The sequence below is a fragment of the Pogona vitticeps genome, chromosome 4 (assembly GCF_051106095.1).
Source record: "Pogona vitticeps strain Pit_001003342236 chromosome 4, PviZW2.1, whole genome shotgun sequence".
Lineage (NCBI taxonomy): Eukaryota > Metazoa > Chordata > Lepidosauria > Squamata > Agamidae > Pogona > Pogona vitticeps.
This window is the reverse complement of record NC_135786.1, coordinates 93,055,579-93,127,667: the sequence shown is the minus strand read 5'-3', so window position 1 is coordinate 93,127,667 and position 72,089 is coordinate 93,055,579. Positions and strand designations below refer to the sequence as shown.

Genomic DNA, 72,089 nt, shown 5'->3' with positions numbered 1-72,089 from the left:
AGCAGTTTGCAGAGCACCAAAATAGTCCCTCATTTGTCAAGTTGCTCTGAAGCTTATGGCAGCTTTCTGATCATCACCCCAGCCATGGGACCTGAAAGCACCTTCAAAAAGCTTTCTCTCATTGATCTTTAGTCAGAGGCGGACGGCTTTGCCAGAAAGAAGACAGATAGGTGCTGCACCAGCATGAGAAATGTCACTTGCTTAATGAAAAAAAAGGGGGGGTCACCTGTTTGCAGCATGGATGCACACATCTATGGCCATCTTGCCCACCCACACAACCTGAGCTTGGCAAGCTATTCTGAAGCAATTATTAATTACAATTATTCTTCCAAGATCCAGGGAGTAATTAGTTACTGTTACAGTTGCAGATTTTAAAAAGTAGCTCTCCACTTTCTTCTTAGGCAAAAGTAACTAAAATAGCCAAGTCATTTGTCACTCAAAATCAAATGGACATCAGAATGCTTCAAGCTACTAGACTGTGGCAAAAATCTGTCAAAGGCACATTCTATACTTATTAATTATAAAGTAATTAACTTAACAAACCGTTACTGTCAAATGACAAAAATTGGCTAGTCGTTAATTTACAATTACAGAGATACAGTGAAGGCATGCATATGTACTAGGTTTAACTCTCCTGCAGTTATTTACTGTCGTGACCTTCTGTCTACTTAGCTGGAGGTAAATGTATGAGGAAGTCCCAAATGGCCAAAATCCTATCAGAGGAAAATGTGCATAGAAGGACAAAGCAGTTTTCCACTTTTCTTTGCCGTCTGTCATGTAACCACCATTTGTTTAACTGGTGGTTGCAACAAGATGGTTCGCTCACCAGGTTGAATCATATATCCCTGCATACTGTACTGTACATGAGAGTGGCTATAATGTCAGAAGAGACACTCAAGTCTCCATGGAACTATGAATTTCTCTGAGTACAGTGGTGCCTCGCTTGACGACGTTAATTTGTTCCAGCGAAATCGCTGTAGAGCAAAAACATCGTCAAACGAAATAAAAAACCCCATTGAAACTCATTGAAAACCATTCAATGCATTCCAATGGGCTAAATACCTGCTCATCCAGCAAAGATCCTCCATACGGCGGCCATTTTCGGTGCCTGTAAAGTGAGGAATCCATCCTAGAAAACAGCGGGGGGGGGCATTTTGTTCAGCCAGTGGCCATTTTGAAACCCAACGATCAGCTGTTTGCTAATCGTCATAAAGCGAAAATCGGTTCCCAAAGCAGGGAACCGACCATCGCACAGCGAAAAAACCCCATTTAAAACATCATTTTGCGATTGCAAAAGCGATCACAAAAACGTCAACGTAAAGCGGATTTGTCGTAGAGTGGGGTAATCGTCCAGTGGGGCATGACTGTACTTGGGCTTTGGGCCTCTCACTCTGCCATAGCCTGACCCTCCTCGTAGGATTGTTCTGGTCGTAAAAGAGAGAATGAGGAGAGCCAAGTATGCTAGCTTGACCTCACTGGTGAAAAAGTGGAGCTAAAGGTAACCAATAAATAATGATAGTAAGAATCATTTAAATTAATGAGACTTGTTTCACAATAGACATGCCCGGGATTAAATTCACTGTAAAGCACACCAGCAACATGATACTGAACCCAAACAGATGGTAATGAAGTCTTCATTAAATGTACAATACACACACATTTTCTTGTTTAAAAGTATGAAATAATGTTGAAGATTATTGATAGGTCAGAGGCTACATACTCCAGGGACTGTATCTGGCATCCGTAATGGACCACAGTGTTAGTTTGTCTGGGATCTTATGTATAGCCTATCTTACTCGTGAACTTTTATCATTAAATCAAGTAACATGAGGTGAGGAATAAAATACTGTACATGTTTATATTTGGCTATTCAGTATCTTAATTGCTGCACTGCATCAACACAGAACAGCTCTTGTTTTGTAAAATGCTAATTCTTACCACATTGGGGGGGGTTGGGTTGGTCAATTGAATTTCACATATCTTGAATATGAAGAGCCTCATTCCCACCCAACCCTGGCAGTCTTTTCAGTTGTAAGCTAACTGCTGGACAGCTCAGTAGCTTAGGTTTCTGGCTGTGGAGCCAGAGATTGGGAGTTTGATTCCTCCCTGTGCCTCCTTGACAGGGTACTGGACTCCGTGATCCATAGGGTCCCTTCTAGCTCTGTGGTTCCAAGAGTATTATATTATTGTTGCTAATTTACTTTGATGCTAGTGAAATCCTCCTGTTAAAGTGAAACCAAATGATGAGGGCTTGAGACTCTATGTAACAGCACACTAAATTATTGCAGGAGAATAAATGAACGGACACAAGATGGGGACAAGCTGTAGCAAAAGATTTTGTTGTGTTTTACTTTCAGCTACAACACCATGTCAGGGTTAAATCAATGAGCACTTGCTGCATATTATTCAAAATGGATATGCGCAGGAATATGGCATCTTAGACAAAATTTAGGCATACAATTCACAGACTTATCTGTAATTAGTTACTTTTGGGATGATGACAGTGTAATGAAGTCCTATGTCAAGACATGGAAAAGGAATGACATTTCTTTGAATTTTGACAGTCTTTTTTTTTAATCAAGACATTCTCTTATTAACCTTTAGGGTGTTTTCCTTTTTAATTGCCTAAAATTAAATTATGGAAAGTAACACGAAAAGTAAAGAAAAATGCAACAAATAATGTAAGGAGCTATTTTTTCAGCATTGGAAGGAGTAATAGCAAGATCTTACCTTTGAAACCCTATAAACTATAACAGGAGCAAAATACATTTTAGAAGCATGTTTCTAAGTTTCAGTCATAAAACTTTAAAGCAGGACAAAGAACCCTTTTTTTCTTGTTAAGAGCAGACTTCTGTGGGTGTGTTAATCCACCAGGAGCTGAAACCAAGAAGGGGGTGAAGCCTGAATTAAGAGTGTGTAGGGCTACCCCTTCTCTCTCTTTCTGCCCCTCCCTCTCTCTATTTCTTTGCATTGCACTCCCTAGGATAGCCTGCTGTCTTCAAGCATTGTGGGCAATGATATTCCATTGGCAGTATGGAATATCATCAATCTAGTTTGGTTGGCTGGATCACTCAATGTGTTAGCTATCTGGAAATGGATCCAAAGGCTGCAACTTCAATTCCTCATTGTGCCTCCTCGGAAAACAGTCAGCTTGTGTAGCCTTGGGTAAGCTGCACAGTCCGAGAAGAAGGGAATAGTAAACCACTTCTGCGTATTCTATACCTAGAAAACTCTGGAAAGAGTTCTATGTTCTGGAATTAACAACTGTTATTATTAATCTAGTTGACCTCTGTATGTGGATTGAGACATGCTAACTTGTCTTTTGTCTCAGGCAGCAAAAGGTCTCTTATTTTCTCGGTCTTACAGTCCTCCTACCCCCCTTTCTCCCAGCTGGATGCCAAGGGAAGGACAGATAACTCTAGCCCAAAATCTCTATTGATCATTTTCAGAGTGCTCCTGCATGAAATTAGATTGAGGGTTGCATCAGTGGATTCTTAATTGCCCATCACTGCCCTAAAAATTTAAGAAATATATTGTAGCATAGGTTTTTGGCGAGCATCATCATCAGGTTCATGAAGTGGTTTTCTGTGTAGGTGGTAGGTGTCCACCTGGAAAGAGAAGGAAAGAAGATGATACTAAAAACAGAACTTAGAAGCCAGTATTGTAACTACTTGTAGTAACTGCAAATTAAAAGTTACAGTGAAAATAGTATAACAAGCAGCTACAACATTACTTTTAGGAGTAATGAATGACATTCCAGTTATGTTCAAATATTACTCTTCAAGGACATTGTAAGACATTTATACAGGAACTTTCACAGGGAAGTATTCTTTGGCTTTTTTTGGCAAATATTTACAAGGTGCAATATCAGAATTCTCCACAGACTGTCTTTTCTGCATTCCTTCAGCCTGCTGGTAACAAGACAATAGATTAATAAAATGCAACACAATAAATTACTTCCTAGATCAAACATCCTGGCTGCAAAGCTTTTATGAGGCAAGTTCTTTTCTAAAAATAACATTCCCAACTCTGATCAAAACTACATAGTCACAAAGACAAGTTAAAGTTACCACCAATGGTATAATCAATGCTGTTTTCACTTTTCACCTATTGTGGATAACCACATGTGGCACTCAGTCTGCAATCCAACTTATCCCTTCAGTTTACATACTGTAATGATTGCAATTTGTATTATTGACAGATGCAGAATCTCTTAGGCACCTAAAAGAATACATGTCACTGTGCAATATGATGCTCTTAATAAGAAAGTAAATTCTGCCTAAAGGTCTACAATCTAAATCAACAAATGTGGAACAGGAAAGGAAAAGAAGGTAAGCAAAGATAATGCAAAAATGAAAGGTACTAAATTAAAACAATTCTGTTTGCAAAGGCCTGAGAAAAAGAATGTTGTAAATAATAAACCAATGAAATATATAATCAAACCATCTCCAATTACCATTTGTAGCCACTGAAAGCCTGGGGGGAAAAGGGTCTCCCTCTGAATCTAGAAAATGCCCAGGCCTGATGTTGGCAAGTTTCCTGAGGAATTAATTTCAAAGAACCCCAAAGAAGTTGGTAGAAACCATCAGCACTTTGACCATGATTAAAGGAAATCTTGTTGATTTCCGTGAGTCACCTGTAGGTGAAATGACATCTGGATTCAAGACATTGTCCTTATGTTTGATGTATGGTTGTGGGAGGAGAGTGAACCTGATTTTTTTGAACTTCAAGGATAGGTGTGATGGGCATAAGACAAATTTCAAAGTCTCTGTTGTGCTGAAAAAGACTTTTATTAGGGCAGCCAAAGAGATAGCAAAAAATATATGCAGGTTTTGAAGGCACTGAGATTTTTTAATCACACAAAATGTAAGACAGGGGAACAACATGATGTTAAAATTTTATCATCTGCATATTGTCTTTAGAAGGTTAGTGGACTCTTTGCCCAATGGTAGAGCTGCCTCAGTAAAACAAGCAGCCAAGACAGCTGTTGCCATTAATGTGTTATACTTTGTTGCCTTTGCTACAACATTGTTGTGTATAATTGCCTGGCACTCAATTAGCACCAGTGATGTGCTAAGTCCTTGTATATAAACTCACTGAAATCATTTTGAAACAATTCACTTGTCAAAAAATATTTATGAAAAACATTCCTAAGCAAAACCGCCCTCCACCCACTAGGCTACCAGTCTCCTTGGGTAGCTAGCTGTGGCGTGTTATCATGGTGCTTCAAAACTTACCAGCACATGAGTGTGCAAAAAGGCCTACAAAAACCTGAGAATGTTCTGACTATAAAAAACATTCAGATGTGTGACACAGGATTAGAATCTTTGGAACAAGCTGTGATGCTTCTGAACATGTAAAACTGTACTGGTAAGAACAAGTACAAGACGCCATGCAATGCTGCTTGGGAGTTTGCCCTCTTTTTCCTGGTAAGTTGGTAACCATCTAGGAACCAGCTCCTTGCCATTATTCCAGGAAGGAAATGAGGCTTAGAACAGGATGTTGTAAGTGTATATTCCCGGTGAATCCTCTCCTTGCTGTCAGAATGCTCTCAACGAGGCTAGAATATAAATGGGAACCAAATCCTCAGTGTTACAGAGTTGACAGTTTCCTCCACAGACTGTGGGTTTTTCTTTCTCTGTAAATACTTTACTTGGATTTCTGACCTGCGAACGTTCGTGCTGTAATATAATGTAAATAGCATAGGCTAGCAGCGAATATTCTCTGCCATCTCTTCAAAAGCACAGAGATCATAAGAACATGCAGCAGGGTTCTGAAGCTCCACGTTTCACGCCACAGGGAATTGGCAAGAAATCAGGTCAGAATGTGAGTCAGATGTAACACTGAGCAAGTGCTAATAGGGTAAAGCAAGAATGAGACTCATCTTATTACTTGTTACATGTCAAATTAATGCGGTTGAAAAGGGGATGTGCACTATGGATGTTATCCCAGTTGAATTATCTCACTGCCTTTTCTGGAGAATTGTCTCAGAGTATTATCTCCTCCTGGATGGAGGCTAGCAGCCACAGGAAGGAAGCTGACCTGACAAGGAACTTGCTGGGTCGCAACTCCCATTAGTGTGCTGGCTAGGGCTGAGGGGTATTGTAGTCTGACAGTATCTGGAGGGCCACACCTGGCTCAACCTGATGCAGAACCACTTATGTTTCTTTCTATATTGATGCACAATGGGCTTGGGCACCTGAGCGAGAAACATTAGGTACAGCTGGGTGGTGAGATATGTAGCATCTAAAACTGGTTGTTGAACCAGTTTTTATCCTTACCAAGAGTGAGCCATTTGTAAAGCCTCTGGGTCTTAATTCCCCATTTCAAGACAAAGGCTTATTCAGGTTGTTATGGTAGGATGTATTTGGACATGGGAGCAAGGAGAGGTTAGCCTCGCCTCTAGTTTCACTGTCTTCACATAGAGAGTGATAGTTTGACAGGGAGAGGTGCTGCTATGTATGAAGACTCATTACAGAATCCAGTACCTTGAGAAATCAAGGTTTCTGTTCATGTAAAGAGAAAGCAAATGTAGAGACCACTGTGCGTGTCTGTTTCCTTCCCTCACATATTCAGATTAATCCTCTCTGTCCCAAAGACCCAAGGCAGAGCAGCAGATTTACCATCTTCTGCTTAATATTCCAGCAAATACTTTCCCATATGACCTGCTCTTAGAGTGAGGGGGGGAAATCCTGGCAAAATCTCATGCTTTGGAAGATACAAGTTTTCTGAATCTGTCTGTGGGGGTATTTTATAGAGCAAGTATAGTACTGCCATCCCTGACCACTAGATCAAAGTACCTGAGCCAACCTAATTGCTAGGCAGAGTGAGGCAACTGTCTCAGGTGGCAGATGATGGGCAGCAGCAGCAGGAACCTCCCTTTCCTGGAGGACAGGATTTGGTATGCCACACCACCTGCTTTCCAGCTCCTGCTGCCCTCAGGTGGGGTGGGAGGTGCTGCTGCCTCCTGGTCAGTTCTGGTGATAGGCCAAGTTGACTTTTGTACACACAATGGGAAAGCGCAGTATCATCCCCTTCTCTCTCTCTCTCTCTCAAAAGAAGGAGGAGGAGGAGGAGGAGGAGAAGGAGAAGGAGAAGGATCTAGGAGTCATATTTTGAATCAGATCACTTCTGCTTTGTCAACATTTGTCACAGCTTGAAAACAATGACAATAATACCTTCTCAAAAGTGGCCGCATGCATTTTTTTCATTGTTCGAAGTATTCAGTAAAGTCAGATTAGATTTACTATACAACGCAAAGAGATTTCACATAAACTAAAAAGTTAGTCCTGGACCAACAGACTTTACTATTAGAAGGAAGGACAACAAAATTCCAAGGGACATCTCTCGTTTTCATCACTATGTCGCCCAAAAATGAAGTTGAACTAATCACAACAATAACAGAAAATGAAACAGCAATACTCTGCTAAGATAACCGTGTTGCCATAGATAAAACAGTTGAGTTTAATAAGTCAGATATTATACCTCTCGATAAGCAACAAAAAAAAATCATGCCTTATAGAAGTTGGAGTTCCATCAACTAGTAACTTCAAAAGTACCAAAATTGCAAAGTACCAAACATCAAGGTAAGAAATTTAAAGAATATGGAAGCAAAATCAAGCCATCCTCCTCCTGATATGAATTTTAGCAATGGAGTCATTTCAGAATCTTGGGTGACCAGTTTAATACAATTGCCATTAGCTGCTCATTTGCTTTCCGAAATTTATAAATCTGTCATTTTGCAAATATATCATCTTAACCCACAAATTTTAGGACAACTCCTCATTTTTAAGTTTGTTTGTTTGTTTGTTGGCCCTCTGGTCTGCTCCCAATACCAACAATACTGATAAATAGGAAGTGCAATATACTGTAACTACAACAAAGATTCAAGGAATTACTGCTAACAGCAAATGTCAACTCTGCCAAGAAAAAGATGGAACTGTGTCACACCTCATCTGCAAACGTTCAAAGATTGCATAAACAGATTACAGAATTAGGCTTGACAGAGTGGCAAAATTAGTGCACTGGTCATTATACAAAAAATATAACTTGCTAACCTCCAGAAACCCATGGGAACATCAGGTAGAGAAGGTGTCAGTAATTGATGATGTCAAGATCTTGTGAGATTTTCAGATCTAAACTGATAGACACCTTGAACATAACACACCAGACATAGTAGTAATAGAATGAAGAAAGATCTGGATCACTGACATTGCAATTCCAGAGGATGACAGAGTTGAAAATAAAGAACTGGAAAAACTGACAAAGTACAGAGACCTGGCAATCGAAATATGTCGCTTGTGGATGAAACACACTTCAGTGGTCCCTGTCATCATTGGGGTTTTGGGAACAATTTCAAGAAATTTCACATAGTATTATGAGCAATTTCAGATTTCAGAAATAATACCTCAGAGCTATAAAACACAATATTAGGAACACTATACACACTTTACCAATATTTAACAGATATTTAGGTGTTTGTATAAAACTTATATCATTATATAATGCCACTAATAATAATAATAATAATAATAATAATAATAATAATAATAATAATAATAATAATAATAATAATAATAATAATAATAATAATAATAATAATAATAATAATACCAAGCCATCTACTTTCATTGGGGCCTCCTTGGACAAAAGCCAACCTGTGTGGCCTTGGGCAAACAGCATAGTTCCAGGGGGCACCCAGAAGAAGGGAATGGTCAACCATTTCTATTCTATACTTAGAAAACCCTGGAAAGGGTTGTCAGAAGTCAGAACTAACTTGACAACTTGTCATTATTATTTAGACCTACTTATATACTGCCATATTCCAGATTTTCATACTGAGGTTACATACCATACAAGAGTATTATTTGAGCCTCATTTAGTAGATCACAGTTGGAGAACATTTGGTGAGAAGGAGATACAGTAGGGTCTATCTACTGATAGATCTTGGAGTGATTTACAATAGACAAGCAAGGGTACCCAAGAGGTTTAAAAACAGTGAAAACAAAAAGCAGTTTTCTCTCCCAAATTTTCTCTCCTCAAGTGAATTTAAAAAAAAAAGGCTGGGAGTAAATAAAAATGTTGTCAGTGTTCCATCACTGCTACTGAAAACAGAGCCCTGTAAGACCCAACATGTGCTCAGGCATGCTGTATTCCCCCATGTGATATAATCTACCTGAACCTTTCTCCCCCCTCCAAAAAGAAGCAAGAATTATGCAATTGTGGGTGTAAAGGTGTATTGGGATTTCTTTAATATGGCATGTAATATTATGTTGTTATAGGGATTTGAAATTTATGAGATGAGTTTTCATGGCCAAGGAAGGATTTGCAAGTTCTCCTGAGTAATACTCAAGACTGTCTTTCCACCACACCACACTCCCTCTTGTTGACTACATACTTGAACCTATATATCTATGCCCACACTGCTTGTTTACCACTTTACTTACTTTACTTTATTTAGATTTATACCCTGCCCCTCTAGACAAGGTCTACTCGGGGCGGCTTACAAAAAATGATAAAATACAATAGGATAATATAATTATTAAAACTTAATAATACAAGCAACTAACTAGTAGATATATACAATATCAAGATGGGAAATTAAAGAAAGAAAACAGTTAATTGACTGGAGGGAAGGCCTGCCTAAAGAGCCAAGTTTTTAAATGGCTTTTAAAAACACCCAGCGAGGGAGCCAGGCGGATATCCGTTGGTAGATTATTCCACAGCCGAGGGGCCACTGCCGAGAAGGCCCAGTTTCTTGTACTTTCTTTCCAGGCCTCTCTCGGCATAAGGCCCCTCAGCCATCCCTGCTCACTTTGTCGGGTGATTCGAGTAGACCTCGATTACCACCACCACCACCACCACTCAGAACAACCATGAAATTATATCACATGCGCACAAGAACATGTGCACTGCATTCAGTGAGTATCCTCAAATAATCTGTATCCTCCTCTTCCTCCAAAGAGCACAGCATGTTGCCATTGGATACACAAACGTCTAGCCATTTCAGCAGTCTTTCCAAACCCAGTGTCTTCTAGATGGACAACAGATGTTTTTCATTCTTGGCCAGCATGACTGAGCTGGCTGAGCATTATGGGAATTGCAGTCCAACACATTTGAAGGGCATTAGGTTGGGCAAAGCTGCCTTACAATGCATAATGTTCCAAAGTTCTATTAATGTTTAAGTGTGCACCAGAGATAGTAGACTGGGATCGGGGGAGGTGAAAAAGGAATAAATTAAAGGCAATAAAAGGATGAAACTTTACAACATACTGAACTGAAAGAATGATACAGTGGAGTGCTCCTGAATTATTAGAAATAAGGTTGGGTCATTCAGAATGTCAGTGTCCAGGCCAGTATTTGATTCAGGAGACTTTTGGAAGGATTTGTATATGTGGACTGTAAAAATAGCTTCTGGGTATATGTTTTCTAATGGAAAAAAATTAGATGAAGACATGACAAAAGAAAGGCAGAAGAAGGCATAAGGAAGCATTGAGCCTACTCCCATGAAGGACAAAAGGAGAGTGGTAGTGACAGCTGAAATCCAGACACTGACCCTGGGGTGCCTTGCCCAAGGTCACTTAGTCTCTGACCTTTTCATGCTGACTTGTGTTTGCTCGTGTGAAATAAAGCCATTCTGCTTCATGAGCATTCCTGATCATGTGGAGACCTACCCACTTTCCAGCAAGCCAGTGTAGAAAGGTTGGGGACTGAGCCAGCAGAACATGGTTGGGCCTTGCACCCTCATCTCTCCTTTCAGTTCCCTCATGAGCTGGCTGAATGCTTACATAGGACTAGAGTCATGGGCAACTGTCATGCTGGAGCCATGCCAGCTGTCTGTCACTCTGAACAGCTGGTGGTGCTGGAAGTCTTCAGGCTGATCTGATGAACCCAAGGGAGAAACACGCTGCCTATAAGGTGCATGGATCCCTCAGGGACATGTTCATGGCCCCCGAAGGCCACACATAGCTCCTCAACATTAAATTCCACTCTCGATATTTTTCCAATATTTCAGTTCCTGGAAAAAACAGTTGCCTTTTTCATCATGATTCCTTTAGACCTCCAAGGCCAACTCCACTCAAAAGACACCTCCTGTTTATTGTTTTAACGGCCACTTCAGGCCATTTCTGCACTCAATGTGGCCTGGGTTGGGGGATCGGGGCAAGAATTGACCCCCTCCAGACCCATGGAGATCACCTGTCCCTTCTTTAAACCTGCTATAAACCAATGCTGGGGAAGCGTTTGTCCCTTCCAAATATTTTGGAGTAAAACCCCTCCTAAGCCAATTGGCTATGCTGCCAGGGGCTTGTAACCTACAATATTTGATGGGTCAAGCTCAGCCACAAAGAAACAAGAGGGTCAAACTTCACCCCTGCCATACAGAGTGTGAGGGAAAATTGAGGTACACGGAGGTGAGTTTGGAAATGGAACTTTCTGGAATATCAATTAAATGAGACTTTTGTCTCTTTCTTTCTTCATGGTTATTTGCATTTTTGAAGCATTTGTCATCCCATGCTTTACAAGGCCCTTCCACTGACTGCCTAAAATCACCCGCTCTTCCTCCATTATTACTCTTGCATTTCAGAACTTAGTCTTTTACCATTGAATACTTTCATTGACTTTTGGTCTCTGATCTTTCGTTGCTTATTTGTTCTGTCCAACCCCCCTCCGCACTGCCGCCCCTCCATCAGTCCCGGTATCCTTTTATCACCTAATGCCCTGTGTTTTCCTTCTCTTTTTTCCCCTCCTTCCTCACTAAACAATGTTTCTCCAATTTCTTTTGTAGCTATACTTCTGTTATGAATATTAATGGTCTCCTGTAAGGGCTATTATTTGTGGCAGAAAAGGCTGCCCTTTGATCTGTGGCTTTTTCTTCTGCATGTTAGTATGTCTGCAGCTATAGCTAGAGTTCCTTTTATCTTTCTGTAAGACTCCTTCTCTCATTTCCATCTTTCCTTTTTATGCTGGGGATGATCATTCATATATTTATATATATTCTTTATCAAGCAATCATTCTAAGTCTGGCACTCGTATGGTGATTTCTCCCCTTCACCTAGATGGTTTCTATAGATTCCCTGAAGGCAAGACACTATTCCAGTAGTGGCTGTGGTGTGTAATTTGTTTTGTACTGGAGAATTCCTGCCATGCCTATATGTATTTAGACCACAGGCAAACCAATAAAGTTGTCATAGAAACAAAGCTTTCCATGAATAAATCAGTCTGTAACAAACTTGTAAACTTCAGAGGGACCACTGGGCTCTAAGACTGTATCTTTTCTATACATAAACTAATCATGTCTTATAATGAACAATATGCAGAATTGTACATTTCCATTTGCTTTGTCCTGGTGTTTCACCCTGCTTTAAATACTGTGCCTCTGCACGCTCACATATGCAATGAATATATCCCTTGAGTGAAAGAATGGAGTCAAAAATTGGTATGATAATAGAGTGGCAAGATATTTTAGTCATTCCTTTTGGGGCGCTTTTTCCCAGGGGTAAAGGGATAGTTTGATGATGCAGGGCTAGAGTCCCGAACAACTGTCATGCTGGAGCCATGACAACTGTCGTCTTCGTTCTGAACAGCATGTGGTGCTGGATGTTTTTCGGATGATCTGATGAACCCAAGGGGGGAAACATACTACCCATGAGATGCATATATCCCTCAGGGACATTTCCACCCAGAGCCTCTCAACATTAAGCCCTACCCACAATGTTTTTCCCCTTCACAGATTGCTGCCTTGTCATGGTGACGTGGCTTGAGTAATTCAGAGAAGCTATGGGCTTACAATGGGGGGTGTCCTCTTCTCAAAAGCCTCAGCTTCAGGATCTGCCCTTCCAGTAAGCACTCAGGGTTGATTTCCTTCAGAATGGATACCTTTGATCTCCTCCAGCACCACAATTCAAAAGCATTAATTCTTCAGCAGTCGGCCTTCTTTATGGTCCAGCTTCCATACAACTTCCATACAAAACTACTGGAAAAAACATAATTTGACTGTGCAGACCTTAGTTGGCAAGGTGACGTCTCTGCTTTTTAAGATGCTGTCTAGGTTTGTCATCGCTTTCCTCCCAAGAAGCAGGCTTCTTTTAATTTCGTGGCTGCTGTCATCATCCGCGGTGATCATGGAGCCCAAGAAAGTAACATTTGTCACCGCCTCCATATCTTCCCTTTCTATTTGCCAGGAGGTGATGGGACCAGTGGCCATGATCTTAGCTTTTTTGATGTTGAGCTTCAGACCATTTTTTGTGCTCTCCTCTTCCATCCTCATTAAGAGGTCCTTTAATTCCTCCTCACTTTCTGCCATCAGAGTGGTGGTATCTGCATATCTGAGGTTGTTGATATTTCTTTTGGCAATCTTAATTCCAGCTTGGGATTCCTACAGTCCTGCCTTTTGAATGATGTATTCTGCATATAAGTTAAATAAGTTAAATAAGCAGGGAGACAACATACAGCCTTGTCGTACTCCTTTCCCAATTTTGAACCAATCAGTTGTTCCATACCCAGTTCTAACTGTTGCTTTCTGTCCCACATATAGATTTCTCAGGAGATGGATAAGGTGGTGAGGCACTCCCATTTCTTTAAGAATTTTCCATAGTTTGCTGTGGTCCACACAAGTGATGGGAGCTGATGTAGGACAAACAGGTCCAAGTCAAAGGCTTTCGCGTAGTCAATGAAGCAGAAGTAGATGTTTTTATGGAACTCTCTGGCTTCCTCCATAATCCAGCATATGTTAGCAATTTGGTCTCTAGTCCCTCTGCCCCTCCGAAATCCAGCTTGTATTTCTGGGAGTTCTCTGTCCACATACTGCTGAAGTCTACTGTGAGACCAGAAGTGAGAGAGAGACCCATTTCACGAGAGTGCCGTCCCTCCCACCAATCATTGAGAAAGAAAGTCAGACCTCGCCGGTTCCCCCACCGAGGAAGACAAGATCACTCAGACCAGACCCGGGTTACCTAGAGAAGGGTTTAAATGGACTAACAGTTAAAAAGACCAGGACTCTCTTAGCAGGTGTGGGAGAAAAAGGGTGGGAAGTACTGGAGGTGGGGTTGGGAGATATAAAAGGAGGAGAAGGGGAGATATTGGGAATGGATTTGGATAGAAGACCCTTGGATGGGGCAAGTGGAAAAGCTAAGGGTTCCAAAGAAAAAAGCGGATGCATGAGAAAGTGACCAAGGAGTGGCGGAAGAAGTTAAGGGAAGAGATGGAGAAGGTTGAGAGGGAATGGAGAGAGAGGCTGAAATGGAATGGAATGCTGTTGTTGTTGTGGCCCCATGGACCAGAGCATGCCAGGCCCTCCTGTCTTCCACTGCTTCCCTCAGTTTGGTTGAATTCATGTTGGTAGCTTTGGTCACACTGTCCAGTCATCTTGTCCTCTGTCGTCCCCTTCTCCTCTTGCCTTCACACTTTCCTAACATCAGGGTCTTATACAGGGAGTCTTCTCTTCTCATGAGATGGCCAAAAGGATTGGAGCCTCAGCTTCAGGATCTGTCCTGTAATGATCTTTGAATATGTTATTTATGCTAAAGCTTAAGCAATATAAGCTGATTCTATTAAACTCTATTTTTCTAATATAAATTAATTATAAAAATTCTTAGAAAGGTCTGGTCTCTTGAACAGCAGGATCTGGCTAAATCCAGGGAGTGGAGATGGCCACAAACTAGCTATCTATAAGAGTCCTACCTAACTGAGCTGTTGTGAGTTCTAAGGAATCACAAAGCCCATGTATCAGTACTTGCAAAGTACTGGGTAAAAGTAAAGTGTTCTTTTAAGGTCAGACTTGTTCAGGGGGCTTATACTATGCACTGCTGAGGTCTTGGGACTCTCAGCGCAAGGGTGGTAGGTAAGTGGCCTGTCAAACTCTCTGATTGAGTGCTAAGCACTCCTTAGGGAGGCTGGGGCACTGCACATACAAATAAACAACAGCATCAGGGGTTCATAGAACTGAGCATTTGCCAACGAGATATGCACATCATTTGCCATCAAAGACACATAGCATTTGACGTAGTCATGTCCGACTCTAGGGTGTGGTGCTCATCCCCGTTTCCAAACCGTAGAACCAGTGTTTGTCTGTAGGCAGTTTCTGTGGTCACGTGGCCAGCGCAACTAAGACACGGAATGCTGCTAACTTCCAACCAAGGTGGTACCTATTTATCTACTCGCATTTTTACATGCTTTCGAACTGCTACGTTGGCAGGAGCTGGGAAAAGCGATAGGAGCTGATCTAGGGCAAATGGGTAAATCTCAATACAGAAGAATAAATTGATACAAATCTGGTATCATAAACAGTAATATTTTTTTAAAAAAACATGGATTAACAGTTCAGTTTCTTTAGACCCTTTCTCTGATAGGTGGCTCTCCTTGAACAAAAATACTTCAAAGGCAGATTCCAAAAGAAACAACTGAACAAGAATATATAAAAAGCAATTCACCTCTGTCTCCTTTAGTTTGAACAGGGACAAAGTATTTTTGTCTCATTACCTATGTTAATTAGCTCATTTATGCAGGGTTATCTGTATTACCACCCCACTTCTGTTTGTGTTATGACAACTGTTTTCTCTCCTTTGAAATTTTTGCATTTCTTTTCCTTCTAAGCCTTCTCATTTCAGTCCTCCACCAATTACCAAACATTCAGAAAGCTAGGGATATAAATATTAGATTGTCTCTTCCTTGTGCTTGAGAATGAGAAATGTAACAAGAACAACAACAGCAACAGGAAGAACAACAACCCCTCACCTGTGAAATGGTATGACATCTTCTGGTCATTTTCTTGATAGGAGTCTATGTATTTTCCAGAATGTTTCCCTACAAGTTGCAAAAAAGAGAAAGCTCTATGAGAATTGCTACTATATTGCATGTACATTCAGAAATTAGAAGCATCAGATTGGTTGTTTGTGTCTTTTTGATCAATCATCTAATCCTTCTATATTTGACTTCTGTTGTTTTTTTTTCCAAAAGAGAAAACACAATAGTTTCTACAGATATTTTGTATACACTAAGAAAACAAGGACAAAAAAACTCATTCCTTATCTCATTCTTATACTGGAAACAAATAGCTGTCAGTTAGAGGCAATGGCTTCAAAATGATGTGAAGCCAAGTGTTGTTGTTTTTTTTAAGTGGAGTCAAAGCATTGCATCATGTATTTACTGTCCAGAAAATGGATGGGGACATTTGAAGACGATGGGGTTGTTTCACATGGGCTCTTTGCCAAGACAATTGCAGTGAGTCAATTGGCTTGATACTAAGATGGGCACATGTATTGCTTTTCAGTAGGGTGTAAGCACCCTGTTTTATGAATTAAATATTGAATATCAGCTTTTAACTCAACTTTTGGTGAATGAGTTTGGAATACTTCTCACAATATAAAAACCTACAATAACTCATGCTCTTATTACCTGATCATGAGATGCCTTTAACATTGTATAGAATCTCGCAATCAGTTTGACTTCAGGGCTTAAACCAAAATCTTTTCCACATGTTGGTTGGATCATGTTCTCCACAAACAATTCTCTTTTTCAGCTCTTGCTCTTTTTTTTTTTTAATGATTCCTCATGCCTGCTTGTCAAAACACATTAAAGCTAACATGCACTGCTGGGAACATACACATTTTCCACTGGTAGCATTTTGTTCTCCTTCATAATTAACAGCGGCTGCTGACTAACTTCCTCATAGCAAAAAAAATGGGAACCTTATCTGTGAGGGAGACAGATTCGTGTTAAAACATTCCACCTGGGATAGCCAAATAAGAAATGTGATTAAAGCATTAAAGATTTAGGTGGGAAGTTGGGATTACGTGGTGCTCTGTTGTGTATCTTTTCCCCAGCTGCTTTTTTTTCTTTCTGTTTTCTTTCATTTTGTTTTAAACCACAGCATCTTCAAGAGGCCATGCTTTTCAGGGAAGGACTGGCAAGTAAGGGCAACTGCTTAACACCTTATACTCTGGCCATTGTTTGTGTTCAGAATCATGTTGACCTTCCTCTCTCTCTCTCCTATGGGAAAAGATACTGTGATAGCTTCACTTCTTGTGGAGGTCAAAAGAAGTATGTGGATGGGGGGAGTGGGTAAGCAGCACTGAACTGGGTGTAGGGAGAGCAACCAAGAATTGGAAGGGCTTGAAAAGTTAAACAACGCTCCCCACTTTCGTCTTCAACTGAAGAGTCTAGCCTCCCAAAAGATACATGCAACTGTGTGTCACATGTCATGCATCTGCCTTTAAGGCTGACACTAAGGGATGAAAGGTGGAATTACAGTAAATACACAAGTGTTCAAACTTTAAATGGAACACACCAGACTTGAAGCGGCCTCTCAAAGTGCGAACATTTTGGCCATTAATTATTAATTGGAGCTGGCAGCTCATTTGAAAGTTTGAATCTAATGACAAGATTCCTGAGGAGATAAATACCGCGGCAGCCTTGTGTATCCAAAAGGCATCCTTGTGTTTGGTAAGTCTTTACTGGCAAACACACGCACGCACACACACACACAAATCCTACATATTTGCAAAAGCACAGCAAGAGGATCATGACATTCTGTTGCCTGAGAAGTACATCGATAAGGCTTGTTATCATTCTTTCTTACAATTGTTTCTCTCGCACACCAAACAGAAATGTGACTGTGCTTCTTCCCCAAATATGAGAGTTGGGCTTCATTTCTTTATGTTGTGACTGAAAAGAGGAAGACTCAGGGTAGGTTTCCTACAGGAATTCTACTAATTAAAAGAGCATTTAACTAGTAGCATTTAATTAGCAGAAGGTGACGGACTAGGACTCTGGAGAACAAAGTTTGAACCCCCGCTTGGCCATGGAAACTCACCAGAGGAGTGGAACTGATAAAAACCACTTCTTAATTATCACTATTAGTCCTCTCTCTCTCTCTCTCTCTCTCTCTCTCTCTCTCTTACATTAATAAATAAGCTCTTGCGTGTCTAAATGGGTACAAAATGATACTGTTGTTTGTGTTTTTATTTGTACTTAATCTTGTTGGAAGTTGCCTGCAGTCACCATTTTTGGAGAAAGGTGGGTTAGAAATCAAATAAATAAATAAATAAACTCCTTTCTGCCTCTCAGTGTCTACTGAAACAGCAGGAGTAGTCAAGCATGTGAAAGTGTCTAGGGAAAGAATGTGTTCAGCCTGGTGGGCCACTTGCGAAGAGCTGGTGTACCAAAGACAAATTAGCAGGACTTCTCTCCCCCACCCCCATCTTCTGGAGAACCTTGCAAGTGCAAAGTTGGATCAGGGAAGGCAGTTTGGAGGCGATCTCAGCACCATGTTGTGTTCCATTTGAGCCTTGCCTTTTGTCTGATCTGAGTTCATTAGGAGTAGAAGTGAGCACAACATACTAGCCCAGCTTTCATCACCAAAATACAGACTGAATATGCAGAGTAGAGAGTAGATTGTACCCACATTTCTATAAGATCTCCACCTATTCAGTTGCGGGAGATGTGTGTGCAAAAAACTGACTGTACTTCATCTCTGGCTTTGTTTGTTTTCCAACTACATGTCCCTTTTCATTTTTCTGTGGTGTCATTTTTTTTTTAAATTGCTGCTTAATGAGGCTCAACTCTTTCTGAGGGGCTCCTCATTTTCAACGCCTGTGCAATGGTCGTTTAAAACACAGTCCCCTCCATACTAATAGCACAGCCTATTGGATTTTGTTATTTATACTTTTTTTAAAGAGATAATTTAGCAAAATTCTTTGCATTTGGGACAAAACAAAATTTGACATCTCGACATTTCAGATGAAGCACAAGGTGAAACAGACCAATTTCCCTATACATTTTATATACCCTCACCTATACACACTTAAACATATACACATGCACACAAAGGAACAAGCTAAACTAAACCATCTGGCAAAGTCAGATTATATAGGTTGGTTTGTTGAAAGGCCACATCCTACTACTCCTTTCTCTCTTTTTTAAAGTGTGAATTCACATCCCTTCTTCTGTCTATGTAGCTGTGCCTCTTAAATAAAATATAGGAAATTTGTATGCAGAAGGGTAACTTTCCTCAGCAGGGATGTGCCTTTCCTCGCGAGAGCACATAGCTAGAATGCATCTCGATTCATTAGCACTATGTAGTTGGAACAAGATATTTTTATTCTCTGGTTAAAATTAGAGAAGGTTGAAAGTGTTGTCTAGCAGAATGGTATCCAAGGTATTGCCATAGGGATGAAAGGACTCCATTGGTCATCGAGTCTACTGCTTTAATGGAGAGGATGATTCCTTTATTTAAAGCTATAGGCAGGCTTTAATATTTGTACTCTCGGGGGGGGGGACAACAAATATTCTTTTTAAAAAATTCAGATGAGAAATACATGCATTCAGACAGCAGAGCTAGTAATAACAAGGAGGCAACAGAACTATGGTTTGTTAAAAAATAAAAACCAAAAATATTTGGATGATATTCTGGCAGCCTGGAAAAACAGAAAGGTCCTTCCTTGTTACTACTGTATATGAAGATTTCAGTTAGCCTACCTGAATAAAGCATTGTAAAGACAAGGCAGTGTAACCAAAAAAAAAAACCTTGTCAAAAACTGTGTCATCTCAGAAGACAAAAGAAATCAGGGCCTTTTAATGTAATCTAGCAGGTTCATGCTAACTTTCCTGATGGTTTGATTGCTTGAATTCCTTCCTTCCTTCTGCTGCCTTTGTTCTAACGAAGGGACTCAAGATAGCTCAAAAATGATTAAAAAAAAACACCAAGCCAAGTAAAACCACAATAGCTTAATGCATTAAAAACATATTTTCAGTATTAAAACAATTAGTTAAAACACTTAAAAACACCTTAAAACATTACCATTTTATCACCCTCTCTCCCAACACCACAGATTAAACTACCATTTTTATGAAACATACCAGAAGAAGGTGCTTAGATAGATAATAGTTTTAGAAAACGTGAGAAGGTTTAGCCTTTAAAAAAATTTAAGTCCCATATGAACAGTTGAGATGTACACTCTCTTTAGATAAATGTGCAGATTTCATGGGTATATAAGGTGATAAGGTGGTATATTCCATGCCTTTTGCCCTAGAAAGAAAATTATATTAGCCTGGCCATGCATTGGGCATTAATCTCTGGTTGGTTGGTTGGTTGGTTTTTTCCACAGCTAATCTCTTCTGTATATTAAAAGTTTTTCTTACAATGGATCAAAATGTGAATGGTTGCAACTGTAGAACATAATTCACTACAAACGGAGTGATTTGTCAACCTAAGAATCACAGAATATCCTTCCTAAATATACTCTTACCTCAAAAAAGCGCTAGTTGTGGTGGTTTACAGAGAAGGATTGTTTACTGACCCTTCAGGTTTGAATTTTGCACCCCTCAGTGCCCTCACAGTACAGTAGTTTAATATAACGGAATCATTTTAGCACATTTGCCATGGCTCCCAATTCAGCTGAAATTAAAGACCAAAAATCTAAAGTTTCAGCTGCTGTGCCACTTGGCTAGTTGCCTGGAACACAGATGAGATTTTAGGTGAATACAGACACCCATTTACCAAGCAGCAATATACCATAAAATCACTTGCTACTAAGATAATCATTTTTATTTTCATGAAGTAAACGGTGAGGAATAGCTGACCATAGTGGTACATAATTAGAAACTTGGAGCAGCAGGGAAGTGGTATGTTTTCCTCAGCATTTGAGAGAGGAATACAGATCAGGGATGGGATTTTTTTTTAATTGTGGGACTACAAATCCCATAATTCTCCATTCTGAGAGTATTACCTGACAGGCAGACACCTAAATGTGACTCACCTGAGAGAAAGGCTTCACCTACAAGACTTCAGGGTTGAGCTAGGCCTAGTTCCACCTCGCTTCCTGTTCAGAAATAAAAGTCCCAGCTAGTACTGGGACAGAACAGAAACGCCTCCGGTTGAGGTCTTTCTCCCAGGTGAGTTATGTTCAGGTGTCTGCCTGTCAGATGGAATTCCCAAATTGGAGAGTTCTGGGATTTGTGCTCCAAGAAATCCCATCCCTAATATAGATTGTGAATGCATTGAATTCCATATTCATTTACTTCCTCCTCTTTAGGCAAGCACTCATGGTACTTGCTTTCCCCCCTTTAACCTCATGACAGCCAAGCTGAGAGAAAATTATTAGCCCAAGGTAAGGCAGAGTGTTTCATAGCTGAGGAGGGTTTGAACTTGGATCTCCCACTTCTAGTTTGATAGGTTAACTATATCTTGTGTCACATTGGTTGCTTACAAAGTTTAGAACATTGCACTCAAAAGCAACTTGTTGTGCTTTTCATTGCCATGCTTTGCCTGGCTGACTCCTCCTCAGAAAAAGAGGGCCAGGAGGACGGAGGCCAACTGGAAGAGAAAGAGGCAGACACTCAGCTGATGGAGGAGAAGGAAAGCATGGCAGATTAAAGACCTTTCTGCCCCAGAGAGCACAAACAGCTCTGGGTGCTAGAGCAGAAGCAACAAGTAAGCAGGTACCCCCTGAGAAGGAAGGTGAAGAAGGAAAGGGCTCAGGCCAAGAGCTAGAGTGCTATATCACAGAGCTGCTTTGCTGGAACCATTAAGAGTTTCTTGTACTATTACTGTGCTTCACCCCAGCTTGTCCCTAACTTTGTTTATTGCTTGCTTCCCTTATACAGTGGTGCCTCGCATTACGACATTAATTCATTCCAGCGATATCGTGTTGAATGAAAATGTCGTAATGCAAAATTTAAAAAGCCCATAGAAATGCATTAAAACCCGATTAATGCATTCCTATGGGCTTGAAACTCACCGCGAAGATCCTCCATAGTGTGGCCATTTTCGGTGACCGTGCAGCAAGGAATCCATCCCAGAAAAGAGCGGGGAGCCATTTTTTAACCCGGTGGCCATTTTGAAACCGCCAATCAGCTGGCCGAAAATCATCTTTTTGCAAGAATCGGTTCCTGAAGCAGGATCATCGCAAAGCAGGATCATCGCAAAGCAAAATTCCCCCATTGAAACCATTGTAAAGTTCATCGTAATGCAATTTTGTGGTTAAATGGGGCGCTCATCTTGCGAGGCACCACTGTATGTGGCTTTCTAGACTAACTTGGCTCTTTGGACTAGGGATGTGCATTTGGATTTGAACACATTTGGAACTCACCAAAGCTTGCCACTGCACCACCTAACCCAGAATGTGGCAGCTCAGTGGAACTCCACTTTCTACCTGCTTGAAAGAGTGCTGAAGCCACAAAGGGCTCTCCACAATTTGGCACTGGAGACTTCCATTGGTGTGGCTGCTACTCCTCTGGGCAGAGAAGAATGTACCATTATGTATCTAGTGGTGTATGTCCTCCAAAGCTTTGAGAGGGCAACACAGGTCCTTAGTGAGGAGACAGCCATCCTTAGCCAGGTGATCCCAATGTTCCAGGGCTTGACTGGAATGATGGAAAGCATAATGAAAGGATGGGGGATTCTACAGAGAGAGAAAACAACATTTAGATGGATGGGGGATTATACAGAGATAAAACAACATTTATTTCTGGCCTGAAGTGATGGCCCTGGTCAGCAAGCTAAAAACTACAAGTTTGTCTCCTAGCGGAATAAGGAGGAATAGATTCTAGTAACCCTTTTGGACCCCCAAATTAAACAGCAGGCAATGGCTATTAAGGAGCAGTAGGAGTGGGCAATACCACCTGTCTTTTCATCACATGCAGCAGCAGGTAGAGAAGATCTGGCTAGCACGTGTATTAAATTCTAGCAGAGAGCAGGAACCAGCAATTTTCATAACACCTCAAAGAGCAGTACCAGCAGTTGTATTCCAGAGCCCAAGTCCCTCACCCCTGCAACAACAAGGGAAGCTTTCTGGGACACTGTCGTGACAAGCATGGTAGGGGGCTGTCCTCCAGAGGCCCCACCCCAGAGGAAGGACATAACAGAGTCAGAAAAAGTGGCATACATGCAGGAGTCTTGCAAGCCAAAAGAGGTTGATCCATTGCTTTCACTGGGCGGAGAAGGAGTCTCTCTGAGGAGGTCTGGCCAATGTGAAAATGAGACTGCTGTCTTGCCCATTAACTTGTGTGCCCAGTGAGAGAGTGCTCTGTTAGGCAAGGGATATTATCAGTCCACACTGCTCTTGGCTGGATCTGTAGAAAAATGTATATGCCTTAAGGTCAGTCTATAATGGCTGGGCTTCCCTGAAGTCCCCTTTAAGTAAGACAGAATGTCACACTCTGCTCACAGAACTTGGCATCTCATGCTTCAGTCTGCTGCCCTCTTTTTCTGTCTCTTTCAACTGCTACTCCAAGACTCTCCTCACTTACTCCACTGCGCTGGGCCCCATGCTTTTGGCATAGCTCCCACACACCACAAGCTATCTCCTGCTCCAATTTGCCTGTCAGTGATGCCAAGGGTTTTTGCCCACTCCCCAGTATATCCTGTCTTCTGCTTCCCTATTGCTGCTGGCATTTCCTGCTGGCATTTCCACTGTTCAGGGTTCAATCACTAAACCCATTACAATCATTTCCTGGCTCTTGGTGTACATTTGTTTTGTTTGGCACAGTCACTGGGAAGCTGTTAGAAGACACAGAGAAACCCTTTAATAATGTTTCCCCTGCTTGTGTTTTTTAAAGGGAAAATAATAACTACTGTATATAGTACCCATATTGGCTGAATGATGTTCTGAATACTTGGAAATTTCAAATTTTTAGAATTCCAAATACTAAGGGTTTTAATTCTGAATTCCAAATCTGAATTCTGAATCTGAAATGTGGTTCTAGTACACATCCCTGCTTGACCTTGTTATATTTCTTTCACCCTCCCTGTAATGTAAAATGGGCTGGCTTTTGATAACTCGGCAGTTCACCTTGTTGTTTTCTTTTTAAGCTTAATTGGCCTTGACAGGGATACTGCTGGCAGAGTGCCGGGTTAAAACACAACTCTCATTCTTCCTTGGTATCCAGGTTGTCATTATCACTGACATTCTTCTGAGTGTGCAAGTGTTTTATTTTGTTGTGTGTTATTTAACATGCTGCATTACTGCTTCCAACATGCTGCCAAAATACAGGGACATACTCTCCCGTTTCTCTTACAGGCTGATTCTGATACTGCATTTTGTTTATAAAAATGTTTATTAAAAGGTAATAAAGAACAAAAGCAAGGAATAATTTCCTTGACAGTTCGGGTTGATACAGAATGGTGCAAAACCTCTCAAAATACTTCTAGAAATGCCTTAAAATGACCTCTAAAACTAACTCTTGAAACTGTTTTCATAAGACTTAAGTAATATAGGTGTCACTCATTATGCTTGAAAAGTAATTTTATAACAAGTAGTTATAATGCTTATAACACAAAAATAATTAATTACATGTAACTATGTTATTGATAACTAATTACTCCCAAGCATTCCTCTCTACCAAATGGTTTCACGTACACTGTGGTAAGTTCCGTAAGTAATCACATGTGTACTCATGCATATTGTGTTACAAAACTAATGTAATCAGTATGAAAATGTGAACACAGTTACAGTAGATTATTCTGGTTGATCTAGCTTTTTTTTCTGAAAGGTTTTCCCTTCCAAAGGCAAAATCTGATTGCTAATCCTCACTAGAGTACATTCACTTAATCTATGGGATTTAATAAATCCCATTGATTCTATGGCATTACTAGACTGTCAGAATTAGCCCAGAATTACAACTGCACTTCAGACAGAGATACAACTAAATCTAACTTCATATAGTGGCCCATCTAAATGACTGGATTACTCTATTATTTTTATATACACATGATGATGATGATGATGATGATGATGATGATGATGATGATGATGATGATGATGATGATGATAACTGCAGTGCTCAGCTTCCTGACATAGATCTGCGTCTTATGAAAATAAAAACAGCTTTATGTATTGCTTAGCAAATGTGCATTTAAGATGGATACATGAATTTGAACAACACAGAGTTTACTGTTTGGAAAGGTTTAATGTGCAAGATGGAGCAGCCTCTTCCCTTTTCTCCGAGCATCTCCTTCTTCTTTTCTTTGTGGCCCCCTCTTCAAATGTTTGTCTGTGGTGCCACGATTGGCCTGGGGTTATATACTGTGGAGCCAGCACTAAGACAAGAGGAGCCGATTGCCCTCAGAGGATGGGAGAATAAACAGAAAACGGCTTTAACAAGATGAAAACTGGCGAGAGCCCAAAGCTGACCATTCTCAAGCCTCATGCAATCCTTGCCGCAGCAGCTTAGTGCACTGCCTAAGATGTGGAAAATGGATTTGAAAAGCATATCTGCACATAATAAAGACAATTCTAAAAAGGCAGCTCCCTTATCGCTCCGACTCGACTGCGGTGCATTTGGGTAAAAATTGAATAATCCAGAGGACCCAAAGTAACCCTGCCGATTAAGATGGCATAAATACCTGTAAAAAATTTGACAAGCATCAAATCTCAAAGCTTATTGGTGCTGGTTTCGGCAAACCCTCTCAATAGAGGAGGAGGAGGATGACTTCCTGTTGGCCGGAAAAAAAGCAAGAGAAGATAAACAAGGCTAACAGGGCTGTGGCTGAACAAGATCCTCACTCCAGCTGGCAGCTGCTGTGACAAAGGATAGTTTAATTTTTTAAAAAGAGAAATGAATATAATGATATGCTGGAGCCAGACATGGGAAATGCTATCTTTTATTTGTTTTATTTATTTATATGCTGCCTTTCTCTCCATAGGTAACCCAAGGCGACTCCCAACAGCTAAAATACAAAATTTTAAAAACACTATATAAATATCACGTTTAAAAAATACAATTAAGCATATACTGGGACTACAGCTCCTGGAATTCACCAGCCAGCAATAGTTATAGTCTAAGAAATAATATTTCTTAGCTCTGACGGAAAAGATCTGTCATTGACGCACGTTATAATGATGCTTTGAATCCAGGAGCATCAACCTTCTGGTTTCCAAGCTCATTTTAAAAAGGCAAATTCTACCTTATAAAAGCACAATTAGAAAAATCCCTCACTCATCAGGGGCAGGGGCCTCAGATAGAATCAGTCTCCTATTTATTATGCTGCCTTTTCATCCCTCCCCAGAAAGATTAGGATCACACACCCCAGAAAGGCCACTGTTGGTTAATGACCCATGAGAATGGGTGGAGAAGGACTGCAGAAGTGGGATTATCCCTCACCCCCAGTCCTTTGTCCTTCTAAGACCAGGGGGAAGTGAAACCAACATGGAGGATACATGTATCAGGGATCTCCTAGCAACTCTCCTCAGTCTGAAGAAGCTACTTGGATGAGCAGTGAAACATGTCAACCTAACAAAAAAGTCCATTTGCCATGACCACCAGATAACCACATCTGGATGACTGAGAATATTCACAGACACAATCAGAAAACAAACACTAAAAGTGGTGATAGCATTGTAAGTTCCTTATGCATATCCATGGTGTAGGGATGGCTGAGATACAGTACATAGGTCTAGTTACCGCACCTGAAAAGAATTATGGAGGAGCTGGAAAAAGTGTAAAGAGAAAACAAGATAATCAGGAGGATGGGAGTAATTCTTCTACTAATAATAATTATGGGCCATCAAGTCAATTCTGACTTAAAGCAACCCTGTCCAGGGTTTTCTAAGTACTGTGTACTTGAAAAAAAAAATCCAGTGCCTTCCTTTGGGGATGTCCTGGGATTGTGCAGCTTGCACAAGGCTACATATGCTGGTTTTTCTCCTGGATGGCACAGTGGGAAATTGACTTCCCAACCTCTGGCTCAAACTCACTATTTAGGTAGTTATTATTCCCCAGTTAGGAAAGACTAATGTTTTGGGAGGTAATGAAAAAAAGGCTAAAAAAGTAGAACATGGGAAAACAAGGTAAGATTATTCACTGTATGTGAACATTTAGTTCTTTTCAGCTCACCCTGGAGAGCAACAGACAGCTACCAGTGAAGACCACCATCAGAAAATAGAATTGAAAGATTTATGCAGTGTCTGATGATGAAAACCTGCAGATTCAGCAGTGAAACATGACAGCCGTATATAAACGGACAAGTACCTACATTTAATGGTTGATTGGGGTGGGTTGGGGAGAATGTGAAACTGCAGATGTGGAAATAATAGAAAAGGAACATGAAGGAGGACACAAAGCAGCAGCAATTGATAAAAAGTCTGGTGATAAATAAGCACACAGTGACCAATAAGTCTTCAAAAAATGTCCAGCTGTATAACACAATTTAACCTCAGGCTAGGGAAAAAGGGAGGAGGAGGAGGAGGACATAAGGGAAATTAGATCTACCTGACCTGAGTGGAAGATAAACGTAAGGAAGGTTAAACTTGGCTGAGTGTGAAAGTGGGTGTCTTATAGTTATGTGGGCCCTGGTAGGTGCCCAACCTTACCTATCCCCAGTCTGGATCTTCACAGTATTACAGAGAAGACTTTGAGTGTAACCTGTATATAAACTGAACACTCCACACAATTTGAAGCACTTAAAAGGCTTGTTTCATGAGAGTTGTTCCATAGTCAAAACAAGCCAGTCTCTTTAAATTATGACATTTGACACAGGGAAATACTTGCTTCCCTGGTAACTTCATCTACTCCAGGGAGACAGCAAGTGGCACACGTTTCCTGGTCATCTTAAGAACAACAGCGGACCCTCCTATCTATAACCCTTTGCTGTACAGTTGTGCTTGATCAGCTCCTCAATTATTTACTTGCCAGCATCTTCAGCAAAGGAGATATTCTTGATTAGAAACAGCTGCAGAGAATGTCAGAGTTTCTCGATGAATAAATTGTTGTGATTCTGAGTGTCTGAGAATCTCCAAGTGTATTCAACTGTTACTTAAGCCAGTCAATTAACTATTTAGGTATCTATTATCTCCAGTACCTTATTTTAGGATACAGAATGGCTCAGATTAACAGTGATCCTAAACAAGAAGGTCTCCTTTTACATCCCATATGTTAAACCCTTTTGCAAAGGCTCTGGCTTATTTATGTGGCGTTGGTAAGTGGGTGATAGTAACTGAGTCAGCAAGCTTCATGGCTGAGGATAGATTTGAGCCTGAGTCTCCCTAGTCCTCACAAAAGTCTCTGTTCAGTTTTGCCTGTTTTCCCCTTATGGCTCAATACACAAAGGTTCTCTGTGAACATAGTCTGTTCTTAGACAGAAAGGTTTTTGTTTTGATTTGTTGCAGATTCAGTGAAAGGAAGAAAATAGGCAGCAAACTATTTACTAGAGAGCAATCCACCACACTGTGTCTCCAACTATGTAGTTAATCCGTGATTCCCAACCTTGGATTCCTGAGATTCTTGGACTAAAACTCCCAGAAGTCTTCACCACTAGCTGTGCTGGCCAGGATTTCTGGGAGTTGTAGTCTATGAAAAACTGGGGACCCAAGGTTGGGAACCACCGTGGTAAATCAATGACTGCTTTCTAATGTTAGCTTTTCAGTGGTGGCACCAGTGCAGCTGCCATTTCTTCACATATCACAGAACAGTGTGTATTGGTGCTTGGTTTTATATAAGGGGTGGATCTCCTCCTGATTTTAGTTTGAAATTTAGTTCTTTTGTCTTGTCACCTGCCAAAGGTTTATCCTCTTGGACAGCGCCTTCGAAATGTGGACTTAAATCTAGAATAGAACCACTGTCACCCCCTAGAAATCAGAATGATCAACCTTTATCAGCATAGAGGGAAGGAAGGTGGGCCGTGTGCTCCTCTCTGAAGAAGCCAGTCCTTCATTGCAAGGGCACTGTCTGAAAATATTTAAAGGGCTGTCCAGTTCAAATCTGATTTAAGATGAAAAGCCTGAAGAAGTTACAGCAGCGGCCTCAAAGTCACCCATCAGCACCAGAACAGCAGACACACAGATGATCCGGCCGTATTTTCTCCCACTATGATAAGAACTGCATTTCAATATAAGCAACAGAATTATGCCTACATTTACAATTACAGCTAAATACTAGCATATGCAGACACATGATGTTTTTGTCCTCTTCATTTTGTGCATTGAAAACCATTTCCTCTGTTTTCATGTACAAGTTGTCATCTGGATTAGACGGGAGAGCTGTTATGGGAGAAGTCTGCTCTTTCCACGAAGCCTGGGCCATATTATATGGAAGTTCAATAAGACAGGCAAGAATGTAAGAATATAAGAATAGTGGTGCCTCACTTAACGAGGATAATCCGTTCCAAGAAAATCGTCGTTAAGCGAAAACATCGTAAAGCAAAATAAAAAAACACATTGAAACACACTGAAACCTGTTCAATGCGTTCCAATGGGGTAAAAACTCACTGTCCAGCGAAGATCCTCCATACGGCGGCCATTTTCGCTGCCTAGAGAGCGAGAAATCCGTCCCTAAACACAGCAGGGAGCCATTTTAATTACCCGGCGGCCATTTTGAAACTGCCAATCAGCTGTTCTAAAAACATCATTTTGCGAAGAATCAGTTCCCGAAGCAGGGAACCGATCATCGCAAAGCGAAATTTCCCCATTTAGACCATCGTTTTGCAATCACAATTGCGATTGCAAAAAGATCATTGTAAAGCGGATTCGTCATAATGTGGGGCAATCGTAAAGTGAGGCATCACTGTACCCGTGCTCAGAGGCTAGGCAGCAAAGTATTCTGTTGCCAGAGTGGCCGTGGAGAGGACTCTGTAAAGGATGGAATTGCTGGCTGGTCAATTACACTTCACCCTGAAATAGGATATGTTTCATCTGTGAAGAAGGTAAAGGTTTGCATAGAACTGCATATGCTAATTTGTATGAGACAGACAGCTTAGAGTAGTGGATAGAATGCTAGACACAGGGAACCTAGGTTCAAATAACCACTCTGGCATGGAAACTCAATAGAAAGGGCCAGCGGCAAAACCTTAAATATCCCACCTACCTTGGATACCTTACTAGGGTCACCATAAGTTGAAACCAGCTTATGGCTGGGAACACATACACACAGAGAGAGAGAGAGAGAGAGAGAGAGAGAGAGAGCATGCATGCATGCATGCATAGGTACAGATGCAAAATGAGGAATAATTGTAATAATTCCAGAAGTAATCCTGTGTATTTCATCTAGGGCAGATCTACTGTGAAACTATGAAGATTAAGCTTCAGGGCCCCTTGTCCTGGAAGGGCCCCAGAAGAGACCTTAGTTCACTTTTTTAAAAAAAGGTGTTGATCTGTCATGTAACAACCCCACTGAAGAACAGTGGTTACCTAAACCTCTTTCCTAGTTGTGAAGGGCCTGCTATAACACTTCAAGCTTCAGTGCCCCAAAAATGTAGGTCCGTCACTGATTTCATCCAAATACGGACATCGGTGGCAATGTGACTTCTGTGTCTCTATTCAAACAGACGACGGTCCTCTGCCAGCCCCTCAAGACAGAGGACTTCATCTGTAACAGAGGACACATACTCACTCCTCCCCAGGTGTGCACTAGCACCTTCCCATGCCTGCCTTTGTTGCCCAGAATCCTATTGCCTCTGGTATTGGAGCAACACTTTTAACAGCTTCCACACTGCAGAAAGGAATGTGAGCAGGGGGCCCTCAAATGTACGGAGAATATTATCGCTTCCTGCTTCCCCAGGTATTTGATTCTGTGTAGGTGCCTAGTCAAATTTTCCTCACCACTTAGCAGTACATTACACTGGAGCTGCTTACCCGGGAACTGCTCCTCCAGCATGCTAAGCTGTCACTTGGTAAATGCTTGTCTGTATTCACCTGAGGTGTTGCCTTAGCCCAGCCCTGGAAGCCTAGCTAAAATACAGTAATACTTAGCATTTATAAAGCCTGTCAGCATGTTCAGAGAGTGTCACATATAATGGTTTTTCATTTCTGTGCCCCGTGAAATCTGTAACGATATCAATGCAAGCAGATGCCTTTTGGGAAGGGGTCCTGGTGGTGAGTATACCAAGGGGACATAGATATAGGGATTTGGAAGGAGAACCAGAGGAACCTATACTCCACTGTTAAATCAAATGAGCAATGGCTTCTAATTCAGCTACAGAATAAAATGAAATATGGCCGCAATGCTAGGTCCTGTTATGAGCAATTGTTTGGAGCCTGGAGTCAGAGTCCCTCCCTGGGGGCCAGATGAAACCAGTGGTCTTCCCTGCCCTCCCTCTCTCACCAAAGCCCCACTCCATCTTCTTCTTTTCCCAGCATAACTCTGATCAGTGATTAGAAACAAGGGCTGGACTTTTGTAGCGTTGAGCTAGAGGCAAGCCCACAAAGGGCAAGGCTTTGGGGGGAGGTGGGGCAGGCCGGATGGGCAACTGCCACACACCGTCTGTGATGTATACTCTTATCCAGGAACCATGTCTTGTCAAACCGCATTGGACTGGACTCCGAGAAGAGATGTGTAAGAGTCTCTTGCAAAATGTAAGATAGGCAGAAACAAGTAAGAATATAAAGCCCAAGACAATAATGTTTGGGAGCCTGAGAAAACCAGAGGATCCTCAATGGGCACTGAAGTGGCATGAAACCTAGTTCCACGAGGATCTCTTTGAGGAAGAAAATTGGAAGTCAGAGCATCCAGTAGTCCGCTCTGGCCCCAGAACAATGTGGATATTAAGAGGAGAGCCTTGATGATGACATCAATGTAAAGGCAGTGTTATGTATGGGTAGCTGTAGCTGTACCTTCCTCTAATAATAATTGCATGCCATCAAGTCAATTCTGACTTAGGGTGACCCTTTTCAGGTAGAGAAGTGGTTTTGGGGGTGCCCTGGGGCTGTGCAGCTTTGCCCAAGGCCACAGAGTCTGGTTCTAATCGCCGGCGACATAGTGGGGAATTGATCCCTCAATCTCCGGCTCTGAGCCAGCCAGTCAGACCAATAAGATGGGAGTGCCTCTGAATGTAGCCATTGCTCTTGTAGCCTGCCTCCTATACTGTATTCATCAATGTGCTATTGATAGCCCAACATTTATAGATGAAATCCACTAGTCTTCCAGGGATATGATTCAGGCAGACCTTTGTAACTGAAGTAATCATATTTGCAAAGGAAGCCTGTGTTTACCTCCTGAGGATCAATGATAAAACAAAGCAAGCTGATCCATAAAATCTGGGAGGTGAAGAAAAAGCTCCTGCTGTGTCTACCAGACATTCTCAGCACTCAGCAACTCCCTCTGCTAATGACAGGTTATCTGTACAGTATAGTAAAGCCATTTATGATGGTGAGCAGGAGTTCAGAATGTTAAACCCTGACAGAGAACTCTGAAACCAACCCCCAACTGCTGGTTGCTTTTATTTTTATTTTTGCTTTTGTTTTCCAGGGTTGGCTGCCAGTCTATTTCTTTAAATAGCTGGCCTCTTATTTGGAAATGTGAGAGTAAAGGTAGTCATAACAGTATATGCAAACTACCACTTCAGGCTGTGTGAGAGCGTCCTCCTGAGGGTTATTTTAAACGGGTGCTGCATACCAGATGCTCTCGGTTTGGAGTGCAGGCAGGCCTGTAAACAACTCAGCCCATCAGAATTTGAATGTCTAAAGATGAATTTCACATCGCTAACCTTTCCTGCTGCGCTCCTCACCTTGCAGAGTGGCTAGGAATGGGAAAATATCGGGTTGTTGTGCATAACAAAAGGAATAAGCAAACTCTTTCCCCTTGAAAGAGTAATAACAAATCCCTTTTGGGGCAGGAAAAAAAATTGGAATCTGTGAAGTGCTTTTCACACTATGCAAACATCTGCAATAAGGACTTTGTACATACATTTCTCTTCTTTACAATAGGGTTCAATAAGCAGCAAGAACACATAGGTTCTTGGGAAATTGTTATTCTTAGCAGCCTTTCTCTCCCTCTCCTTGTTCTTCTCTCTCTCTCTCTCTCTCTCTCTCTATTCAAACACACATAAGCTTTACATATCTCCCTCTATTTCTAACACCTTAAGACTCTCCCAGAACCAGGTACTGACTTACAGCAGCTGTTTCAAACATGCTGCTGCCCTGATGTACTTGGGGATGGTGGGATTTGCAAGCAAATGCATTTGGAAGGCACCAGGTTGCAAAAGCTCTTCCAAAGCAAAATTATCTATTTCAATAAGTGTCCTATGTATAATACTGTAATTAATTAGGCACTACCAAGTTGATTCCAGCTCATGGCAACCCTTCCCAGGGTTTTCTAGTTAGAGAGTACTCAGAGATGTTTTACCATTCCTGTCTTCTTGGAGCACCTGGCACTGCATGGCTTGCCCCAAAACTACACAAGCTGGCTTTTCCCACCAGGAGGCATGGTGGGGAATTGGTACTCCCAACCATACCTATGTTACTGAACTATCCAACCAGCCGGCACCATATATACACGCACATTATCTCAGAAAGCCTTACGACAAGCCTGGGAAACATTTCAATATTTTTATCCACCGCCACCTCCACATGTCATGACGGGTGTGTGTGAGTGGCTTGGAGACAAGAAAGTTGTGCACTGCAATAGCAACTTGTGCTGGATCACAAAAGCTCTCTGTGCTTTCAACTGAGCAAGTACATTTTTTGATAGAATGTTGTTGTTTCGAATTATGTACTGTCCCATAGCGCTAAAGCACTGTCTGGGCAGTTTGCAACATAATTAGGCAAGGGACACTTTGCCCCCAGCGAGCTGGGTATTCAAACTCAAAAGGATGGAAGATCAAGTCAACCTTGAGCTGGCTACCCAAATCCGTGGGGATTGAACTCATGTTGTGAACAAAGACTTGGCTGTAGTGTTGCAGTTTTACCACTGAGCCATGTGGCTCCTTACAGCTGCACCTGTGGAACATAGGAATGGTAGGAAGCTCTTGAAAACATGAGACTCTAGGGAAACTGAGGTAGCAAATGGAAGACATGGAACAATACAGCTGTTAGATAGTACAGGCAGCTAGACTTTGGTGCAGTCTTTGACTTAGAAAAGTGTCCACTTCTTTGACTTAGAAAAGTGTCCACTTCCACTTGATCAATTCAGAGCCAGTTAACGCCCATTCGGGTCTGAAATCTAGTTGATGATTCAGAGACCCAAAGGCTACTGCCTCCCATTGTTCTCTTTGTCCGAATTGAGTCACATTAGGCAGCAATGTAGCTGTTTAGAATGGTATTACATCTGCCAAATTGTGGTCAAAGACACGAAGGAAGGTTTGTGCTACAGGCCTTTAAAGTCTGATTTAAAAAAAAAAAGGAAGAAAGAGAACAAGAAATCACCTTTTTCTTGCTTCGCAGAATGGGTAAGAAATTGAAAGGAGCACCTGCCTTTTCAGAAGGGCGCAAAGCTGCCAAATTTCCAGTGAATAAGTGGTGGGGCTTATTGTGCAAGAGCAGTCTTTCCATTAAGAGATTATTCCAAAAAGAATGCCTTTGTCACCAGCATCTGCCCAGACAATTGGGGTGAAAATGACTTAGGGTGGCCCTAAGTAGTAAAGCTGAAATGTTTCAGAAGGATAGATATCAGTGGTGTCTTCTGCCTATTGTGGTTGGTGGCGTAGATGGCAATGAGTTTGGGTCAAAAGCCTGTTTGCATTTACAGGCACAGACACACAAAACACACACACACACACACACACACACACACACACACACACACACACACACACACACACACACACACACAAACACACACACACACACACACACACACACACACACACACAAGCAGGAGCAGGGTGGTAGGCACACACTGACATATGCTGGTAAACAGAAACCTCTGCTTCTGGTCAGAAGGCAGGCAGGAGATTTATTGCTCAAGAAGCCCAAGTTGAGGTGTGGTAGCACCAACTGCACTACTAGATGCAATGATTTACGTGGGAAGAAATTTCTTGGCAAAAAGTGTGATTCACTCCCACTTCCTGCTTCCTTGGGACAGGAGAGGAAATCTGTACGAAGATGGCACCCATCACAGATGTTTCATAAAACAGGTGCAAAGGCTAATGAAGTATCATGCTTAGAGGCTTTTTAAACATTGAAACATGGGACGCTAGAAGAATGATCATCTTGTCGTCCACCATCTCCTCCACTATCTGTTGCAGAATTTTGAATTTCTGGTGAAGTCCCCTCTTTAGAAGTACAGAGACTCACAGAGAATAGCTACAAATTCCCCAGAGTTCACCCCTTTCTTATTGACATTATCTGGTACTTAAAATTTCAATAACTCACTCTGAAATATTGGCAGGAAAAAGAATAAAATATGTTTCTTCACTTACATTTACTTGAAGTTACAGACTTCTGGATGCTGCTTTCTTTACTGCACTCCTACTTAACAACCAGCTGAACAGATCATCAGTGAACAAATGACTGATATTAACTCAGGAAAGAGAGAGAAAGAGCTCTCAACAGAGGGCACTCTTTGAATTCAAAGGCTGGAAGAAACTACTGGTTAGTTCTGGATAGAAAGCCCCAAGAAGTTCTACCCAGTCACACAACCCATAGACAGCATGCGAATTGCATATAAAACTCTATCCCAGTTTATCTGTTGTTACCATCTCACTTGTCATCATGGGTGGCAAGCATTTTTTGCAGAAACAAATTTGAAAGATGCTTTTAAAAGAATCCAAACATTCCCTGTCTTTCTGAAGCCAAATCTCTCATAAATTTTTTTGTGGGGTCTAATTTTGTTTCTGTTGACTTTCAGGGATCGAGTTCAGCTTGGGCTTTGACTGATATTAATGCATATCCCTAATACATACACACATGTGAAAAATTCATATAATTGGAAAGTAATCAGAAACTTGATTACTTTTCAGGATAATTGTTGTTGCGATGGTTATTGATTTTCAATGGCTCATTACAGCAAACATTGCATACATCCCAGAGTCTGGAAGAGCTACCATTTTGGATTGTGGTTTCCCAGAACCTTCTAGCCAAGATGGAGATTCTGGGAGTTATCTCAAAAAATAAAAAAATAAAAATAAAAAAAACCTTTCCCAAATCCCAGTCCTTACCTGTGATAGCGCATTTTCAAATGTATGCACTACCCAAAGCTGTATAGAAAAATGCAGTGGAAGAAATGCATATTTTTAAAAAATCACATGAATAGGATTTAAAGAAATAACAAATATGTTGCAGAAATTACACAGAAGGAGCTTATGGGGGGAAAAATGAGAAATGGACAAATTTAACTGATGTGTTTGTCCTGGATATGGCATGGATGAATGAGCAGATTGAGCAAAACCCCACTCCGAGCAGGGATCTGTTCATTTTTGGGACCAGCTCCCAGAATCCCCCAGCCAGCATGTTCATTCCGGGTAGGGTACTGTGCAAACTGAAGTTAGAAAACATAACATTTTCAGAAGAGGTAGCCATATTAGTCAGTGCTAGCATACCAGGCAAAAACGAAAGAAAAATTAAAAAGACAAAAATGTTGCGACACCTTAAAGACTAAACTGTTATTTTTTTTAACGTGGGCTTTCATAGACTCGGGAACTGGACTTGTCCATGAAAGCTCACATGAAAACACAGCAGATAATATTTCCAGCCTCTTGTCTTTGTCAGGGACGAACCCTTTATTTGGAGCCTTAGATTTTGCTGCCGCCGTGGCTGCGAGTACCCTCGCTTTAAGCAACTGTCTCTACCAGGAACTAAGGGAGACGGTGACAAAAAAAGATGACTATTCCTAAAGAGCTTATTGTGTGACCTTATTGTGGATCACTGTGACAGAGCACAATGTAGCCTGGCTTTATCTTGTCGCTTCTTTGTGGAACTCCCTGACTTTCCTGTACAATGCCAAAGAGCTTAGCTGTATGCAAACTCTCTTCCAGAGGAATTTTCTTGAAAGAGCTCCAGGATGAGGCTTTGGCAGATCATTAAGGATGACTGAAAGGTTCATTTCAAATAAGCCACGGAAGATAGGGGATCTCAGGCTATAGAATCTTCCGGCAGCTCAGGTAGTATTCAAATGTCTTAATGTCAGAACTGTACAAATACTCGACAGAGCCGAAGACACCGAGCGTAATAAGCGCAGATATTATGTACAGCTTGAAAAGGTCCAGATTACCATGCATTCCTTTGGCAGCTTTGTTAAGACACGGCACACATTGTCAATGGCCTGATAATAAGAAGGTTTAACATCTACTTTCAGGAAAAAGGATCCCTCCTCTCCCCTGTGCACCTGTGCAGACACACGTAGAAAAAAGGGGAAGAAGAAATAATTTATATCCCCTTATGTGGCTTTCTCTAGGTCTGATGGATTTCAGATTCAACATCATCCCCCAGCCAGCATGGCCAGTAAGGTTGGTGGGGGATGTAGAACAAGAGAGCTAAATGATGCTGCATTTCAGGAAAGGCAATTTAAACATAAATGTCTTTTTGCTTTATTTTCATAATCTGCTAATGGAGCCAAACGACAGCACATATTTCTTTCTTCTCAGGTGGCATTCTTCGCACCGTCCCAATGTAATGGTATATTTAAAACAGGTCTAAAGCTGATAATAAGAACAGGATAGGGTAGGACTCCGCAAAGGCTACCCAATGTGCTGTAGTCCACTGACTAATGGGCTAGGACTCTGGAGACCTGGGTTTGATTCCCTGGCTCTGCCATGGAAACCCACTGGGGCTGTGGGCCTGGTAAAGCCTTAAATACTTCACTTTTCTTGAAAACCCTATTAGGATTGCCATAAGTCAGTTATGACATGACTTCGCATAACGAACAACAGGACAGAACAGAAATTGTTCTGCTGTTTTGCTGCTGTAGGTTATCTACAATTGTTTTTATGCTGTCTCTAACGTAGGGCTTTCGACATTTTTGGCGATTTCCTTTTATGAAGGATCTTTTTTTCTTCGTATGATCGAAGCAGCCTTGTGGGGGCTTGGCTTTGAAAGGTAGTTCGTAACTATTTAATTAATATCGTAATTCCCTTTAATAGTCAGTGGCAGGGGAGGAGCCTGGAGTGTCTGTGTCTTTGCAACCGAAATAAGGCCACGCAAAAGAAAGAAGACGTTTCCACACATTCTGTTGAAGAGAAGAGAACTGAAGGCAAACAGACTTGGCTTGCCCAACTACCTAACAGCAACACTGCAATTACTGTAGTTTAAATAGAAATGCAATGTACATCATCATTAGACAGACATGAAGGTGCTAACTGTGGATAGGTAGGTTCACAGCCCCTGCAGTCCATTCTGATGGTTCTTTATTTGTATGAGGGGCTAGAACTAGGCAAGTCTTCATACAAAAGAATACAAGCTCAACAGAAGACTGCCCTCTGGACAGCCCTTCAAATACAGAGTGCTCCTCTATAAAGCAAAACAAAACAAAAAGGAAAATTCACATCTTATATACCACCCCATAGTGCTTAAACCACTCTCTGGGTGGTTTACAATTCTAATTATGCAGGTTACATGTTGTATCCGGAGCTGGAGTCCCAAAGGCAGCATGTGTCGTTCTGCCAACTCCTGTGACGTCGCTGGAACCAGTTGTATTGGCTCTTGCCTTTCCATTGGACCATTTCAGCAATGTGGAGAAGGGGGATCTGCTGCTTGGGTAACAGCCTATCCTCCATATTACCTTACCTGGGCTTCATGCTCTGGAGAGGACACTCCTCAATTCAGAGCATGTTACCATAGTCTCTCGAGACTGAAGGATGCCTATGATGTTGTGCCCCTCCCTCACTGCAAGCTGGGTACTCAATTTACCAGCCTCAGAAGGATGGAAAGCTGAGTCAGCTACCTGAATCCACTGGGATTGAGCACAGTCTGTGAGCAGAGTTTTGGCTGCATTTTAACCATTGAACACGACCATTCTTCAGTCAGGTTCAAACCTGAGTTCACCACCCAGCACAACATGGATTGCCTTCACATCCTAATTCTCCTCCCCCCCCCCCCACCGTCCAAAATAGAAGGCTGAAAGTCCCCAGTTCTGAGATGGTTGAAGCTCTGAAGGGCAGTCTTCCTCTTAGCAGCTGGGAAGAGGATCCATACCGCCACAAACCATGGCAGGTCCCACCTCTAGATTTCATAAGATCCATAAGATTGTTGGATGGGCCAACTCAGGCATTGCATCAACCTATGTTAAGTCATGGTTAAGATGCCCGCCAAGCAACCCCACAAAAATGGTATTACATTTGACATTTAACAATAATAAGAAATGCATTTCCAACTTTTGATTGGTTTGTTTAGACCTGCCCTGCCCTGGGCACTTAAGGTGGTCTAAGTCAGTGGTTCTTAACGTGGGCGATAATGCCCCCCAGGGGGCGATTTCATTTTTCAGGGGGGCAGTAGAACGAAAAGGGGCGGTGTGGGGGCGCTGGAGCAGAAGGGCCAAGCCAAACCTGTGAAGATGGCTGCAGCCTTTTTACAGTGTGCATGAATATATATTTTCCTCCAATCTTAATTTAGTTTCAGAGTTTTTGTCTTGAAATTTTTAGTTCCTGCATTGCAGTTTGTTTTTATGCCCTTTTTATATTTCTTTTTGCATCTTAAAATTCGTTTACAACTAAATAATTAAATGTTACTTTTTGGGAGCATTTCATTTTCTTGGAATTGAATTTTGTTTTCAGCGGTCATTGGATTTAAGTGTCTTAAATAAATAAATAAATAAATAAATAAATAAATAAATAAATAAATAAATAAATAAATAAATAAATAAATAAGATATCACCGTGGGGAGGGGGGCGATGATAACTTCTTCAATGGCTCAAGGGGGCGTTTCTTTCAAAAAGGTTAAGAACCACTGATCTAAGTGAGTTTCAAAATTATTGCAGTATTTGCCAACTCAGTAAAAAACTAGACCAGAGAATAGTGAAAAAAAATTTCCACAGAAAAAAATTAGAAATAAAATTTTCAGATTTATGGGTATATGTCCATGTCTTCCTTTCTTTCCTTTTAGCTAGACCCCCCCCCCCATCATCTACACAATGCTGTTTTCACCTTTATTTCAAATATATCAACTTTATGTCCAAAGTCTTATTATCCCCAATCTGTGATGGGGGCTGTTGTCCAACACTTGTGGAGGGCACCAGTTAGGGAAAGGCTGATCCATGTAAGCTAAAACTGTTTCCCTACATGGTTTTACATTCTCATAAGAATCTCACTCATTTTAAAACTACCAAACCTTTTAGATTTCTTCTCCACCTTGAAGAGAAAAAAGGGCCACTCTGTATAGAAGAGCAAAGTTTTGCAGCCTTGAGCACTTAGGGGAAGTCAGTTCTGTTTTAGCTTTGCCAATTCTTCTATTTGTGCAGATGGAGCATTTTGACACACGGACTTACGTTGGTATGAGCAAAACAAATTGGAAATCGACCACCTAGGAAATATTTCATTAAAGGGGGAAAAAAAACACAACTACCATATGCCATATAGATTTCATACACTATGTATCTTGGCCTGAGTCATTTTTGATACCACACCGCTGCTCAGTTAAATTTCAGTTCAAATAAAGTTGAAAAGTTTAAATAAAGTTAGAGTACAATGATCAACTGAAATATATCAATTTTATATTCAGATATTTCTTTTTAGCTAACTTAAGGTAATACCCTTATGTATTGGCTGAGCTGCCATCAGGTTTGCTGAAGGTGTGCTAAATCTAAACCCTTGTCAGCTTTGGGATATTGGAAATCACATAGGATTACCCAGACCCTTTATGTTTGTGTAGCCGCTGTGTCCCACAGCTAGAGATTTGGCACTGCTATAATTCAGCTCCTCCCTTACTTTGCCCCTTCTCTGTCCCTCTTCTGCCTTGTGTGCACAACTTAGCACAGAGGTTATGCCAGAAGATTCTTCTGCTAGCCCACCTCTGACGTCAGCCAGCATGATCGGCTTCTGCTGGCACAAGGCTAGTTGTACTAGACCACCATGCTTCTGTCTATTCAGAACCTCTGCAGCTGCTGCCTCTTTGAGTTAACGAGTAGGCTACCAGTGAGATAATTAGTAGGCTACCATTAGCTCGCAGACAGCTTTAACCATTGGGACAAATCCAGTCATAGTCCCAAATAGAATATGTCCATCCAAAATCAATGGGTTTGGACTACTAGAATGAGCTTTGCATTGGGATACCTTTGTAAAGCGCTTGGAAACTTCAGCAGGTCAAAAACACTACTGCTAGACTGCTGTTTTGCAGCTGGTTTTAGCCAGAACCCACATTCCTTCTTACAACAGTTTCAGTAGCTACCAGTCCATTTCTGGACACAATTTTAAATGCTGGTTTTGATCTACAGCTCTCTATATGGCTTGGTTCTATGGATTATACTTTGCCATATGATCGTCTCTGTGTTTTAAGGTCTTCAGGGGGGAACCCTTTCTCTTAGTCTTGTCACCCTCGCATGAATGGCTGGTTAAGGCACAAGAGAGGGGCTTTTTTTTTTTTGCATTGCTGCTTCCAGCAACTTGGTCTCCCTTCCATGGGAGACCAAGTTGGTCTCTTTCCTGTGGTCAACTTCTGCTGACAGCCAAAGGCGTTCCTTTTGAGGCAGGCTTTTAGTAATTAAGTGACTGTCAAGGAAGGGGGAGTTTAAATGCAAATGTTATGCCTTTGGCATTTTAAAATTTGCTTTTAAATTGTTCTAAACTGTTTTTGTTTGTTAGTTTTCATTCGCAATGTGTTTAATTGTTTTTAAAATATGGCTGTCAACACTCGTCTTTTAAAAGCTGGCTTGAGTCTCCTTATTTATTTGTTGAAATGTCAGCATTTTAAACTCCCAAGACACTGGAACAAATTCAGTGATTTCTAGGGGCATGTGAACTGACTCAAGCATGACTGGGAGCTTCTTGAGTCGCCCTGCATTTGCTCTGGTAATCTACAGGTTTCCCCCTGCTTTGCTTTGTCAGGGCACTTCAGCTTTGCTCTGTGTGGGACTACCATTGTATTTAGCCCATTAATAAAAATCACTTTACTTCAAAAATAGTTCCCATGCCTCTTACTGGCTGGACTCTTATACATTGGCCAGAATCCTGATCAGTAAATTATGTTTGTGTAAGGATGAGGATGACCAAATTGCTAACTTGCGCTGGATTATGGAGAAAGCCAGAGAGTTCCAGAAAAATATCTACTTCTGCTTCATTGATTATGCAAAAGCCTTTGACTGTGTGGACCACAGCAAACTATGGCAAGTTCTTAAAGAAATGGGAGTGCCTGACCACCTTATCCATCTCCTGATAAACCTATATGTGGGACAGGAAGCAACAGTTAGAACTGGACATGGAACAACTGATTGGTTCAAAATTGGGAAAGGAGTACGACAAGGCTGTATATTGTCCCCCAGCTTATTTAACTTATATGCAGAATACATCATGCGGAAGACTGGACTGGAGGAATCCCAAGCCGGAATTAAGATTGCCGGAAGAAATATCAACAACCTCCGATATGCAGATGACACCACTCTGATGGCAGAAAGTGAGGAGGAATTAAAGAAGGAGGCAGTGACAGATTTTATTTTCCTGGGCTCCATGATCACTGCAGATGGAGACAGCAGCCACGAAATTAAAAGACTCCTGCTTCTTGGGAGGAAAGTGATGACAAATCTTGACAGCATCTAAAAAAGCAGAGACATCACCTTGCCAACAAAAGTCCGAATAGTCAAAGCTATGGTCTTTCCTGTCGTGATGTATGGAAGTGAGAGCTGGACCATAAAGAAAGCAGACCGCCGAAGAATTGATGCCTTTGAATTGTGGTGCTGGAGGAGGCTCTTGAGAGTCCCCTGGACTGCAAAGAGAACAAACCTATCAATTCTAAAGGAAATCAACCCTGAGTGCTCACTGGAAGGACAGATCCTGAAGCTGAGGCTCCAGTACTTTGGCCATCTCATGAGAAGAAAAGACTCCCTGGAAAAGACCCTGGTGTTGGGAAAGTGTGATGGCAAGAGGAGAAGGGGACGACCGAGGATGAGATGGCTGGACAGTGTCATTGAAGCGACCAACAGGAATTTGACACAACTCCGGGAGGCAGTTGAAGACAGGAGGGCCTGGCGTGCTCTGGTCCATGGGGTCACGAAGAGTTGGACACGACTAAATGACTAAACGACGAGGATGTTACTAATGAGGGGAGATTGTTTTGGTAATTAAAGAATTCCTGCTTCCACTCTTCTGCTTGTCTGACTTCTATGCTATCAGTATCATACACATGAGCTGTGTATACTGCAGGACAGAAGTAGGAACTTTTTAATCACTGAAAAATCTTCCCACAATGCAGCAGGCTCCCCATGGCGTGTGTGTGTGTGTGTGTGTGTGTGTGTGTGTGTGTGTGTGTGTGTGTGTGTGTGTGTGTGTGTGTGTGTGTGTGTGTGTGTGTGTGTGTGTGTGTGTGTGTGTAGTTTGTTGGAAGAGTCAGAATCTTACACAATTTCCCTTAAGCTTCAACCAGAAGTCTGGCTTGAGGTTCATATTCACCCTCTCCAGTGAGCCAGGATCCCACTTAGCATGGGCAGAGTGGAATGCTCTCCTGCTTTTGCAACATGGTTTGTGCATGTAGAGATTGTCTGTCTAAGTACACAGGGCTTCTCCTTAAGCAAGGAAATACAAATGCCTCCTTGTCTGAGTGGCAAAACTGCCCAACTACTCATGCTATGGGCTGTTGATCTAGTCTGGCCAACATCATAGGTGTCAGCTGTCACCATGAAAACTATTTCTCTCCCTCTGTTTGCCATTTGTGAGATGGGCATAACCGCAACTACTGGTCTCCATTGTTGTGCATATGCACCCTGCAGTAAAGCTTGTCTCGTGCATTTAAGTACAAAATACATCGCACAAGACAAGCGTTTACCGTAGTTAAATGGCAAAGGCCTTGGTAAATTGATCCCTACATAACAGTTTGCCCTGTGGAGCCATTTTAAAGTGGTTTCCATTTGGCAGTCATGATACACATGTATCTTGAAATTTGGATCGTAATTGCTCTCCTATTTTTGGTTGCTCTCGGTTTCAAAGTAGATGTGTTTAGATGTTGCAGGTGTCTCTTCTGCACTGTAGGGGGCTTCATCTGGATCTAAGAACCTTTGAAATCTGGAAAGCGATTGCTCAGGGTTGCAGTCAGCCGCAAGCTACAGCTGCGCTTGGCAAAGTGTGCTCCTGACACCCATTGCGCAGTGTTGTTCTGCAGACAGATTTGGGCCCTCTTTTTATACAAAGATTTTTTGAAGAGATTTACGTGAGTGTGTGAAGCCATCCGCCCAGGAGGCTATGAAAGCAGAGAAGTTATTAAGTGGCTGCAAAGCGATGCTATAAACGCCTCACAGATGGGGAGGAAGGGGAAGAGAGCCAGGGACAGCCTTGGTAGCAGATCATGAATGGGACAGAGGGCTCTTCTTGCTTCCGCATCTTATGAGATCCACGACAACACGAGAAAAAGATTAGCGGGCTGGTCTAGCCTGCAGCCTACAGCTAAAACACAGTTCTCAGGTGTTTCTCCAGGGAGAAAAGGAGCGAGTGTCAGCCCTGTGATGTACAACTCCTATGGGAAAATTCCTTCCCCCACTTTCTCCATTTAGAGTAATTATTTTACATACAGGGAATGTTCTTTGTTTTCTCTTAGGAGGTAAGTGCTGTGATAATATGAAGGAAACCTTGCTGGGTAGCAAGAGAATGACAATCAATCAGAACTTGTTACAAAGCTTGCTTTAAAAAAAAACCACAAAAAACAAAAAATAAACCTTCCCCCCAGCAGAGTAAATTAGGAACCTTGCTGGCTTGAGCTTTCTCACTGGAAATATGTACCAAAAGATCACAAATGCCCTCTGATATTCTCTGTTAAATATCTTTACTGAAATAAAAGTCCAGACAATGATTGCAGTAGCACGATTAAATGCACAGCTAGGAGCGACCAGGCTTAATTGTAAAACGTTTAAGCGTTATGACTAAAGGCCAATGGTTGAACCTCAGCCAAAGAGATGTGCAAAGGTAACGCGTGAAACAAGCAGCCACTGCTATGTTGAACGACATCGCCTGTAATTGCAGTACTAGGTGAGGTGGCAGCGGCTGCATTGTCTATTAACTGCCACAGCTTGTGAGGAGGCAATGGGGTTGTGTGCTTCCTATGAATTAATGAATTCCAAAAGACCCTATATTAACATCTTTGCTCTGGTCTTGCGAACAATGGTCCATGGCTTTCTTTATTGAGCCATTCCAGCTCTGGCTACTTCTTTCTTGTTTCCTGCTGTGTGTACATTTCCCTAACATTATTGCCTTTGCCAGTGAGTCTTATCTCCCCATGATATTTCCAAAGTGCCAATAGTCTGTTGAGTCATTCTGGTTTCTAGTGTGAGTTCAGGCTTGATTTGACCTAGAACCCACTTACTTGTCTTTCAAACAGTCCATCGCATCCATAAAAACTCCCTGCTAACACCCACATTGCAAATGGACCAATTATTTTCCTGTCACCTACATTCATTGCACCTATACATTGTAAATAGGGACACCACAGGCTGAATGATCCTGACTTTGGACTCCAGTGGCATATCTGTATTCTTATATTTGTTTGGCTTCCTTCATGACTGCCCTTTCAATTCTCAGTTTTGATTTCCTTAGTTTCTACCAGCAGCTTTACACATAACATTTTCTTACTTTGGTGTTAAGCTGGGTAACAGCCTGCTTTGCTGTGGGAAAATGTGCATTAAATCAGATCTGGAGTAAGCCATAATTGGAATGGACCTGTTAGGTTAGCTAGTCATCCTTCTTTACTAAACCAAAGAATTATGATACCTTTAAGACTAACAAATTTATTTCATGGCAAGCTTTTGTGTATTACAATCCGTTTCTTCAAACACATGAGAGAGAGAGAGAAAGGTGCCCTTAAATAAGAACTGACTTACAGCAACCCTAATAGGGCTTTCAAGATAAGTGAAATATTTAAGCAATGGTTTTACCAGTTTCAGCCCCTAGCGAGTTTCAATGGCTGAGTGGGAAACTGAACCCAGGTTTCCTGAGCCCTAGTCTGTCACTCTACCCACTACCCCACATTAGATATCCTATTGCTAGCCCCAGCTAAAGTAGATCCATGGACTCCATGGGATTTATGTGAGTGCTGACTTACTATTTCATAGTGGATTCAATGAGCCTATTCTAGCATCGTATAAATGGATGCTAGCAGAAAGATACTGGCCAATGTGACTTCCTGGAGTTAGCTAAAATTTAAAAATGTTCGTGCGATTTAATGGAATAGGGAAGAAAGTGATCCCAAGATGGACAGGGTCACGTTTTGCAATATATGTTTTGTCTGCCTGAATAGAGGAGCACAGAATGGATGCCTGTGTTATGAAGAGGTGAAGTAGCCACGGCGGCATCAGGGAAATGAAATACTTCAACCCTCTTTTGGGATGATATTGCTGCCTATATATTGAAGAAAGAAGTGCCATCAATGCCGCATAGTGGTTTTCCTGCTCCAAAAGCCCCCGAAGGATGGAGACAGTGACTTAATTTTCCCTCGTATTGATCTTTACAGCTGGTCATGGTTCGTTGACATAACCCCCCATGACACCATTTCACAAACGCTATAATAAGGAAGGAAATGGGCTCCCCAGAAGCAGCACAGCAGGGATGGTGTCTCTGAACAGTGAGGCAAGAGACCAAGTGGGAGAGCAGATGGCAAAGAGCTGGGGACAAAGGTGAGTGGTGCCATGGCAACAACTTAAAACCAGTCCCTTCTCACATGGTCTGCTCTCCATCCCTTAAGCAAGTTTGCTACCTTGCAGGTACAGTGGATTGTGTTCCCCCATCATCGGTGTCCATTCAACTGCCAGCTTGTCCCATTTCCAAACATGCAATGGGGAGGGAACGCCACCTGTAGCTCAGATGATAGGACAGTTACTTTTTTAAATTACAACTCCCAGAATCCTCCAGCCATCCTAGCTACTATTAATGCTGCCCAGGATCTTCTGGGCATTCTAGTATGCACAAGTAATTTTCCCAGGGATTGCTTATACTCTTTCTCAAGCAGCAAACCGTTTCTGTCCAGGCTGCAGTAGAGGTGGGCATGCATTCAAGGACACTTTTCTTTCTATTGCTTATGTTGTGTAGACCTTTTCTGTTAATTGCCCCCATTTCCAGGCAAGAGGCAGCATTCCTCCAGGCAGGACGTTTGCATTGTTTCATTCTGCCCCCCCCGCCTCATTTTCTTAGGTAAGCGAGGCATTTATTCAGATTTCCTGGGAGCCTCGTCCCAACCGTAATTCAGGAGCAATTAGATGCATAATTCCCAAGACATTTAAGCCAGTCCCTTCGTGTTGTCTTCTCTTTTCAAATCAAGAGTGCTGCATCCTGCAGCCTCTCTGCAGATTTGGGCATTGATTTGGAGGGGCAGCTGAGAGTTCCCCCAAATCTCTGATAGCAGCCACAGCTTCTAAGAGTTGCTGCTACAGCTGATCTGGTTTCTTCCCATCTCCTCTATTCCTGGGGATTTTTTTTACTCCCCCACCCTACCCACTCTGACTCAGGTAGCACTATAGTACTAAGTCACCATTTCTGCTTTTTAGATGTAAGCACTAAGGTCGGTTTTAAAAAGAGAGGGAGGAAATGTAGAAAGGGAAAGCTTCAATCTGGGAAGGGAAAGGTTGTTTAGTTGTTTGGAGGGCTTTCATTAAGATCAAGGCTTAGTGTGGAACAAATGCACTACAGTGGGGTCTTGACTTGAGAACTTAATCCGTATTGGAAGGCGGTTCTCAAGTCAAAAAGTTCTCAGGTCAAATCTGCATTTCCCATAGGAATGCATTGAAAACCATTTGATCCGTATCTGCTCTTTTCCGTCCATAGAAACTAATGGGAAGCTGCTATTCCGCCTTCGACCACTAGAGGGGGATATTTTGTTTCTTTTTTTCTTAGGTCAAGAAAGGTTCAGGGAAGGCAGGGAAAATACAGTCCAGGCAGTACAGTACCAGGCAGTCTGAAGACTGTCTCCCAATCCACTCTCTAAACGCTGGGAGGAGTGAGGAAGCAGACAGGCACCCTTTTCACTGGCCAACAGTTAACTGAAAGTTCAAATTTTGCACTTTCCCTGCCTCCCACGTGGGTTTTTTTCAGTTCTTAACTCAAATCTAAGTATGTAACTCAAGTCAATATTTTCCTATGAGAGTGGTTCTTAAGTCAAAATGTTCTTAACTCAAGCCGTTCTTAAGTCAAGACCCCACTGTATCTAGAAGTAGCCTCAGTGAGCAACATCTGAAGTGGATTCAGGTAAGACAATTAATGCATATATTTGCCACGCTTTTTTTGCCACACCTTTTTTTGTTTTGTTTTGTTTTTGTTTTTGCTAGCTGGACAATATGAAGTGTCTGCATTGCTCCATGGCAGCTAGATGATCCTCCACAGTAATTCACACTTCTGCAAATTCTTCTTACTTGCTTTTTTCTTTTCCACTACAAGATTTAACCACCACTTTTCCCCCCTGAAGTTATGAATGATCCTTCCTTTGACTCCAACCATAATGTTTATGACCCTTTATGGGTGATTTTGAAGGACCGTCATTCTCTTGATGTGGTGAGATGGGGAAGCATTTTTTTTTTAATTTTTTGCCTCACCGCCAAAAGATTCTGATTGGGTTTTCAGTTCCCTTGTCTAAAATATTGGGAGCATAAAATAATAGGAGAGTGCACCACCATCTTCTTTTATGTCACTTAAGATGCTCAAAGGGAAGTGAGACACGTAAATCCTTTGGAAGAAAGCAGTTTCCAGAGAAGCAATTTAATGAAATGAAATGAAATGGTTATAGATCACTGAGCCTCCAGGTAAAGGACCTCATTTAGTTGCTGCTCCATTCAACGATGCCAGACAACTTGGCATTTTGTTTTTAATTGCACATCCATCCAATGGGAGATCTCCTCAATCAGGTCTCATTTTCTGAAAACTGGCACTTTTTTCCCCTCCCATCTTTGCCTTCCAGTGTCTGAGGGCTCTTTCACATGGAGCTTTAAAGTGCCAAATTCTGCACTGATGTTATTGGTATTTTTCCTGCCATCCACATGACACTCTCTTTCTTTCACGTCCCCCAGTGCTTTCTTCCATGTCTTTCTGTTTCTTTTTAAATTGCCTAAAACCAAGGTTTGTTATTAGTACTGAGGCCTGAGATTACATGGTAAAAACTTGCCAGTGAGAAGCCATCAGTTAGTGTTCCAGCCCCATTCAACATTAACAAAAGCAACAAATCCACCAGAGAAGTTCATTGAGCGAAGATTTCTGCATGATTTCTTTAAGAACGTTTAAAGAGGTTTTTTAAAGAGTTGGTGATTTGTTAAAGAAAACAGATGTGGATTTCCCCATGTATGTCCATATCAAGAGGCTCCTGTTTGGAAGCTTTCACTGAGCTCCAAACCACCACTCAGGATCAACTATAGAAACCAAGCTCAGCAGAGAGGCTCACTTTTAAGGGAACAGCCCTCATTTAGGAGGTGTTTCTTTTTTCTTTCAAGATTTAAAAAGATTCATTGAAGAGATGCTGGTGTCTTACAGAGTAGAGAAGTTGGTTTTAAAACGAAGGTCGGATGCAAATCCTATTAACTCCACACTCATACTGCATCCACTGCAGAAAAGGAGTGGTGAGAAAAATGCACCATGTAGAAGCGCCCTAAATTATATCAATGGACTGCATGTACCTCAAGGGTATATTTCAGCCCACCACATGTCCTCCCCATGGGGGGAAAACACCTGGGACAAAAAGTTTGTTTTATTGATCTTTGAAGCCCTGCAGAGCACCAATTTTGTACCACCAAAAATGTCCTTTTTTTAATGTCCTCCCACCCCCCACATTTGAAGCCATTTAGATGGATCTTCTCCTTCTCAAGAATGGAATATGTGCTATATGGAAATGCAGAGAATAGCAAAATAGAAAAGAATAGGCTTGCAACAGTTACTGTAATGGCCAGAATCCTAGTGGTTGATGCAATCACAGAAGCATTTCCACTTCTTCTTTGTTCTCCTTCTTTGAAATGGTCATGAACAGTTGTGTGGCTGATCACATAAAGGATAGGCAGCTTGAAGAGGGAAAACCATTGCTCCTATGCAAGTATTTTCCCCACTGGATTTTAGCTGCTAGTTTATGTTTGCAGTGGCATGCCACACCTAATGAATAACTTCCCTGGTGCTAAACGTCTTATGCTGTGTTCCCTCTGATCATATGCATCAGTGTTGCCACTTTTCTTTTAAAGCATATATGAAGTGTGCACGAATAATTATAGCATATTATTGGTGTAAGATCTAGAATTGTGGTAGCGTGGAGTCCTTGAAGGCAGAAGTAATTCTGTTTGCTCCTTGACACTGAGGTGTATTGATCTGTGTCCTGAAGCATTGTGGGAGCTATAGTGTGTGTGTGTGTGTGAGAGAGAGAGAGAGAGTGAGAGAGAGAGAGAGAGAGAGAGTCTTCCATTTATCTCAATCTTGTGTTTTCTTAATGAATCACAGAACAATTGCCAAAATCTGTCACAGCTCTAATGCATAATAAATCCATTTGCTCTGTGGCTTAGAATGTTTCCTCTATTTCTGGGTATGAAACAGCCCTAGTATGTGCTGTGGGTTTTTTTAAAGCAAGTTTTTACAATTGTTCCTCCTTTTGACCTTAACTTCTAATAGTATTTGTTTTTACATCACTTCGGTAAAGCTGCAGTTTTGGACTTTGATTGGGAGTCAGGTTTCCCACTGAGATCTACAAGAATGCTGTGATCATTAACAGATTCTGCTACAATAATTGGGAACTCTTATTTCAAGTTTTCAGGCATAATTCCTCTCTCGCCTGTTGCCAGTAAGAGTAGTAACCTTATTTTTATATGCTGCGGCCTAATAATAATATCACCATGCATGAAATTTGCAGCACACTGTTAGGGCAGGAAACATCCGATCATTATGTCCGTCTTGGTCATTTCTAATTGAATTACAGTTTCTCGGTGCTTTACATTTCAATTTACTTTCCTCAGCTGGCAGCATTTCAGCAGCAATCCAGAGCAATCCATTGTCAAAATGCTGCCAGTAAACTGCAAATGTCTTCAGTAGATCAGAACCGAGTCATCCATTATATTGCCTCATGCTGGATGAAGAAGGAATGTTGCCTCATGATGCACATATGGAAGGATGGGGTAAACTCTCCTTCTGTGTTCCAGGGAGGATTACAGGTAAGGGTTAATCTATTCTTCATTACCTTCTGTTGCTCCTGCCCCCTTCCACAGCCATGGGTTCCTGGTGTAGTAGGCAGGAGCTGTCTCTTTAAAATCTCATCCTAGAAAATTCCATATCTACTGTGAGTGAGTATGGTTTCAGCTAGAACTGTATGTGAACATGTTTAGATTGTTAAGCTCCTGGTGAGCATATGTTTTATTCTATATTAAAGAAATTTTAGAAGATACCACTTATCTCTTACCTTGGGGAAGACCACTTATTAGCCATTTTGCCCAGTGTATATTCTGTTTCATACCTAAAGAAGGTGGAAAGTAAGTTACCTATTTGCACCCTTCATCATCTTGAGAGCCATAGAGTGCATATCTTAAGTAGCCATGCACTCCCACATTTACACTTTTTAAAGCAGAATTGGGCTTCCTTCCAGTCAAATCACCCATATTTCCTACCATCTTGAATTCTTTTGCATCCGCAAACTCTTCTTTTCATTTAGTGCATAGCTGCAAACACAGACATTCACCATTTTGTCCCCACAGCACGAATAGGGACGTTCACAGGATCTGACCTTCATTGATCCCTATGTGGATTTTGTTGTTCCTCACCTGTGCTAACGTGCCAGTTGAGATGAGATATGCAACTGACTTCACCCCTTCAAAATATCTTTTTTAAACACAGTTCTCAGCACAGTCTCAACACACACATAATTGAATATGCATTTACAGCAGGAAAAGTGTTTAAATACGTATTTTGAATGTATTTTAAAATGCAAGTTTGTGTAAAAACAAATCAAAACAAGGCCAAGACAATACAGATCAGAAACAGGAACAGAGGAACACACCATATACTACACTGCACTGGTGATTCATTTAGCCCAATATTGCCCAATCCTGGCAGTCATTTTCCAAGAATCAATCTGGAGATCCCTGGTATTCTCTGGTGGTTTTCTCCCCAAGTACAAACCAAGCCTGGCCTTGCTTTAGTTATCAAAATCAGATGAGATTGGGTGTATTCGGGATGATAGAATGGTGGTGAGATTGGGTGTATTCAGGATGATAGAATGGTGGGACAAAAATCTCTCTACTCCAGTAAGATTTGGCCCTTTTAAATGCACTGGCCAAAATCCTGTTGTGCAGTTTGCAAAAGGTGTAACTTTTAGTAACAAATTGCCATAAGTTAAGACATATCTCTAGACCTTATCTGTTGCATATCCAATGACATGACTTGATGTGCAAGACAATAATGTCTACAGAGATTTCTTAACTTACATTCTCTTCTAAAAGTTACATATTTTGCATAACTTCACAACAGGATTTCAGCCAATGAGTCTTGTGAATTCTTCTTCGGAGCTTTGGATTCTTAGCACGTGAAAGAACAATACAGTAGTTGGGAGTGGACATGGAGGTGTAAGAAGTTGAGAACTGTTTTTCTCAGTCTTGAGGACTGCCTTTCATCTTTCATTGAAAGTTCTCCCAGGAACTTGTCAGGATTTAAGAAACTAGAATGAGCTGTTGGCACAGCACTCTTACTTAAGTCTTTCAAACTCGTTTCTGCTTCCTTATTAGAGTAAGTCCTGGGAACCAGATCTGTCTGAGCATGATTGTTCCCGTGATGCCTGACCTTATTACCCTGTAGTAGGAAACACTGAGCACACCAGAATACTCCAAAAATCCAAATATGCTTTCATGGTGCCAGTGAACCCAAGATATGGCCTGATTGTAGCATGCCCACACAGAAGTGAGCCCATTTAAATTCTACGTGCTTTAGTCTCCACCAGCCAGACATTTTTCACTCTAAGGTGAAATACAAAATCAAGGAGCATGGTGAGCCAAGCTTACTAAGTTATCATGATACCTGAAACAGAAAATCCCATTAAGTGCTTCTCTCTTGGAAGAAAAATACCATGGCATTAACTAACTTGGTGGTGTTTCATGACACCCAGAATCTGCTTTGTAAGGTAATTGCCTCAAAATACCTAACAGTAGGGTTGGTCCTGGCCTTATTTTCTCACACAAGTATACATTTTCATATAGCCTTCAGGCTTTTCCACGACTTCAAAGGCTGAGATTTGTTTCCCACTCCAAATGAAATGTCCTGCATCCATTCCACCCTTGTATTCAGAAACAGAAGACAGAGCTGCTTACGTAAAGGGAAAAATGACACCAATATTAGACGTTAACAGCATGCTAAGTATCATGCCACCCATTCAAGCAGGTGTAGTTGTGTTGGCTTCTTCTCAAGAGGCTCTGGAGGAACATAGTTTGGAAAAGAGTTCTAAGCTTCATTAACAAGGATTGTCACAGCAAAACTACAATGCCCACACATCCATGGAAAAAGCCGTGATAATTAAATCTGTTGAAACTCCATTTAAGTTTTAATCTACAGGTTCCACTGTTTTAGTGCCAACAGTGTTCTTGGCACTTTCCCGTTGGCTTCTTTGGGAGAAAATAAAAGAATTTGGCAACAAAAAAAAAAAGGATACGGAGAGAACCAAATATACAAAAAAAAAATGGCTAATATTGAATTGTTTAGCTTTGCAAATTCTGCGTAATGCAATTAAAAAGCAAATCCGAATTGTACTGTATATATTTATATCCCAGTTGTAACTCAGCCATTATTCAGGCCTTCTTCTTCTCACAATCTCCACAAAGTGCGTCGTAGGTGGAATAAATTGGCTACCATATAACACTGGAAGGCATTCGGAGATCTCTAGTGAAACAAACATTCAATCAAAAATGTAGTGATTTCAGAAGCCTCTGACTTTGCTTGTAATCCTTGTATTCGAAAGGAATGTCTTTGATATATTTATTTGCCCTGAAAGTTCATAGAGCTCATAATCCACAGGTTTTTTCATGCTCTTTTCATTAGACTATCAGAATCTCAGGTTGTGGAGACCATCCGCTTGGGAGAGGCAGTTACAGTACAGGGATAAACAGCAACCGAGAGGAAATGAACTGCTCCTGGTGCTTCAGAGCAAAGCAAAAGTACATAGTTACTTCATGTAGATTACTGAGGCATAAGAAACCAATGTTAGCAGGTTAAAAATAATGATGCCCTCTTGTTTACATTCATGGAACAGCAAAGCAATCAAAGAGACTCTAGAAAAGATATGTTCAAGGTAATAAGTGGGGTTATCTGAATAAACAGAAAACAAGTGTATTCATCCCAGAGATATTTCCAATGATATCTGAAGCAAAGGAAAAAAAAGTTTTTTTAAAAAAGAGAGTAAAATTCAAATTAGGCCTCCATGGGGTAATAAAATATGATAAACGAAACTATTTGCGGGTATCGTCATAAAAAATTAAATAGTTCTACTACCCTTTAATGGCATCTTGAAATTTTTAAAAAATCTTGTCAACCACCTAAGGTAGAGCTCACTCTAGCCCATCCTGTCAAAAATGGAAAAAGCACCCACAGAAGGAATTGTGTTGTGTACATAAGGTATAACTTGCCTTTCTTGAGAAACTTTCTTGGCTTACAGAATTATAAAACAAAGATTCTTTTTCTAGAGGATTTCCTTTTTAAAGTCACTTTTTATATCTTTTAAAAAGCATGTTAAAGACAAGTGTTATCAATGAAGAATTTTGCAGTAGAACATTTTGCAAAAACTGGGTGGTTTAGAAATATAAGTCAAGCTGAAACAAAGGATACTGATGATGATGATGATGATGATGATGATGATGATGATGATGATGATGATGATGATTACTACCAGTACACTTTCACCTCTTCCACCTCATCCAAGATCTTATGATGGAAATTATACATATTTATATTTAATGGCTAGGCACACTTCCATCTTCTGGAAGCTGTACATAGCATATTTGTAATACTGTACTGTGGAATTGCATATGTATATTTACAATATGAATCCTTTTATGGGAAGCTAAAATAGATTTACTTGTTTTTATATGCCATCAGGTTGCTTTCATCTGATGGTGACCCTCTGAATTAAGGATATCCAAAAGGCCCTATCATGAACTATCAGGAGATCTTCCTATCAGGTTCAGGTCTTACTATCACCATGTTTTTTTAATGGAATGAGTCCATTCCATGTTGGATCTTCCTCTTTTGCTGCTGTCTTCAACTTTTCCTACCATTATCTTTTCTTGTATATCTTCTCTTCTTGCAAAGTATGAGAGCCCAACTTTAGTTCATTGTGTAATTTAAAAAAACAAAAACAAAAAATACATTTACTACCTACAGTTGCTTGAAATGAAAGATTTGTGTTCACTACTTTAATTACTGCACTCATACTTAGCAACCAACTGAACAGATCAGCAGCAAACAAAACAACTGACACCAACCAAAGAATACTAGCAGAGAGGTTGTTCTGGCTTTGAAATCAAAGGCTGAAAGGAACCATTGGTTCATGCTGGATAGATAGACAATCACCCCAGTCCAGAGAAGTCCATTCCAGACACACAAACTACAGACAGCATGCAAGGTTGCAACTCAAACTCCAACAGCATCAAGGTTTCTGTCTGCAAGCACCCAATCAGCTGTGAAGTATGTCTGAAAAGAGCTTACTGCTGAAAAGAATCTCAAAAGCTAGGTCAGGTTGATACACAAGTAGGGTGGAGGAAGGAGATGTTGAGAAGCAATGGGTGGTCTAGGCTTAAAAGCAAACATAATTTATGTTGTGATTTCTAAAAATAAAACATCCAAAAAGAAAAATTAGAAACCAAAGCCATGCCGTAAATCATAGTCCTATAAGCCATCAGTCAAACAAAGAGTAGCCAGAAGATTAATCAATGAAGCATCAAAGTCAAGTCATCAGGAGACCAATAAAATAGGCGTGTAAGGAATACTGAGGGGAGGGGAACGCTGGCATTGATCTCAGCAGCTGGGTTTGGTTTTAACAGTATACTTATGCAGCTGGAACTTGGGCAAATTGCTCTTACACCTGCCTCAAGCATAATTCTAAACTTCCCAAACATAGGTGCTGTAGAGGTTTGTTAGGTGGAACTCCCAGGATGGAGAATTGTAGGATTATAGTTCATTGTGTAATTTTTTTTTTTTAAATCTTAACCAAAGTTTTTCTGGGCAGACCTGAATTTGTCAGACAGGTTTGACCATGCTTATGGTTTCTCAGAGTTGGGTGGTGTTTTGCATTGCTTTCAATAGTGCAAAGACATGACCTATAGTCTGCAGATCTCCCCCAAAAATTGAACAGAAAACTCCCAACTGCAATTTCCCAAATGTGTGTGTGTGTGTGTGTGTGTGTTCTGTGCCGTCAAGTTAGAATCAATTTATAGCAACTCTAATAGGGCTTTCAAGGTAAATAAGATATTTAAGGAGTCAATTTACCAGTTTCACTCCCTCAGTAAGTTTCCATAGGCAATCTGGGCAGTCACATCAGTAGTACAGCACTAATAATGAAATTGTCTACTGTATAATATCAAAAATGTCTACTATAAAATTGGGGAAGTCACTTTCTTTGATCAGAGAGATAAATGTAACCAGTCAGAAGATGCAGGAGTTTCTTGTCTGTTGGCAAGAGGGGTGAAAAGAGTTGGGACAAAGAGCATGTGACTTTGTATCTGCTTATATATTTCCTTCTGCCTACAGAATAAACTAGCTTCTCTGGGAAACACTGCATGTTCTCTCCTCTTTGTCCTCAGTTTTCTTTCCTTCAGGAAGATGCTTTTGGTCATTCATTCCATGTCACTTTGAAGCTGCCTTACACTTAGTCGTACTATTGATTCATCTAGTCAGTTTTTGGGAAATAACTACTTTCAATAACCAGTTACTTGTAATTACTTCTGTTCACCAGTAACTGAAGTATAACTGCGTTTGTAACTTAACAAGGGATTATATCAACCCTTTTGAACTGTAACAGTACGTTTTTGGTGATGTTTATAATGACGTGGGTAGCCTCCTGAAACAGTACAGGAGGAATGTCACATGGTTCAGGGGCTGCTTCCTGCTCTATTGTGAGTGCTAAAATGACTAGAAGGTAGACAGGAAAAGACGGTTTTGTACCACAAGCCCACACAGCTTGTAGTATCCTGTGTTACATTTGTAAAGCAACTTGAGATATCTATTTTAGTTACATCCGAGGCATTAAAAAAGATTTACTGTTCATCACAAATGGTGTTCAGCCACCGGAGACAGAGCAATAACAGTGCTCATGATGCCCTTAGATGCCCAGGACTTCCCTCCCACTACACTGACTGGCTCTGCATGGTAATAATATGTAACAGTGATGGTAACAAACTACTTTGAGGCTGGAATATAACTTCAACAAGTGACATTTTAAAAGTAACTTTCCAGCTCTTCATTTAGCTCGGGGTCAGCTATGCAACTAGACACTGGCTTTCCAGGGTCCCACCAAGAATTGAACCTGGAGCATTTTGCATACAAAGCTTGTGTGCTATGACCGAGCTGCAGCCCTTTCCCAATTATGGTAATTGATACAGCCTGATGAAAACTAGACTTCAGGAAAAAAATTAGATTAGAATGCATTAGTGGAAGATTGAAAGAGGTGTCATTTTCCTGCCAGCCCATCCTCCAAGCAGCCCAGGCACATGCTTCCTTCCCTATGTACATTCCGCCTCAATACTATATTTGTCACACAGAGCCTTCCTACTTGCCCATCTGGCATGTAGATACTGTTTCCAAATTTGTCGTCCTTTACGTTCCAGAAGCCGATTTGACTAGAGACATTTCCATAAAGAGGCAGAAAACCCTGCCAGCATTTGATATACGGAACCGACATCCTGTCTGTGAGGCATGCTGTTTTCCAATCAGAAAAAGCAACGCCAGCCTACCGTAATTGCCATTCTGGTCTTCTGATGAGGTGCACCCAAGTTAGCTATATGGGCACCTGTAACACCGCTGCACAGCCAGAAGACGAGGGAAAAAGTCCTTCAGTTAATTGCAGCCTTTGGATAACGACGCTCATTCCGACTGCTTTTAAGTGGAAACAGACCATTCAGAACAGCGGCCCCTGATGTTGGGGTGGGTGCGTGGGAGGGTGGGAGTGCTCTGACCTCCCCCACGAAAGAGGCCATGATGGAACTTTGCCCACTGATTCCTGCGTGCAGCCCCTCATAAAGAAGCAATTGAATCAGAGCATACCTTTCAGTGCAGCATCCGAGCTCCATCTGCTTCCTTTTGTAATCTGTACTTGGAGCGTATCATGTGTCATGGCAACATGGGCAATGGGCTTAGTCATCTCTTACAGAGGAACCTATCCGAGGTGATAGATGGAGTGGGAAATCCTACAAGCTCAACGCTGTTAGGTTTCCAGTTATTGCTCAGAAGGCAGACACTATGGGCATGAAGTAGGTCCTTGAATTATTATTTTTTAAAAAAACCCGCTGGTATTCTATTAAGGTTGGTTCCAGAATTTGCCTTCTGCAAATAGAAGGCCTCCATGAAAAAAAAAGGTGCATCTGCTCCGTTTTCAAGGATCTTTCTTTCACCGATCCATCAAGGTACCTCATTCTTCTTTGTAGCATTTAAGAGTATATTTGTGAGATTGAGGGTTATCATGAAATGAGGATGGCAGCAGGGAGATCTGCTCTAGCTAGCCCAGTGACACCCGACCAGATAGGCGGGATAGTAAATAAATAAATAAATAAATAAATAAATTTGGATTCAGCCCTGTAGCTCAAACAGCCCAACTCTTTGGGGTTACTGGTCCCAAAGTGAATCCCCTCTTCCTTTATTGCCACCCGCTTTTTAACTCCACTCCCATGGCTGGCTTGGTGAGTATTATGCCTGTCAATAAGCTAATGTAGCACTGTGATTAGCATGTTGGACTGGAACTCGGAGAATCCAAATTCAAGACTCTACCGAGCCACAAAGCCTGATGGGGGTCGTCTAGATGCTCTCGCTCTCTCTCTCAACCTAGACTACTAGGAGGCTAGGTTGGGAGGACAAAACTGGGAGGAGGAACGAGAGGTTTGCCTGCCACATCAACTCTATTGGAGGACAGGCAATGATATAAATATAATGAATAAATAAAAGAATAAATAAATGTAAATGGAGCTAATCAGATAAGATAAAGTATTTTAGGGTGTCATTCAATCTCATGCTCACAAACACAGATTGCTTTGCACCCACTTGGAACTACCATCACCCCTCAGTTTCCTTTTCAGAATTTCCCTCCACGTATTGCAACAGCCACCCACTTCATTATTTCATAAGCTGACTCCTGTCATTAGTCAGCCATGGCACGTATTCCAGGGTTATACCAGGAATGCTTTCGTCACCCTAATTCTGTTGCAAAAAGGCTGCTCCTAGAACATGATGCTTTATGTGTTCTCGGCAAACAGTATTCAAAATGCTCACTTCCTACGGTAGTTCTTCTACATACAGTATATATTCTTAGGAAGTGTCTGAGATTAAACTGGGAAACCGTCACAAAATGTCAGCCTTCGTTTGTGAAGAGAGTCCCCTACATACATGTCAGAGGTAAGGGATCTTCCCTTTCAGCAACTCATGACTTGCTAAAATAGCGCATTTCTCAGAATGAAAATCAATCCTGCTGTAAAGTAGCATGTTCACCTTGTTAGGTATGTATATCTGTGTATATGTGCATGCACATAGATGTTTAGCAGCTATCTGGAAGGTCCTTTCTTTGATTATTTGCAACATGGGGAATGTATTAATGCAAGGGTTTACTGAATGACAAAGTTTCCAGGAAAAAACAGCTCCTCTGAAGATCTCTATGGTCTCTGCTGCTTCAGTAGATGAGTGGCCAGTGTACAAGTAGCCATTCTTCTATAGGAGTACATAATAGATGCCAGAAAAAGTTAGCCATGGACTGGCTAATCTAAAAACCAGCACATGGAAGTCAAGCCTGCTCTGCGGTGTTGTGGAGAAAGAGTTGGGCTAGAACCCAGGAGACCTGGGTTCAAATCCCTACTCAGCCATGGAAATTCACCGTGGTGCATCACAGTGTTAAAACTACTCCTTGAACATCTCACCTGCCTCAAAAAGACTGTTAGAGTCACCCAAGGTCAGAAGAGACTTTACAGGACTTAACAGTAACAACGTCTGCCTGCACCACTCATGAATCTCTGAACCTTATGCAGCTCAGAAGCCATGTGTCTTTTGTTGTGCTGCTCGCACAGCAGACTTTGAAACACGTGGTAGGCTACAGCTGGTAGTGATTTGCTACAGTTATAGCATGCCTTTCCTCTGATGAGGGAAAGGTGGTGTACATGGCTATCCTCTTTTCCTTCCTTATGCACACAAGAACCCTGTGAGGAAGGGCAGACAAAGAGTGACTGGCCCAAAAATCATACTGGCCCAAAGCTCAGTGGGGTTCAGAACCTGGTTCGCTGAAGTTCCATCTAGCAATTTATAACTGCTCCACTCCAGTGGTGCTTGGCTGCACTGCCATTCAGGGATCATACACCGAACCAGGCCACTGAATGGGCCTGAACGATGCCACACCATCTGGACTCCCTCAATGAATTTACTCCACAGTAGCATTTTTAAAAAAAAAGAAAAAAAAAGAAAATCGTTTCAAGTAAGGGGTTTGCCAGGCACAGGCTGTTTCAACTGCCAACAAAAGGAGGCTAGAGACAATGAAGTAAACTTCCCTCTCTGAATGGGTAGTAGGTAGCTTGACAGAGCTTGCCATCTTTTATCCCTTGAGTCCACCTTGTAATAGCGCTGGTATCCATGTGCAACAGATATTGTTGTGCACTGAGCTGGAAGATAATAAACAGGCCTGAGATTATGATTTACAGAAGGGTGTTTGGAACTCCTTGAACCAGTAGGGAAAGAAATTGTTTGTTTCCCGCCTCTCTCCGGAGGGCAATTTCTCCCAAGATGTAGCTTGTTTCTTGTCCCATCATCTGGAAATACTCAAATCAGTGGAACCATGGCTAATTATCAAAATGGCTGATCCACACATTCTTAGCTGTCAGATTCCCCCCCCCCCTCTCTCTCACACACACATACTTTAGTGTTGTTTTCCTCTGTAAGGTTTTTTTCCCTAAGCGACAAAATAACTCACATTAATGCAGACAGCAGACTGAATACTTTCATGATTATTTCCACTTGTTTCAAAGTATGGCTTATTTAAAATGCATTGCAGTCTCTCTGTGTGTGAGTGTCTGTGGGCGTGCGCATGTGCACACATGCGCTTTTGTGTCATACACATGCATGTAAAAGGGAGGATAGATATTTCTCCAAAAATTCTAAATGGATTATTTAAAAAGGAGGAGGAGGAGAAAAAAAACACAGCTAAGACATATATATATTGAGGCCATGCTTTTATAAACTCATTTATTGAGAATAGGTTCCAATGACTTCAATGTGGTTTATTTTTTTAAGTATATGCAAATTTAGTCATACTTAAGACTAGAACCACCGAAACCAATGTCACCAAAAATTGATTTTTCAGTAGATCTAACCACCCATTCAGATGCATGGAAATTAGAGTCAAGATATTGCCATAGTTGCAAAATGTACTTTCACACTAGCTTAGCAGTAGAAAACAGCCATCATGAATGAGAGGGATTTCAATATGTGGAATTCAATGCTTCAGTGTAAATTTTTCTACCAGAAGCATAGTCATTTTTGACCTTGTACTTTGTAAGCTTCCTTTGCCTTCTTTCCACGTTGTTCTTTCACATCCCTAAAGGTCTTAGTGCTGGAGTTTGTGATACTGTTAATAATAATCCTACTGAGACTGCTCACGGAGAATTGGTGACAACACAACTGCCAATGGTAAAATTGTGTCTGTGATTTGGGGGAGCAGAATTCTCTCACATACAGACAGAAGCAGCCAGGTTTATCTTGTTTGCTTTCTTAAACAAAAACCAACCAACCCAAAAAACAGTCCAAAGATCTTCATGGTCACTGACCAAATGAACAACATTAAAATATAATTGTCTTTCTTCCAATCAACCTTGTTCAAATATGAGGGCATTTGTTTTTGTGGCCCAAACAGTACCACCCATGCTGAAAAAAAGTGCAGCAGGCTTGGAGAAGCCTGCAATTTTGCAAAAAAATATAATGGAGTTGGAACCCTTCAGCAGGAGGACTCAGCTACCACCGAATGTTGTAGAATGCCACAGAATTGGTGTGAGAGCAGTTGACAGATGAAAAACCTTATGAGAGGAGAGAAGGAATTTATGTATGTATGTATGTATGTATGTATGTATGTATGTATGTATGTATGTATGTATGTATGTATGTATGTATGTATGTATGTATGTATGTATGTATGTATGTATGTATGTATGTATGTATGTATGTATGTATGTATGTATGTATGTATGTATGTATGTATGTATGTATGTATGTATTTTTACCCCACCTTTCTCCTTAAAAAAGGACCCAGGTGGCTTAACATCGTTAAAAGACAATATTTAAATCTAAAATCAGTACATATACAAATATTTAAAAGCATCAAACAAATACAACACTAAGATTGTGAACAAAGACAACGCCAAAAACATGTTCAAAGTGACAAGGTACAACATGCCATTAAAAACTCCTCTCAGACAGCTTTCAGTATTATGAAGGAGGGCACCGGTGATACACTGAACAAAAGGACACTACCCTTTAACATTTTCTTGCAACTTCCACTTGTAAAAAATGTCAAAAGAACTGAGAAGTAACTCAACAGAGTAATCACATGTCAGTTCAAACATTTTTTTTTAAATAACCAAGGACAAAAACCTGTTGATTTTTACGGCATGTGAAGTGAAATCGTGGAAGCTATCATGGCTAAATGACAAAATGGCAGTCACATGTGCCTGCTCGTGTACCTGGAGAGCACCTTACACATGTGACGACCATTTTGTTGAACAAGATGTAGTTTGCTGCTGCAGTGTCCATGATTCCATACTGGATTCAATAGAAAACAATAGATTTCTAGCCTACATCTTTTGTGCTTGCAATAAGGCAAACAGCAAAGAGGTCAGGTGGGCCTTTCTTGGGAGAGTTTTCCAGTTTCCTCCAGAAGGGCTCCATCACCTGCAACGACTTAACACCTTGGCTGTTAGTGGGGGATGATTTGGGAGACACAGAATAGTGCCTATGAGGTTTATCTGACTTCACCGTATGGATTAATTCTATGTTATAGTGTAATCTAATTTACTTCAGATTGCACATGTATAGAAATGGACTACAAAGTACGGTAGGTTAAGTAAGCTTTATTTAATAGGCCAGCTTTGTGAAAGAGGAAGGAGGATGTTTCTCCTTCAGCTTTGCTTTAATCATATCAAAACCTCGCAATTGTAAACAGTGATTCACGTTTTATTTCTAGTACAATTTCCACTAATGCTCTTACCAACATAGATTTTAAAAATCATGACATACTTGAAAATAATGCTTTGGAAAAATAGAACAAATCTATGTTTCAAGAAAATCTGATGCATTCTGCCTGTCACAGTTCTATGTAACTATATGCAAAGCTAGCTACACTTGTGGAAGGGTGATGCTGTCACCAGCAGGAGGAGATTTTCAGTAATTAAAGACTTTCCCCTTTTCTCTTGTGGCTATATCGGCTTGCAAATATTGCACAAAGCCATACGACATCCCCTGCAAGTGACATAATCCAACAGCAACCATTTATGGCAACAAAAGACTTCATCTCTCCATCCCATGACTCCAACCACTTCCACTTGATGAAATGGATTCTTTCCAAGACAGAAAAACCAAGTGGGGCAGGGAGGAAGATGTCTTTCCTAAGCAAAGATCTTCCCCTGCTGGGAATGTTACCAGCCTTCCACAGTCACAGCTAAGTCAACAGGATTTCAGGCAATACGTTATAATAAATAGCACGTTGGTTGTAATCCATTCCTTTTTTTTTAATGATGATGCTTTTTAAATATACAGCAGGACCCCAATATTGTGGGGGGTCACTTTCACAATCTACCCCGAAAGCCTAAAAACATGAATATAAGGGAACCTTATATACAACTGCAAGAGGGCGGAACCAAGGCCACAAGGGAGTCATGTCTATAGGGCTGCAACAAACCACATCTAATTGAAACCATGGATACTGATCCCACGGATATGGTCCTATTGTTATATAATATTATACTAAGATGTAAACAGAAGAAGGGCTAAGTTCAAACAGTCTCTGGCTGACTTCTGAAGCAGCCGCTTTGAAGGTATGATTGATGATTGCCATAAAGGAAGAAGTCATATTCCTTTTGCTTTGGCAACTCTACATTCAGGTTCAAATTTGCTTCTCTTTCAGAGCTGGGTCTCCAGAATATTATTAGTCTCTTGCCTTCTCTCACTGGCACTATCCATGTTTCCAAATTATGCCCAGCCAATTCTTGTGACACTGGTTCTTCAAACTATAGTTTTTTTCTCAAGGTACTACCTTGGATCTATAAAAAAAATATTGGGCAGTGGTTCAGATTTTATATAAGGGGTAATGAAATGCATTACTAAAAAAACCCTCTACACTAAATTAGTTTTCTAGACTTAACAATTAGTAAGTAATGAACTATTTAATTGCAGCCTCTGATCATATGCCAAAAATCACTGGACACTAATCTTGTAGGATGAAATCCATTATAAAGACAGCTCTACTGAAACTATCAAAACCTGACAATTTCTGGTCAGTCTAGTACTAGAACAAGTGAACCTGGAATCTCAATTGGTCTCTGACACTAGATTCTAGAGGTTCGGTACAAAAAAAGAAAAAGGTAAACAAGGTTGTTGGACAACATTTCAAGGCTGCTATGTTAGAATTAATACCTTTAACAGCGTCAGGGCAGGGTGGTGAAGAGGAAGTGGTGGTGTGTGGACAAGCCTATCTGTATTTCTTCCTCCAATGTTTGTATTTTTCATACATATATTTGTTCCATCCCATTTCCACTTATTTATAATCCTTATTAAAATTCAAGTGCACCTTTATGCAATTTGCACTAACCATTTCCTCATTTTTGAAGCATGTTTACTTTTAACACATACATTTTTGAACACAAATTTTTCTGTTGTGTGTATCCGGGGGGGCAGATTTTTCCAAACTTACACATTGGTGTGCACATGTGTTTGATCGGAGAACAACACTGCAAACTTCAGAGACGCCTGGTAAAGGAGAAAGGGAATGGTTTTACAGCTCATGAATTATTTGGAAAGCACAAGGAGGTATAACTCATTTTAGAATGTAAATCAAACAAAAAAAAATTTCCCCACCCCTATGTAATAATGGATCAGCTGGGGATTTCTTCCTGCAACTGCTAAAGATACCATGTGTAGCTCCCCTGATTTCATCCTGATGTCCAGCATAGGCACACAGAAAGTAGATGAGAATAGTAGATCTAACTGTAGTTTGAAATCCACTAGTACATCACTGAGAGGTTACTTGAATCGGCAAAGGTTTCTGCCTCCGAGGTTATTTTTTAACAATAGCAGCATGGCTGTTGGAAAAGATAAGGCGATTTGGCTTCGGAGGTGGGTGTTGGAAGTGGCTGTGGAGCTCTGTTGTCCATTTCTGCCCGAGGGCAGACCTCTGTGTACCACATGCCCTGTAGGGCTGTCAGGTCTCTTGGCTCTGAGATCAAGTCTCATCGCGATATCCGTTCACCAGGTCTCAGCCTATGAAGCTTCTCACGAATGCGATACTGTCGACTTGGCAGCCCTAGATGTCATGATCCATTCTGTCTTTGCACAGTCAGGAAACTGGAGAGAGGCCTTTGTGATACTTCAGGTATCAAAATAACCTGGCCATGTACCCTAGCTTTAACCGAGAAAGGGTACCCATATTCTGCTCCATCTTAGAGAACAAAATGTCCTCCACTGGCCCCACCTGAGAGGTATAGAAAGAGGGCCACAAGCTCCCTTGCCATGCATAAAGTGCAGTTGGGCATTCCTCTCATGTTGAATCCCAAGCCAGTTTTCACCCCTGCCTTTTGTCTTTAAACATTAAACACTGATTTTCATTTGCTAGTCCCCACTTCCAAAGGAAGCTTCCACTGACTGGTAACAACGTTTGCCCATTTTTAGGACTGTGCCATGCGGTATAAATGATTCACTCCACTGGGCCACTCCTTTATCACCCCCATCCCAGCCTCACTCTGTCTAGCGACATGCTGATACTGAGATCTGAAGCCCTGCAGGAGCACATCCTTTTTTTTTCAGGCTTAGCACAGCTCTTGGTTTATTTTAAGCACCATTGAAATAAATAATAACAGCAATCACCATCCTCTCTAGGTCAAGCAATGGGGTCAGACCTCAAAACAAAAAGATAATGCTGTGTTCTGTGGTGGCTTCTCCCATATTTACCACTGATTAGCCATTTGAATCCCGGTATCTACTGGGAAGAAGGAAATGACAGGCAACAAGATTTCACTTTTAGCACTGGAAAGACAGGAACGTGCGCAAAAAAAAAAGCACGGACTGCTATCTGTAATGAAAGCCAAATTTCCAATGGCAAAGCATTCAGAGGCTGCAGAAGTTCACCCAAGGAGAGATTTGACAGCTCCGAAACTAGTTCTCAAAGAGTCATGATAGACTGATGTCTCTAGATAACTAGCGCGCCATCTGTATAATGCTTGGAGCGTTTCCTATGGGTGCTTGACATTTACCTTGAATGGAGTGTAATGTGTGGGTGCTGTGATGGAAAGCTTCTTACGATGTTCCTGAATGCAAGGCTGCCTGCCTGCCTGCCTTCTCCGGCAGTTTTCACAAAACAAAAGAAATGAACTGAAGAAAACTGGCGAGGAGTACTCACCAGATTCATTTCCATACCCTGCATCACTATGTGGATGAAAATAGGGGCTGGCGTAGATTCTCATATGAAGGGTCAGAGCCTGAACTGCACAAATGCACATGGGTGTATGTGAGTACACACACACACACACACATACACACACACACTTTAAAGGCTGCATGCCACCTTTTATGGGCTGTTTGTTGTTGTTGTTGTTGTTGTTGTTGTTGTTGTTGTTTTTGGCTGCAGCTACCCTAGCTTTCATTCAGAGAGAACTTGAGGATTTTTTTTCTTTGTGGACTACATATCCCAGAATCCCCTGGTCAAGATTTTGGGTTTTTTTTTTTAAAAAAAGTTTACCATTTTAGTGCTTTATTTGCCCGATCCTCTTTAAATATTTATATACTTTAAAAAAAAAACAGTTTGTAAAAATTGTCTTTTAATGACGTATGCCACTTTGAGTTCTCTTTAAGGAGAAAGGCAGGGCAAAAATGTTATAAATAAATAAGGGCTGGTGGATTTTGGGAATTGCAGTCCAAAAGAAGAGGAACTTTTCTGAGCTCTTCTTTAATTCCGAGCTCGAAAAGTACAAGAGTCATACAATAGGCTAACAACTGTAGGTATCTCTGCATTGTCCAACTAGTGGACCCGCCCCTGGCCATATTCCAAGTATCATGTTGTGATTGATGGAGGGTCCAGCCCTTTTCTGGGTTCATATCTGTCTCCCTTTCCCATCCAGTGATTTGTTCCACCCTTTCATCACTGGATGTTTGAAAAGCAGCTTTTCCCCCTTCTTTATTTTTCTGTCTTTTTAAACATATACTTGTGTGACAGTAGTTGCCACAAAGGGTGCAGCTAAGTGGAGAAGGAGGGGCAGGCACCTCACTGTGCAGCCTGGCTGCTGCTCTGCAATCATTGCTTTAAAAACGTTGATGTGTTGATTGGCTGCAGGTCCCCAAATCCATCCAGAAGCAGAAGTGGAAGGGTGGTGGCAGGGGATCCCTTGCTACAGTACGATGTGATTCTCCCTTCCTTTTAAAAAAATTATTTATGCTAACCGAGAGAAGAAAAAGCAGGGGGAAAGGGAAGAGAAAATACAAAGTGGAATCATGGGCCAAGCATGTACATTAACATCTCATTATATGCCCAATATACCAACTACCATTCACAATGTGACAACACACAATAGGAAACCCCAGAAGCTGACTCCTTTTTAAAAATCGGTTCACCACATCTCCCCCAAACACAAAGCTAAAAGGTAAAGGTTCCCCTTGACAATTTTTGTCCAGTCGTGTTCGACTATAGGGGGCGGTGCTCAGCTCCGTTTCCAAGCCATAGAGCCAGCGTTTTGTCCGAAGACAATCTTCCGTGGTCACATGGCCAGTACGACTTAGACACGGAACGCTGTTACCTTCCCACCGAGGTGGTCCCTATTTATCTACTTGCATTTGCATGCTTTCGAACCGCTAGGTAGGCGGGAGCTGGGACAAGCAACGGGAGCTCACTCCGTTGCGTGGATTCGATCTTACGACTGCTTGGTCTTCTGACCCTGCAGCACAGGCTTCTGTGGTTTAGCCCGCAGCGCCACCACGTCCCTATATAAACACAAAGCTAGTCAGGGCTATTTTTCAACAAGTGTGAATGGTAGTGAGCAGAAGAAGGTATCTTGTGGGTCATCTTTTTTGCTGGTGGTGTTGTTGTCAACATTCAAACTAGCTTTTGCTATGCATAGCTTGGCATCCTTTCTCCCACTGACAATGCAGGCTTGATATTGTGCGGCAAAACTGGGTCATTTCCTGGCTTTTTGAATCATGGGTACAGGAGCACAATACCACATTCACGAATCAGAGGTGTTTTTTCTATTTTAAGAATTGGATTTCTGGTTTTTTTAAAAAAATGGGAGTTTAAATATACATATGCTACCAATAAATTCAATCAGACATTTTCCTCATATAGAATGACCCAGTGGTAAAGGATTCCAGAAGATGAACATATGATCTCTACTATGGGAGAAGACAGAAGTGAGAACTGCTTGGATGCAGCTATATTTCTTCTGTGCCAAAATATTTTGAAGGCCTGTTTTGGACTTAATGAAATGTAGAAAAACAGGCGTGAGTAGGTACAACACATAAAATGGTGACACATACACACCCTTTAACCTCTTGGTGAAACTAATGTTGCCAAATGCAGACTAGAAAGCTACATTATAAATTCCATTCCCTTTCTTTGAGTTATGCAAGCTGAGGAAGAAAAGCTATATTGAACCAAAAGTTTTGCAGAGCTGTTTTCCAAAAGATGCTCCTTTGTTTTTTTGGGTTTTGTGTGTGTGTGTTTGGTTTTTTTGTTTGTTTGTTTTTTGAAATAAAAAGAAGAGGTTGCAGTTAGCAAAAAATGTCACTGGAAACCAAGGTCAAAATCATGCATAGTATGTGAAAGAAAGACAGTGAAGAAAGACAGGGACAAAAATCAAGCCATTTGAAATGTTGTGTTGGTATAGATACTAAAGACAGTCAGAAAAACAGAAGTATGTGCTCAATCAAGTCAAGCCTGAACTCTTATTTTTAGCAAAAGTGAGTAGCCTGACCCTATCCTACCATGCACAAAAGTAGAAATACACCAACCACAGTGCCATTCCATCCCTTCAGCACTGCCTGGAGGCTGTACTGCAATGGATGCAGAAGAATGGACTGATGCTGAACCCGGACAAGATGGAGGTCCTGAAGGTGGATGGCCCTCCATTGGTGGTTTGGGAAGCTCTCTCTCTTTTGAGGGAGTGACTCTCACCGTGAAGAGTGAGGTTCACAATTTGGGGGTCCATCTGGATCTGGTGCTCACCATGGAAACCCAGGTGGCATCAGTGGTCCACTCCGCCTATTTCCATCTGGGGCGGATTGCCCAGCTGCATCCCTATCTTGATGGCGGGGCACTCACCACTCTGGTCCATGAGCTTGTAGTCTCGAGATTAGACTACTGTAATATGCTCTACATGGGGCTACCTTTGAGATTGATGTGGAAGCTTCAAATGGTGCAGAATGCAGCAGCCAGACTTCTCAGTGGGATGAGAAGACATCAGCATATCTCCCTCACTCTGGCTGCCTTGCATTGGCTGCCCGTTCATTTCTGCATTGATTTAAAAGTGTTAATGATGACATATAAAGCCCTAAACGGTTTAGGACCTTGATATCTAGCGGAACGCCTCCTCCCACCTAGATCTATCAGAACCACTCATTCTATCCAGGAAGGGTGGCTGAGGGGCCTAGCGCCGAGGGAGGCCAGGAGAGAAAGAACAAGAAACCAGGCCTTCTCGGCAGTGGCCCCTCGACTTTGGAACAGTCTGCCCCCAGAGATCTGCCTGGCTCCCTCGCTGGGCATTTTTAGGAGCAAACTTAAAACCTGGCTCTTTAGGCAGGCTTTCCCTCCTGTCATCACTTGAATTTTTTTCTTTTCCCCATCCTGTGCCACATTACTATTGGTTTTTTTTTTTACTTTATTATATTGTTTTTATTCCATTTTTTAATTGTTAGCCACCCAGAGTAGACTTCGGTGTAGATGGGCAGGGTAAACATTTAATAAATAAAAGAAAAGAAAAGAAATAAAAGAAATACTGAGGCAGCGTTGCAGGACTCTTTCAGCTCTTTGGAGTTGTAGTCTCCTGGGTTGTGTTTTTAAGTGTTGTCCTGATGGCAATCTGTGTTCTTCTCCCCTCTTTTTAAAGCAATTTAAAAGGCTGTGTGTATACTGTTCGCACTTGCTGCAATCTATTGCAGCTTCCATTATTATTCCTTTTAAAAAATCATTTAAGTTGCCCAGAGCGCTTTTGTTTCAGGGAGGTTTTCTCAATAGTACAAATAAATACAAAAATAAAATAAAAATAAAAATATGAACTACGCAAACCCATAAAGAAAAGAAGGGCCAGAACAGGACAGTGATTTATGAGGGAGAGATAACCGGAAAATAGGGTCTATTCATGATAAGTAGGAACTCTTGGAACATATGTGTTTTGTTTGTTTGCTTGAAAGACAGGGATATTTTCTATCACTCTGGAGCTTTGGGCCTTTAATAGCTTTCCACTCTAGGTTTAGGTTTATGACACTCCTTCAGTCATAAATCAAACCAGTTTAGTCATTTACCAACTGCACTCAGATTTCAAAGCCTGCACGTTACAAATCAAAGTGAAATCAAAACATCATCCCTTACAGGAGCAATAGTTACAGACTTCAGCATATTATTTGTATTGACAAAATAAATTCCCAGTGAGTCTTGTTAGTTTAATGTTTAATGAGGAAGAAAGAGATATAATGAAATTAAATGAGGAGATGAATCTAACTCTTTAAAAGGTTACCAGGGCCTAAATCTAAATTAACAGTTCTACAAAGGCTTGTATCAATGCTTCAGTAGTAATTAGCAAACAGCAATTAAAATAAAGAGGTTACATCTAAAGAGGTTTCCAACTGGTTTAAAGACTCATATAGGTTCTTACTAAATTGGCCACAGTTATCCATCATCACTAGTGTTCTGATGTTTGATCCTACACCAGATCATTCTGCTTGCGCAGGATTAACAGCTCACTGCTCCAGTCAGCATTTAACACCAAATGTTACAAAATGATGGCAAGGGATGTGTGATGCTGAATGTGTCACTTCAAGTTCCTTATAGCATTTTACAACTCTAAATAGCAGGGGTAGGATTAGGGTCTACTGAGGATCAAGACCAAGGTTCACAGTATTCTTAAGTACATTTCTCCCCTATCATAACTCTAGTGGAAATCTACCCTGAACCTGTGGGTGAAAGAAAAGGGTCTCCACCAGAGGAGGGAAGTGTGTGCCCCCAAGTTGTTTTTAAGCTACACATCCCACAATTCCTCTCCATTTGTTCATTCCTTCGCTTTATTTATATCCTGCCTTTGGACCAATAAAAGGACTCAAGGAGGCACAAAGTAGTTTTTAAAAGTGTAAATATATTTAAAATTCCAATAAATTAGAATATCAATATTAAAATGCAATTAAATCTATAACAATATTGAGAACATAGCTGTTTGAAAACACTTTGCCTTTAAAGGTGCTGTCTTCAAAGGCAGCCCCATGTAAAGCATGTTACAGTAATCCAAGTGAGATATAACTTAGTCATGCACCACCATAGCCAAGTCAGACATTTTCACTATTGACTTATCCTGTCTAGTGCATATGGAAAATGTAGTCCAACAACTAGTCGTTCTTGGCCTGTGCCTGATTAGGAGATGTTGAGTTTATAAGATATAAAGAATTAGATGTGATGTATTTAGCCTCATGTGACATGTGGCCCTAACAGTATAGACTTTAAGATGTGAAATTAACCCAGCTACCAAAATGGACTAAATATGACATTCAAGACATTACTTTAGCACTTTTGAGAACAGGCATGGGATGGAAATTTTCTGTTTTGACCTGCTTTGTCCTGGTCTGGGACTTGAGATCCACATCTTGGGTTCATTAACAATATAGGTTGCAGTACGTTTCATAACTGTGTTTTAATGCATTGTGGAAGCAGCTCTGGAAGCATATCTGGAGTGACAATGATGAATACAGCACGTGTACCTACAC

General features: G+C 41.2%; 1 long non-coding RNA gene across 1 annotated transcript; it reads right to left on the bottom strand.

Moving 5' to 3' along the window:
• Positions 1-14,424: 14,424 nt before the first annotated feature.
• On the bottom strand, positions 14,425-58,012 carry LOC144588638 (uncharacterized). Its single transcript, XR_013544274.1, has 2 exons — positions 57,948-58,012; positions 14,425-15,801 (listed from the first exon to the last, which is right to left on the bottom strand). It is a non-coding gene; the product is annotated as an uncharacterized LOC144588638 (long non-coding RNA).
• Between the last annotated feature and the right edge of the window lie 14,077 nt (positions 58,013-72,089).